Source organism: Pygocentrus nattereri, chromosome 21 (genome assembly GCF_015220715.1).
Source record: "Pygocentrus nattereri isolate fPygNat1 chromosome 21, fPygNat1.pri, whole genome shotgun sequence".
NCBI classification, from domain to species: domain Eukaryota; kingdom Metazoa; phylum Chordata; class Actinopteri; order Characiformes; family Serrasalmidae; genus Pygocentrus; species Pygocentrus nattereri.
This window is the reverse complement of record NC_051231.1, coordinates 25003996-25061886: the sequence shown is the minus strand read 5'-3', so window position 1 is coordinate 25061886 and position 57891 is coordinate 25003996. Positions and strand designations below refer to the sequence as shown.

The following is a 57891-nucleotide window of genomic DNA, read 5'->3' as shown; positions in this document are numbered from 1 at the left end:
TGGGGCTTTTTCCATCACACAGTGCCACCCTGCAGGCATTTCCTGGGCCTCCAGTTCAGAGCAACTGTGGCATCACTAGGGTTACAACCAACAGTCTCCCAATAATGGGGCAAGTGCTTGAAAGGATACCAATTAAAATTTAATAGACAAAATTGAATAGATAAAAAAAAATAGTTGTGCGTTTTTAAAAAGTAAGTAAAAAGGATGTCTTAGAATTCTAAGTTCATTCAATCAGATAATCGTCATCAGACAAGTTTATGTAACAGGATGTTGTTTTGTTATTTATTTGTCTATGTTTAATATGTTCACTAAACCTAATTTTAGGTCAGGCATAAATGGCGCAAGCTTGGATAATTACTTTTTCTAACTAAGTATTTTATGTGTTTCTAGTACTAAGGCAGCTGGTGTTGGACTAAATAAAATGAACTTTTCTAAACCAGTATTTTTCAATTTTTTTTTAGGTAACAAAAATGCTTAAGTCAACAAATTCAAGTTTCAGAAATACTTCTGCTCATATTAAAACTATGTACAATGTGTGCGATGTTTTGAAATATATGTGAATTATATTTGTCATTTTAAAATATTAAATATATTCCACTATATGCATGTGTGAATATACCAATGTATGTCCATTTTTAATATTTAAAAATCTCATATTGATAGACATAATTCCTTTGCACATGGGATTGCATGTTCTAAAACAGTCAAAAATGAAAAGTTTTTATTAACAGAAACTTATTTGTTGCAGTTTCACTTTAACCTTCTCCAGTTTTGGATGAATGATGTGGCTCGATGCCATAGATCGTATGGTTATGTTACAAATTCAGGCTAAATGAGTTCACAGGTTATCAGTGGAAGTAATCTAATACCGAACAGAAGAAAAAAATGAGGGCATTCATTTTGTTAGAAAATACTAATTGTATTCAAGGAAATAACACAGGAACCCCCACTCCACCCCACCCCAGTTGAATTTTGTCTCTCATTATGAGGGATATTTTTATTCTTATTGGGTGTCCAGAACCCCCCTAAGTGCCCCCCTTTTTCAAACCCTGCTCTAGACCATCATCAGTGATCAGTTTCTAACCACAGGGGCACTCTTTGCTGGATATTTCAGTGTGGTGGACCGCTGTCAATATGGCATACACACACTACCATGCAACTACCATGTCGGTGTCATTTCAGTGCTGAGAATGGTCTGCCACCAAATAATACTTGCAGTCCTGTTGTGAGAAACAAGCAAATAATGAACTGGGTAGAGAGGACTGCAGTGGACCTATAAGGTAAGTAGACTTTAAAGAGACCCAAGAGCCAGAGGACAAGGTAGTAGTGTTTCCACTAAAATGGATGGTGAATAGATATTCTGCCCTATGATGGACTGGTAACCTGTCTAGGGAGTTTCCTGCCATCTGTTCAATGAGTACAGGGATAAGCTCCAGCACCCCCAGTGACCCAGGAGGATAAGCAACTCAGAAAATGTGTGGGTGAATAGATATAGGCCCATACCTACTTAGAAAACTAAGTAATAGTCTGGAGCCTATAAGAAGTGCAAGCCTGAGTACACTTGATGTAGGACAAATAAATTTACTTTTTATCATGTTCTTAATGAGGAATTCCAGCCTTAAACTAGTTTTTGTTATGTGTTGTGTTATGCAGTATTTTGCATTAGCATTATACCCAACATGCCAGTACCAATGGTCACCAACCCTGCTCTTGTAACATTCTGCACACTTTAGCTTCAACACTAATCTTCCCCTCTTGATACGTGTAACTACCTCCTTCAGAAGGTCTTGATTAGCTGAAGGAGGTATGCTAGATTTGGGTTGGAGGTGAAACTTGCAGGAGGGTAGATCTCCAGGAGGAGCACTGGTGTCCATGGCATACAAAGTACATAGTACAACCATTGAGAATCCCTGTGGTGCCAACCGATTCTGACCTCTAGCCTAGCCACTTATCTACTGGCGAATACATACAACCAGGCTGGCATTCAAACCAAAAGGCATTCTCACCTCAGTCATCAAAAAACAGCAGTTAAAGTTTAAAAGCTCATCTGTCTTTATTCATCACAAAACGGATGCCAGAGTTTTTCACCCTTTCAGCCAGAGAACATAAGCCAACCTGAGGTTAGATATGTAGTGGAGCACGGGGAACAACCTAACGCAGGGCACAATTTAACACAGACTTTTTATACTGTTATACAAGGTCAAGCAGCATGTGCATCTGGCCACAATACCACATTTCCTAGCCACAGTCTCCTGTCAAAATTCAGTTATTTGTCAGCGTTTTTAGAGATCTGCACCAAAGAGTGTTTTGTAGGGCATGTATTTTTTTTCAACACAAGTTTTTTTGTTAGTTACTGAGCAGTTCACAAAATCACAAAATTTAACTTTATATTACTCGTCATCTTGTTGCCTAGAATGTAGCACCATTTTGAAGCATGTGACAAGTTTCCAGCAAGTGCTTAAGTTTGCCTCCAACCTGCGAGGTCAATTGTGACACCATGTTAGAACTAAGCCACCTTTAGAAAACAAAGACAAATAAAGTAAATTTTGTCTTTTTGTTCCATGTTCACACAGATTTTTCAACTCAAGAGGCTTTTATTGTTATTCCATCTATGTACAAGTACACAGTGGAGTGAAATTCCATTCCTCCAGGAACAACACGTGGCAACAAGGTACAAAAAGTACAAAGTACAAATGTGTTTTTTGATTCTAAAAAGAAACAGAGAAAACTTCTGAAAAGAGGGATTTTCTTCTACTTAGTATCTTAGTATCTGTCAGATGTTAGTATTTTGGTTGTAAATAAATATATTAATGAAATTGACATTAACGGTTGGTAAGGCTGTGGTTACTCAGAAACAATGTTCCATATTTTATTGATGTGTGCGGTTTTTATTTGCTGTCCCTCAGTGGGCAAAAATAAATGTATCATTATTTGACACACAATCTCTTGTCAGTGCTCCTATATAATTTGATGTGTGTCAATCTATCAACTGGGCGGTCTGTCAAATAGATATATAATACCTACATAATATATAATGAAGTATGGTGGGAAAAATACATGTTTCTTACAACATAGAATTATATAGACTTACCTTTTTTTTTGCACTAACTCAAGAGATTTTTAAAGACGTGTTACAACTAACCCTCTGTTACAGTTAACCCCACTAATGGGGTAAATTGTAACATTGCACTTCCCACTGCAATTCGATTTCAGTGAAATTGTGAGTATTAGAAGCAAAGGTCAAGTATTCATTTGTAGCAGACGTATACGTTGCTCATATAAAAACATGGTTATTCCAACTTAAATTTTTTTTTTCCCCCACAAAAAACAAAATGTGTTAGGTTGTGCCCCGCTCTCCCCTCAATATCCAGGTAGCCACTTTTTATAACTTTAGCTTTCAGCTTGTTCTCCTCATCTGAAAAGTCATTTCTGTCATTTGACTAATGACGATCTCAAGACAGTTACAGGCCGCACTAAGATGTACAGCTTTCTAGCCGTAATATAAGCTATTTGGCTTCACCAGCATTCATCAGCAAATGGAAAAAACATTCAAAATAGCCCGACTCCAAAAATCTACCCAAAAGCTGTTGTAGTTTTCTAAACTTTCCCCTACCTTCAACAGATGTGATCAGTAGGGGGCTTTCCTAATCTTTAAACCGAAAAATCTCACTCTAGAGACTACTGTCAGTCGCTGGAGGATGCGAGAAAGCATGTTTACAACAGCTGCAGTGATGGTTACATTTTTCATTTTAGCAGGAGTGTCCCTTTAAACGGTCTAGCATAAAAAATAAATAATGATTTAATTAGTTGCTACTTTCTGAAAAAGAACGTGTTGTTGAGTAATAAGAAAACTGATTTTCTTTGTGCTTCATGAGTCAAAAACTGAATATTTTGCTTTGTCATCTTTAATACAACAGTGCTGTTTCCTTTCAAACAGAGGTTTGTGAGGAAAGTGAGAAAACTAAAAAAAAAAGAAAAAAAAAAAGTGAAACACAAATTCCACCAAAACCTGCTTCACAAGTTCTGAGCTGGAGAATCTGATTCAGTGATAAACATAATATGCATTGCTCAAACTATCTGACTGATCTAGGCACAAGTATGTCTTCACATTGACTCGCTCTCCTTGAATGTAAATCAGTGTTGTCTTTCACATAATATGTCAATAAAAGTTTTCATTAGTCTAGACTCCAACCTTAAATGCTCAGCTACTGCCACTGGTAGTTTAGGACCAAGTCTTATTCATTATTTATTCATATTTTTTATAATTAACACTGGACTTTGAGTTTTTCTTTTTAGTTTGATTATAGTATGTAAACATTGTTAAAATTTAAATGTGCCATTCACACTTCAGCTCATGGAACCGAAGCTGCAAAAACAGTCTGTTTGAATTCATTGTTTCAGTAATGTCATGAAACCAACACATTTACATACATCCACCCATTCAGAGTCTCTTGTCCACAGTGACGTTATAAGTAGTGTTTGAACATGGACTGTATTTACATCAATTATTAACAGAAAACATCTTAATTCGAAGGGATAAAGAGAAGTTGGATCTAATAAACGACATAAGCAGCTGCTTAGGGCCCTGTGACAAGATAGAAACATGCAGAGAGAAATGTGGGCACTGCTCGGCACGAGACCCTTTTAGCAGTTTCACCCTTTCCCCAGTAGGCCTGGATTACACTTTCCAGCAAGAAGTATTTAGTTGCTGAGTGTGTGTGTGTGTGTGTGTGTAGAAAACCTGACAAACAATAAATTTTATCCGCACTGTTTTCCCGCATCTCCAGCATTCTCAGTGGTCATTCCGAACGACAGGGTCAAATTTAACACTAAATGGTGGAGAGACTACACAACTATCAAATTTGTCATCTTAATGTTTTCATGTCCATAGCATCGCTGTTGTGGAAGTCATTAAGTTTAAAGTGTAAAGGTGTTTTAGAGACAGTGGAGCCTGAAGGGGGTCCAATTGTGAACCATAATACAACAGGAGGGTTAAAGTTCTTATGTTCAGTGGACAAATATGATTTCCTCTATAAAGAAGCGCGAGCTACAGCTGGACCGAGAATAACAGCACAGGGTCAGCGATTTGATTACCATTTTGAAAAATGCAGCATCTGTTGTAAGTGAGCGTTGCTGCCACCTTGTTTTGCAGTCATAACCACCACTTTCAGCCAGTGGGAAAGCTCTCCACCCTCCAGAGCCAGTCACAGTGACAGAGCTGTGGCGCCTTTTTCACACTTCTCTGGGAGTCGGTCAGCGCGACGCGCTCCAAAACACGAGGCCATCTTGTCAAAAAGGCACCTCAGTCTGAACTCCGCACAACACTCAACACACACAGTCACGAACACGTAACTGAACGCACCACCAAGAATGTGCCGAGGAGCGATCTCTGGGCTTACTTTCAGCTCATTTTTCCACTTCTACGCGGCTCGTTTGTCTTTGACAGCGCCGTAGCGACAACCGACTCGTGAGCGAGTCATCTCAGTGAACCGGCTCTTTTTGACAAATCGACCAAACCGATTCACAAGTCCACCTAACTCGAACTTTTCTTGCAGCGTCTACACAAGTAGTATCCAAATACAGTTCGGGTAATGATCTTTCATCCTGTAAACATGTTAACTATTTCTCTGAATTTGGTCATATTTTGTGTCTGTAGACCATATTTCTGTAGCCGGCTTCCTCTGTCTATTATGCGCGTCCGGTCCTTTACTTCACTTATCTCCATGGACATGAGAATAAAGTTGACTTCACTAATCACTGAGAAGACAAGAATAACATTAACGTGCGGGGACGAAAAGAGAGCTGACATGAATACTCGCTGCTAAAAAATGAATCGCAAAATGAATCGGTGAATCGCATGTTTGAGCCACTGACACAGTGAATCCACTTTAACAGCTCGGCGAAACTGAATCGATCTTCTCTTCGCTACCAGAATCAACGGACTGCCGCTCGTCCCGCCTCTTACGCACGCAAACCAGCAAATCACACGCCCGATATGCCCGTACGTCATGACGTTATTGCTCCGTCGCGCAGGCGCAGTGTCATTTTCGCCCCGAGCTCCTCAGTGTTCACATCGAAGATGGCGGCGGGCTTCGACCCGCTGGCGGTGGATTTTGTGATTAAAGGAGCGGGCGAGAAACTTTTGAGCGCTGTCGCAGGTCGTGTCAGAAACGAACTCGGCCGAGCTTCACCGTAATTAAACTCCGAGAAAAGAGCCCGGGCTGTTGGAAGTGACAATGTTGGAGGCAGTGCGAAGTGTTAGCTAGCGTAACGTTAGTGAGTAGGGAGAGGAGCTGCAGGGCTACGGGACTTGTTTAGGGGGGGGGACAGCAGGTAAAACTCGCAGTGTGGCAAAATGGTTGCCTCTCCCCTCAGTATCTTCACCCAGACGAGTTAAAGTGACAAGGGCGCCTGTCAAGGGCTTCATTCCGCGATTTATCCCCCTCCACCTTCACTCCACACGTTTGTTCCTACTTCGAAAGCGCTGGGGAAGGGGGGGATGTTTTGAGTCCCGAGTGGAGGCACCAAAACAAATAACATCAGTATCAACAACAACACGGATTTACATTAACTAACTGTTTGTAGACTTGAGCCGAACACGACTAAGCGCGACCCGGTGCCCCTTTTACTCTCCTCCTTCCTAACATGCTATGGTAACTACATTGCCCAGCCACGAAGTGAAGACCGGGACGTCGACGGCACAAACTTTTGGCGGAGGCGATGCCATGGATGCGCGGGCAGAAAGCGGCGCCGCTCTCCCGGGCACGCCCGTGTCGAACAGTAGCCCAGCAGCGGACGCTTCGGCGGGCATGGTGCTCAACAACGGGCCCGGAGTAGTAGTAACGAAAGGACCGGCGAGCGGGAGCGGCGGCGGCGCGCCTTCCACGTCCGGCACGGTTATCATCCAGACGAGCACAGCCACCGGAGCCACCGTGACCGTCGTGAGGCCGGCTATGCAAACAACGACTAACGCTATGGTTCACACCGTGAATGGGAGTAACGTTAACAGCACCGCGGTTCTGAATGTAGCTCAGCAGGCGCCCACAGCAGCAGCGCCCGCCACGGGAGTCACGTTGACGATAACTCCCCAGACTTCGGGCCAGGCGCCCGCTCCAGGGGTGCTGACAACCAAGCCCGAGCCGGCCAAGAGCATCATCCAGAGCCCAGCTGGGCACACCGCGACCGTCACTCTCGCGCAGCAGCTGCAGCCACAGCTGCACGTGTCTCCCGGGCCGGCCAAGGGGGCGGTGCTGCAGCAGGGCGTCGCACGGAGCGCCGCTCCAGCCCCCAGCCCCGCGGGGGTCAGGGCCATAGCACCGCAACAGGTGCTGGCACCGCGGCTCCCACAGAGCAGCCCGGGACAGCACAGCATCCAGAACATCCAGCTACCTCCAGGTACTTTCCCATGTGGTCTTGTTGTTGCCTTACTTACTTTCAGAGCCTTGAGCCAGACTCTGTTCACCGAAAACCTCATAAGTACTTTTTAAACACTTAAATCTGTCCGTTAAATTCAGTTCTTGCGACATGCAAAAGCAGACCCCCTTATCTTGAAGACAAGCAGTCGTTCAACTGTTTTTGCAACGAACCATATACGATTGGCCAAGAACCGCACCACTGTTCTGTGGTCTTTTCTTCTTAAGATCCAAACCTGTCCTGTTAATTTAGCTCTAGTGTGGCATGTAAAGCACACCCTCTTATCTTGAGTACATGTTGAGTACAGCAACATTGTTTAACTGTTGTTGCAGAGGCCCTGAAGGTGTTTCACTGAGTTTACTCTTCACCAAGAAGTACACCATTCTTATGTTAGACTTTTTAAACACCCAAAGGTGTTGTCAGTTTGCTACACTTGAGCACAAGCACACTCCTTCCCCTTTTTGAGTATAAGCAGTTGCTGAAGTTAAGTCTTCAGTTTTTCAGTAATTTCACTGTTCAATAAGAACTGTGCCAGTGTTGCTCTGCTTTGCACAAGTGACATGTCAAGCATCCCCTCTAGTCCTGAGCAGGCTATATTACAAGTTAATGTATGCTCGATAGCCATAAGCCCTGACAGAGTTGAAGTGAAATATTTGAGCAAATTTATTTTACACAAAGGAGTTTTGAATAGGAAAAAAGTACTTTTTCTATAGCTGTTTTGATTGTCTGGTCAAAAAACCCACACTCTTTTTCTTGTAAAAGTTAGAAAACCTGGTAGTTTCCAGAACCTTTAATAAGGTATTGCTGTATTCAGATCTACTCTTTGTATTTCTGTGCACTTGTACAGTAACCTGTTGACTGAGTTATGCAGCGGCCATTCTGACAAATCTGTTGTCTGGCAGATTTCAGTTAGGCGAAAATCCCGGCAGATTTTTGCGCAGGGCCATCTGGATGCTCTACCCAGCGGCTTCTGTCCAACACCCAGAGCTGAGCTGGTTTGCGCAGAGTGACGGGCGCTGGGTGAATGCGCTCTCTCAGTACTGTGGAAATATAGGCCACCAACTGCGCACTGTGCGGGGGCAGCATGTTCTGCCTTGCCTCCTGGCATGGCATGATGGCCAGATTGAATGGCATGCTGGTTTCCGTTGTCACTTTTATAGGAAGAGTATAAAGAGCTACTGCTTAATTCATTGATCAGAAGCTGTTAGAGAACTGCTGGATTTATTCAGCATAAACTTAGAAACTACTGCAGTGTTGAAAAATAACCTGTCTGAAGTAGTACTTGATCAGAATAGTAGCTGACTGATATTGAGATCCTGTGGGTTTGTTGATCATGTATCACACATGCATCATGGATCACCTCAAATCCAAAGCAGTAATATTTAGGGCATTAGTTCATTAAAACACTGTTCAAATAAATCATCTAAAGTCTGGTTATTAAAGCTGTGTAATGACTACATTCAGTCATATCAGCCAGCATTCAGTTTTTAACCCTGGAATGTTTAAGCTTCTTATAATCTGTATTGATATCAGTCACAAAACTTTGTGTTGGTCAGGCCTTAGTCTGAAGTATGAGCCTCAGATGTCCCTCCAACAAATCTGTGTCATCTTTCATCTTTGTCTGTTTAACTGTCCAGGTATGGTGCTTGTGCGTAGCGAGAGTGGTCAGTTGCTGATGATCCCTCAGCAAGTGTTGGCCCAGATGCAGGCTCAGATGCAGGCTACACGTGCTGTCACTCCTGCCAGCACCACGCCCGGGCAGATCACATCTGCACAGGTAGTGTACATCCCCACTGCATTTTCTACACATGCTTTGAGCATGTATTCTGATGAATAGAAGTCTTACACCCATCTAGCCAACAGGCTGACTTCAGTTCTGCTTATCTTGGTTTTCAGAGCTGAAATCAACACCAGTGTTATTCTTTGAGTGTCTACATTCTTGTCTGTGTTGAAAAAAGAGTTTTATTATGTGCACAGTATAGTCAGGGCCTTCCTAAAGAGAAATTGCATGTAAAGCTATCAGTTCTCACTAGAGCTGGGCAATATGGCAAATATAAAATATCACAAAGAAAAAGCTTTCATAATACACAATATGTGCCCGTATTTATTTTTTCTGTCATCTAATAAGCTGGAACAAACCAAAAAAGAACCAGTAGAGCCACATTTACATTGATTGCAATGTACAGTGATTTTTTTTTTATTCAATATTTTACACACTGTGCTGAACTAAATCCAATTACAGTGGCCTAATTATGTGTTTCCATCGCAGTGAAACATGCTGTTGTTGAGAAAAGCATATTGTGACATAACTCATCGCAGTAACAGTACACATTGTCATCTTGCCCAGCCTCTGTTTTAACCAACTTACTCTATATACATCACTTTGAAAATCAACGGGTGTAGAATCAGCGTCTCCATAATGTTGTTTTTGTCGTGTAAAAACAGTGAGCTCTTGTAAATCAACTTTAAAAGTCCTTAATAAGAGCTCATATTCAAACAGCTGAGATATAACACAAATATTCTCAGTATAATTTCCCAGAAAGTAATGTTCTTAAGTTTTCATGTTTTTTTGGAAGATTTTATGTAAATGCAGGTCTAACAGAATTTACTATTCGCTGCATTCTGAGTGTATTTCACATATTATCCCAACTTTTTGGAATTGATGGTTATAAATGTAGTGCCACTAAAATTGGTTGTGTAGTTCACTCCAGGGTCTGCTCACCAAACACCATCATTTCTCTCCACTGTGTGCTCCCTGCAGACTCCTGGTGCTCCGATCATGACTAGACAGGTGGCTCCTACCATTATCAAGCAGGGGCCACCCACAGCCAGCAGCACTGCTACCACCACACTCCAGAGACCTCCTGTTCAGGTATCATCATAAAGCAGGGCTCATCTTCAGCCAGACGTTCTTGCACCATTGCACTCTAGAGAGTGCACGCTTATACTAACCACTTTCCCAATAGCACCTGAGAGAATACCTTAGCAAGTGGCACACCCTTGAATGAATGAAACACTCTCCACACATACACTCTCACTCTGCACCTTAAAGCAGACACAGCTATGAGGACTACAACACTCTGGAGACCATAAAACACCCACACATACACACGAGCATCCCAGAATTTAAACGGAGGGGAGGGCTTACACACACTGTACTGAAGAGACCACCCGCCCTTGTGACACAAAGATATACACACTCAAAATCACTTTCAGAAACACACAACACTGCCAGGTCGATTCTGCAGAGACTCCTTAGTCTCTGTCTAGTACACTAAGCTCAGGTTTACACCACACACTAATGAACTCTTGCATAGAGATTTTTATTGTCTTTGTAGCCAAGCATTAAAAAGACGAGAGCTAAAGAATACTTAGTTAATTATTTCCTTCTTTCTTTCCTTATGGTGTTGGGCCTTTTCAGCTGCCCTCTGTGGGCTCTGTGCTGGCAGTGCAGCCGGGGGCCGCCCCAAGGGTGGTGACTCCTGCCACAGGGACCAGCGTCACCTTGGCAACGGTAAGAACATTGGGTTGAAAGGGGCCCTAAACACTCCAACAGTGTCATGAGTATTATCACAGACAAGCGTGTTCATAACTGGATATGTCCTCAGCATGAAGGATTAAAAGTCCTTTATCGAAGGAAATGCTGTCATTCTTTTTGTCTATTTGTACCTCCACAACTGGAATTTTGTTGCTGTTTTGCACTCGCTTGTGTGACTGGCTCAGTGGAATTAGTGAATGTAAGGTGCTTTCCAAAATGCTTTTGAGGAGGATAACGATGAAATGACTTTAATTCCTCTCTGAAATATCCCCTTCTGGAAAGCACCTTAAAATCTCAGAAATGGAGGACTAATATTGATCCTAAAAATAGTTTTAAGCCTGATGTTCCCTACTTTTAATCTCTTGAGGGATTGATTCATTAGGCCTATGCTATATTATGACCGATTTCATTAGGCATATGTTCTCCATGGCTTAACTGAAGCATTGTGTCCAACTGCAGGAGACGATGGAGAATGTGAAGAAGTGTAAGAATTTCCTGTCCACGCTGATCAAGTTGGCCACCAGTGCGAAGCAGTCGTCACAAACAGCTGCCAATGTCAAAGAACTGGTCAAGAACTTGTTGGTAAGTGTGCAGACGGAGGGCTGTGTGTGACTGTCTGAATGTGTAGCTGCGTCTGTATGTGCGTGTGACTGCGATTGTGAAAAAGGTCTGAGAGATAGCGTGCATGCTGGTATTTTGGTGTGTGTGTATATGTGTAGGTAGTGTTTAGATCAAAAGTATTTTCTGTATGTTGTCTCACTTTGAGTAAGCTGCAACATTTAGAGTGATTATAAGATTATTGGGTATCAAGAATCTCAGCAAGATGAGTGTGGACGGAAGTCTGTTTGTGTGAGAGAAAGCGTAGGAAACATACTGCATGTGTTGCTGGTTTCTGTGTGGGAGGTGCTGTGTGTTTTCTGTCAGAAGTGTTCTGTGTGTAGTCTCACTTTGAGAATTCCTTTTATAAATTGATTATGAGATTATCTGATATTATTTCACCAAAATGATGAGAACTCAGTTGTGGTAACTTTCAGGTTATATGTCAGTCCAAACCAATTTTAGACACAGCTGTACCAACTGAAAAAATAACATTCTCTGGTCGAATTTTAGGGACTTTTTGAGGAGGAAAACCAGGTTTTATGGGTAATTATTGCTGATTACATTTGCTTCATCTGTTCATGTGTTTAGGGCACAGGAGCATCTTAGATGCTATAGTCCAACAAATTCAACATTGCTAGGCCAATAATATTAGCTGTATTGACAGTCCAATCGATTTGATATCGGTAGGACAATAATATCAGTTGTATTGACAGTCCAACCAATTCGACATTGGTAGGCCAATAATATCAGTTGTATTGACAGTCCAACCAATTTGATATTGGTAGGCCAATGGTATCAGTTGTATGGACAGTCCAACAAGTTGGACATTGGTAGGCCAATAATATCAGCTGTATTGACAGTCCAACCAATTTGATATTGGTAGGCCAATGATATCAGTTGTAGTAAAAGTGCACAATTTACAAAATATGCTACAATATTTATACTGTTTAAGAGTGTTTCTGCTGTTTAAGACGTGTGATGATTGACAATATCAGTGATTGAGGCACAGTTTAACAAAAACCACTGGTTATAAAATATTCGGTATCAGTTACAAAGTCTTCATATCAGTTGGGCCCTTTTAGATATCGCGTTGTGAAGTTAGTGTCAATTGCATAAATATGCAAAATTATAGCACAGCTGGCAAAATTGGCCAACAACAGTACTAACAGCACCAGCAACGGCGCTAACACCTGATTAGCTGTTCATTAGGTGTCATATTTTCATCTAATGCAATACATGGTTTAAGTGTTGCTTGAGTATCTGGATTAACAGAGAAAGACGTTAACTGCGCCTGTAGAGCAAGTTAAACACGACTGCGTTTTTTTATGTTTTGTGAAGCTCAAACTTAGTTAGCAGCTCTGATTACCTTTTGGTGTTTGCAGGAGGGAACAATCGAGGCGGAGGACTTCACCAGCAGGTTATACAAGGAGCTGAACTCCTCACCCCAGCCTTATCTCGTGCCTTTCCTGAAGGTAATGGAAAATTTGTGTATAAATGACACATCTGTTTTTTCATAGTTGTGTGAACACATCTGATCTTTTCAAACCAGATTTGAGCGTTTTAGCTACTTTTATATGTGATCCTAGACCAGATATACACTGTCCAAAAGTATCCAGACACCTCTTGTAATTATTGAATTCCGCACTTTAAGGTGCTCCTATTGCTGATACAGATGTTCAGTTATGCATGTACAGTTATACATAATCTCCATAGAAAAGTACTGCCAAAAGAACGGGATGCCGTGTAGTAACCGTGCATGAGCCCAAGGTTACCATGCCTAGTGCTATGCACAGGCTAAAAAACCCCTCGCGTTGGGCTGTGGAGCAGTGGAACTGTTTTCTCTGCAGAGCAATAGAGCTTTACCTTTGGGATGAGTTAGAGTGATGTTTGTGATCCAGAAGTAATCATCAGACATCAGTACCTGTCCTCACTGGCTAAATGCAGTTAAATCCACGCAGCAATGTTCCAACATAGGCCTTATCAGAAAAGCAATGGCTGTTGGTGCAGAATAGAGGGGACAAAATTTTATTTATACCATTTATTTCAGCAGTGTACCAGGCATATCCACATGTGACTCTAATCTTTTTAAAGAAAACGCCTCTTTTAATGATTGTAGCAAACAGTGATGAAACATGTTAGTTTGTGGTCCTTTCAGACCAATTTCAAAAATCGATTTTCTAAATATTTAATTTATAACGTAATGTTGATGGAGCGTAAAAGGCGAAACTTGGAATTGTGGAAGTGCAGCGCCCGGACAGTCTGTGGCAGCACTTAACAAGACCACACATGGATGAGCGAGAAGTTGGACCGATTTCCTCTGCGTTAAAAGCTAGTTTAGGTCAGGAGTCACAACCCACATGTTAAGAAGAACCATTTTGTCTTTTCAACAAAGTCAAACCAGTATGTCTCAGTATATGCTGATGTCCTAGTCCTAATATCATTGAGAGCGCAGATCACTTTACTTTGCTCTGCTTTAAGCTTTGGCTATAGCTGCTTTCCTTCCATCTCTGCCAGAAAACTTTTCCTCAAATCTACAACAGTTTCTTGTAAAATGTCTCTCAACAATTGACTGGTTTACAAGGCTGAAGTTGCTTCTCGTTCGAGTTTTCAAGAACTGACTGAGGCGCTGAATGTAACTGCTGCAACGTTTAAGGTGGAACGGGAAAATTCGAAAGAGAAAGAACTTCATCTTTGCAACTTTCTAGAGAGATGCAGTCTCTTGTTGCAGATTTAACCTACCACAAAACCAACTACGCTGCTTATAAATGCGAGTAAGTCCATGTAACCAGCGCTATGGTTATAAAATCATTAAAGAAGACAGGTAGGACGGCTGTAACGTGCAGCGTGGACGTGCATTACCACAGGATCTTATTTCACCGTCACAGCGCATGTTATCGCAGATGAGTGGCAGCAGCCTCTCATGTGCTCCAAGCAATAGCAGTGAATGAAAGCCTTCTATTTCCCTTACCACATCATTTCCATTTGATTAATTAATAAAAGATATTGGAAGTAAATTGATTATGGGTCGTTACAAATACTTTGCTTTAAATCTACCAAGTCCTCGGACAGTAAGAAAGTAGAAATCCTGTATAGAAAAAAAAAGACGATAATCGTTTTATAATTGCATCGCAGCCCTCTGTATTGTAATCAAATCGAATCATGAGGTGCCTAAAGATTCCTATTGTCTACCATTAATTGTGTTTGTGTGTTTATCCAGAGGAGTCTTCCTGCTCTGAGGCAACTCACTCCGGACTCCCTTGCCTTCATCCAGCAGAGCCAAGGCCTCCAGGCCAAACCTGCAGCTACTGTAGCGCTGACCAGCTCTACAGCAGCTAACATGGCTCCTGCGGCAACTGCAGCATCAGTGGCCTCTGTGGCCGCTGCAGTGACCTCAGCCACCCCAGGCACTGCAACCACTGCAGCCACCACAGCAACTGCAAATACCGTGGCTACTGCTGCTTCTGCTGCTGTCACAGCCTCACGGACTCTTATCCAACCTGCTCTCAGCAAAACCAACCAGCCTGCCTCATTGGTAATACGGTGAAATTCAGTTCAGCATGATTCCACTGAATAAGGTCAGCTCGGATGCTCAGTGCAACTTAGATCTACAGTCATTAATAAGGAAATTTTTAAAGAATGCGGAGTCAGTGGTGTTGACCAGTAGCATAAGTTGTAATTATGTCCTAGGCAATGTTTAGGACATTTCTGATAAGCATTTTCAGGTGTATATTGTAGAGTTGTTGTGTGCTGCTCTGCCTTTGTGCTAACGAGACCACAACCTTGTGCAGGTTTTGCAGTCTCCGCAGCAAGGGGCGATAGTAAAGACCCCCCAGGTTACCCTGACAACTACTCCCATGGTAACACTCAGGGGTCAGCCTCATAGCCGCATTGTAGTTGGACAGCATCACATGCAAGTCAAACAGCTACAAACAGGTGTGTCTGTTTATCCACTACTCAAGTTTCTCAATGGGCTTGTATGTATAAATTTGTGTTTGTTTTGCCAATGACCGTGTTTCTAACCCTGGTCTTGGAGTACTACTGTCCTGTGCATTTTAGTGTTTTTCCTGCTCTGAAACCTCCTTAGTCTCACAGGCCCAGATGTGATGTAACAAGAATGTCTGGGGACACCCATGAGTAATTTAGGGTTAAATTTGGGTAGGAACGTGAACTTATTTGCATGGGAACCAAATGAGTGTGAAATTTTTAAACCAGTCCAACACCTTGTGAAAGTGTAGCTCAGTATAGGGTGTGATAGAGCACTCATCAACACTGTCCAGTGGACAACAAGCATGTTATTTGCCCATGCATGTAATGTAAGATAACATGGCAGAGAAGTCTCCCACAAAACCTTTAAGTAAGAATGTAGGTGTTTGTCACATAAGAGGAGAAAACAAATATATTAAAAATAAACAGTACTTCTTGAAGGGAAGAACAGTTCTGTTATCTAACAGTAGCATTTTGCTAACCAGCTTGTTTTGCTTATATTGCCGATTGTACTTTGAGAGTTAAAAAGCACAGAGGAGAGAAATTTGGGGCCAGTTTTTTGAGGGGACATAGTCTTGTTTGCATTGGATTTTGCTTAATCCAGCAATGGAGGATTAACAAGTTGTTCCCAGAGAGTTTGTGGTCATTGAGGCTAAAACTCTACTAATTAACAAGCTCTTCCTGAGTTGAAGTAGGTGTACTGAAGCAGTAAAACACTATAGTGTACAGGACAGGCGGCCTCTATGATTACAGAGGAGGGTCGTATTACAGGAACATCCTTACTCTGAAATCTTATCTGATCATCATGACCAGTTCGGATTGAATGTAGGACAGTAGCTGTTACAGAGTAACAGGGGTGTAAAGATATGCCATTTTCACAAGTTTATGCGTCATATATTGTTTTGTGGCACAATAAAATATATAGTATACAGTATTAAAAAAGAAATACAACATTTTTTTGCAGTTCCCATTATAACATGTAACTTCTGCTCCATTTAAGGTGGAACAGAAAATTTGAATAAGAAGCTGGCTAACTTCAGCTTTGTAGTTTGGGTGATGAGTTAACATTTTTGAAGTATTAACATGGTATTTGATCCTCGCGTTAAGCAATATCAGCACACTGTCACCATTCTGTCTACCATTCTTTGCCATTTCAAACAGCTTGGCTTATCAACTATTTAAGGTAGACTAACCAGCCTTTTTTCCAGTCACGAGAGCTTTTTACATTTGTTATCAGTTTTATGACTGATTATAATGAATAGTGATGGATTGTATTAAAATGGCTTGTGTGGGGGCACATTAAAAATTTTCTTATTCATCACACTTCAGTTTTGTTTTTACTTTTTAAAAAATTGATACCTGTCTAGCTGACTTACCTTTTTGTAGTTTACATACCAACTTGTCGGTTGCTCAGTAACAGACGAGATCGATTGCGTAGTTAAGCATTAAGGATAAGATTCAGTAATATAAGATATACTTCCTAAATTAATATAAGATTTGCATCTTTAATACAAATTTGTGAAAAATCTTATTTTACCCTTGTCAGATCTTAACTTGGGACCCAAGATAGGATGTTTTGATAATACATTCCCAACATCGAAAACCCCTGCCCTGTGAGATTAGCTTAGTGCAGGTGTTACACTGCGTTTACATGTTGCCATTACAAAAATTATAGCCTTATAGCAGAATTGGTGTAACTGGCAACCATATGGTGTACGATGGTTTACTGCAGCCACTTAAATATTGTCATCGTGATGATATTAACAGTGTAGAATGGAATAACAGTGCTGTTCTTGTCAATTAAATTGGCCACTATTTTATCCAAAATGGTGTTTTAAAATGTTCTCATGTTATGCATTTTAATGGACTGAAAAACTGTATTGTGTTTTTAAAACGTACAGTTGTGCTCTGTGAATTGACTGTTGACTGCTGTGTTGTGCTGTAGTTGTGGTGGCAGAACTTTCTATTGCTGCTCTGTTGTAACATGTAATGTCTGGTTTATCATCATCTGTCTGTTATTAGCATTATAGCCATGTGTGATTTGTTAAATTGCTCAGAAATGCATCCTTCAATCATTCTCTCTGTCTCTTTATCTCAGTGACAGTAAAGCCTGGTGCAGTGCCTGGGGCTAAACTTTCTCCCAGCCCAGTGACTCTTATTGCAGCTCAGAAGAGCAAGCTAAAGGATGCTGCTGGTGGGACATTCAGGTTAGTATGTGGACGTTGTGGCAAACATATAAAGTAATCTTAACTTTTCGTGGTACGCATTCTCCAGTATTTTGGATTTTTTTTTTTTGGTATCAGAACTGTATGTCCAAGGTTGTTTTTTAAGTCTGTGTACTGTGCATAACTACACCAGTTATGCAGGGCCACTGATGCTCTTATGGGCTCCTAGCGTTGTTGAAATTTGAAATTTAAATATCTCAACAATAGGTTAAAACCTTAGACAGCCACATGGGGGATGCATCTTAATTTTTTAATGGAACATGGCCTGTGTTCTCTAAGTACTGATCTTCACAATATGCTCAGAAAATGTTATGACAATATTTTTCATATTAGTGCCTTGTTAGAATATTAACCTGTGTGTATGTTGGATTTTACACAAGAGAATACATACATAGTGTGGGTTAGGCCTGTCAAATAATAAATAGCCAAAACAAAGCATAGTTCTCCAGAAAAAAAAAAACATGCATGAGCTAATAAAGTGAACATGTAGAATAGAATCATAAAAGTTTTGTTTTGTGTGCATATGTAGGGATGATGATGACATCAACGATGTGGCCTCCATGGCTGGGGTGAACCTGTCAGAGGAAAGCGCTCGTATCCTGGCCACCAACTCTGATGTGGTGGGGGCTGTGACTCGCTCCTGCCAGGATGAGGCCTTCCTTTCCTCTGCCTTGTTGCAACGTAGAATACTGGACATAGGTCTGGCAGTAATGCCCAAGCTTTCAGTCTTGCAACATATGACAGCCAATAGGTGTGGGCGATGTGGCAAATGTAACATTGAAGACCTCAATATGATACTCAGTACATTTCACCATTTGTTTTTTTTCTGAGGTTTGCTAACAAGACATCAGACATCAAGTCACCCACCTCTAACAACCTAAGAACTTTTCACATAGTCTGAGCTTTAGAGGTTGGGATCATTTCGTATTAACCACAGGCCTTCAGTGCCTTTTCAACTAGTGACCTTCAAATCAGGAGCCAAAGTCTGCATGAAGTATTAGAATGATATAACTGTGTTGTGATTGTGTGAACAGTTCTGATGCTACTCTTCAAACAGTCTCACTGTGAATGAATAATGCATTTCTGTCATGCTGACTGCTCATCTGACCTACAGGTAAACGCTTTGGGGTGACGGATCTGGCACCAGACGTGGTGAACCTGGTCTCCCATGCCACTAAGCAGAGACTACAGAACCTTATGGAGAAAGTCTCGGTCATCGCACAGCAAAAGAACATGACCTATAAGGTAAGGTACTTGGCACGGAGTCCCTGTGGGGGTACCGTATTCTGCCTGTGTGTCTGCTCATCTGTTTGAGTGAATTGTTGTGAAGTGCCTTCAGGGCTGCTTCACAGTGTTTTGATCCAGACTGTTTGTATGTTTGTACAACAACACGCAGGCCTTGGGTTAGGCCTGTGTTGAGTAAGGGTTAACAGAATTATTGTTCTGACAGCCTCCGCTGACAGAAAACTCATTTACAGCTGGTTTACAAATCTTTCATTCATTGATTTGTTTCATGCAAACCATAGAAAGAAAATAGAATTCCCACATGCTTTATAAAACTGAACTTAAACATGTTGGTGGATGTTACACCCTATATTAACAAATAGAGTAGATGAGATTGTCTTGGAATCGCAGTTGTAGAGCTGTGCTGTTTAAATGCAGGTAGAAATCAGGCCTGTACAAGAAGCTGCCTGTGGTACAGTGTACATTCTGGGACATCCTCATATTTCTGCTCTTGTACACTCAGGGTTAGCCAAGCAACTACAGAAATGCCATTGGACGCTAAAGGAATTTGCAGTTCTGGTTTGTCATAATAGATTAGTTACAGTTTCATAGCTGAATTAAAAAGACTGTATACTACAACCACAACTTTACATTCTTTTATTTGACAGACATGAAGCTTTGCATGCTATCACTTCGTTTGCTTCCGCATCCACTTATGAGTTGGGGTCTCAAAATTGGCAGCAGATGTACTTACTGAGATGAGAGTAATTGTTATAATAATAGTAATTCATAATAATTCTTCCAGTAATTTTGAGAACAAACTCTGACTAACTCTGAAGCAGCTGTGGGAGAAAAGTGATAATGTGTGAATTGAAGCTTAATGTTTTCCAAAAAAAGGTAAACCAAAGAAAAAACATAACATAGTTTTCCAATGAAGAGGATTCTTTACTAGCACTAGACTAGCAGGCATATTCAGGCAGTGAGCTGTGATTCTTTTCATAGATCATATGGTATCAATTAATAGGCTGTGTTTGTGTGTGTGTTTCTAAATCATATCCATGATCCACTTGTGTGCTGTGTATTTTGCTCTAGGGATCATACAAAGTACAAGTGGATATACCTGCTGTCAGAGTACTTTGTATTGACAGTATGAAACAACATTACCACATTAATTTGTTTGTTGTGCAGGAGGATGGGCGGTTCGAGCAGGTGACTGACGTACGTGCACAGTTGAAATTCTTTGAGCAGCTGGATCAGCTGGAGAAGCAGAAGAAAGAAGAGCAGGAAAGGGAAATACTTATGAAGGCAGCCAAGGTAATGCACATGCACACTGGCCACTTTATTATACATTCTGTGACTTTCTCACTATCCACAGACAATATGTACCTTTTTACCAGTTCCAGAGAGCGGGGCAAGATGTAACATTGATATTTTTTAATGTGGCTAAACATGTGCTAGTAGAACATGCTTTTGGTCGTCACCTCCTATTCCCATAGCAACCTCATTGGCGAATTTTCACTGTAAAAACAGATTATCATAAAGCTTAACCTTGAAGACTGCTTTTGTACCATTTTTGGTACATTTTGTACCAACTCTTTACATTTTTTAATTATTTATTCATCTAAATAAATCACAGTATTCAATTCTATGGTCTATATCCAGTGCTATATCTATATTACAATGTATGCCATTTAAATAATATATTTTTACATTTTATTCTGTTGATACAGTTTATGTTTCAGTTTGTAGTAGATGTGTAGGTTGTTTATATAAAAAAATAGTCTTGCGCAAATATTTTATAAATATAGGACCTAAAATTGCATTTAGGAAGAACTTGAATCTTTCCTTGCTGGTTAATTGGTGTGTAGCACCATCTAGTGGTGAATGTGTGGGTGTTTTTATCTCATTTACATTGCAGAGGAAGTTGTGGTTCACGTGGTTTAATTGATCTCCCGGGAGGCGGGCGTGTATGAATAATTTTGTCATTCCACTCCTACTGATGGGTCTTTTTTGTTTCTCTGATGCTTTGGTGCAGTCTCGGTCTCGGCAGGAAGACCCGGAGCAGTTGCGGTTGAAACAGAAGGCCAAAGAGGTACAGTGTTTTCCAGTCTGACGCTTGCAAACTAGTTTAAAATCACTAGTTTGTCTGAAAATTCTGGTATGGTATCAGTCTAATGACTGTACATGAACTATTCTGTATGTTTGTACTTGGATGTAACAGATGCAGCAACAGGAGCTAGCTCAGATAAGACAGAGAGATGCCAACCTGACAGCGCTGGCTGCCATTGGACCCAGAAAGAAAAGGAAACTCGACTCTCCTGCTCTTGGCACTGATGCAGAGGTACAAAATCCCCCCCATTGCTTTGTTACTATGGACATGTTCAGTAAGCATTTGCCTTTGAAACTGTGCTTTTGTTTGACTTGGCGGATAGGAACGTAGGAGAGACCTGTGTGCTGTGTATTTAAACAATGGCATTAAACTCTCTATAGTGAAGAAAAGGCCCCAACTAAGTACTAAGCGCAACAGAAACATTGTAAAAAAATGATCTATATTGTATTTAATGTTTTTAAGTTGAAAAAGTTAGAGCCAACTACCAAGCTAGAAGTTATACAGCATGTTTGACAGAACATCTCATTTGCATTGTGTGTTGATAGCACTTGACTTGGTGACTTCTAATGAATATATGTATGGAATGCTAAGAGAGGAAGTACTAATGACGACCAGTGAGAACAGCGGAGAGGTGCTGAGAGAAAAAGAAATCCTTACTAATGATTGTGTTTTAAAAAAAAAAAATTAAAAATTCTTTAGCAGCATTTTTAGTTCACATCTTCTCATTGGAGAGGCTTACAGTGAGGTTGAGAATAAGGTTCATTACAAGTGTGTAACATCTTAAAAATGTATTTAACATACACAGTTCATAATTGCACAGTGTTCAGTGAAATGACAACTAAATAAAATGAATAAATTAAATAATTTAAATAAATAAAAAGGCACTCTTGAAGCCGTTGTAAAATATTCCACATACTCTGCACAACACTAATGACTGCCAACATTAATAATATGTTTTAATTGTGCCAATTTTGCCATTTTATAAAAGCATTAAGCCAGTCTAGGTTGTGTTATTGTGATTTCATCCTTTCAGGACTAACTGCTTTGCACCATCACATGGCGTGACTGAAAAAAGACCTACATAAAACCCACAGTATCAGTTAGGCAGTTGGTGCCTCACTTGATGTGCAGTTGCGATCTATTCCCATGAAAAGTTGGCAATGTTGTGCACATACAGTAATACCTTGCTAACAGTGTAGCTGTGTGCGAATATAAAGCACTTTCTGTATGTAGCTGTCATTATAATCAGCCTGTGAGATCTCATTTGTCTGGTAGACTTTATTTTGTCTGAGAGAATGGAGATGAAGTTCTACCACCTAGACCAAGTAAATCTTGAAAGAAAGACTTCCAAAGTATCCACCACTTTGTTTGTGTGCATGTGTTTTTCACAGGGTTCTGGGTCGTCGGCGAGCATGACTGTGGGTTTAAGTGGTGGAGTGTCGAGACAGTTCACCCGCCAGCGCATCACACGTGTAAACCTCAGGGATCTGCTCTTCTGCCTGGAGAACGAGAGAGCAAGCAGTCGCTCACAGCTTCTCTACAGAGCGCTGCTCAAATAGCAGCTTGACTACAGAGCCGTGCTACCACAGCAGCTCGGTTACAGAGCAGTACTCAAATAGCTGTTTATCTACAGAGAAGTGCTCACGTAGCTGCTCGACTGCAGAGCAGTGCTCAAGTAGTAGCTGCTCTGCTGAGATATACTCAAATACAGAGCCTGAGTGCTCAGATTGCAGCTGCACTATTGAGTCCTGTCCGAACAGTGGATGCTGCTCTGTTAGCCGCTCCTTTACTGGGTGCTGTTCTACCAAGTGTTGCTCTTCTAGCTGCTACCCTACTGAGCGTTGCTCAAATAGTGTAAACAGTATGGAGCACTGCTCAAATAGCAGCCTTGCTCTACCACGCCAGCTCTGATCCAGCTGTTTCCCCTATCTTGCTCTCTCTTCCACCGTTATCTGTCCCTCTTCTCTGTGTGTCCCTCATTTCTATGTCTTTCTTGTTCAGTTCATGTTTGTCTCCCTTTTTAGTCTTGTCTTTTGTTTTCTCTGCACACTCACTAACTTAAACATACACACACCTTCTCTTTCTCATCGTCTCTTTCCTTCTCTCCCGTCTCCCTTTGTTTCCCAGCTCTCCGTTTTTTGTTTTGTTTTTAACTTCCTTCCACTTTTGATTTTACATGTGTCTAAAGAAATTTGCAGTTATATATATCCAATGTTTTTCATAGAGGGTGGCTTTGTAATGTGCAAATTACCAATGTAAAAAAAGGACAATACACAATGAAACTGCCCGTTCATTTTGTATTTGTGTTTTTATAAAAGAGGTTTTAAGAAATAAAATGGAGAAAGTTTCTATAAAACACTCGTGTTGCTATTACTGCAATGTAAACAAATGATTTACAACAGCCTTTGGTTAATCACTCGCAGTTTATCACATGCCCACCAGATGGCGCCATAGACATGCAGTTTAACTGTGTTCTATGGCTTCTGTGCCGCTTAATGAGGAGTGTGAGTAGTGCTTAGAGTAAGATTGACTACGTTAAGTTAAAAGTAAATAAGATGCATATTAAACTACTTCAAATGTTAAGCTTACTTAACACAGCACAGTTATCTAGTACGGCGCGCGAGCTCATCTACACCACTTGGATCAAGAACAACGGGTGGGGGGGGGGTTAGTTTTTATTTAATATCATCATCATGCTTGTTTTATTTAAAGGAATAGTTGGGCAAAAAAAATCTAAATTACATAGCTTCGTACTTGCCCCAAATGCAGTCAATCGGCCAAGGCATGGGGTCCAAATCTGGGTAGAACTGAGCTGCTGGGCTAACGGTTCAACCAACCACTGACAGTCAATAGTCACAAAACCGTTTCCACAAATACGAGCCAAAATCTTCGTATGTTTACTTCAAATTACGCCGATAAGCCATGTATATTCGTTTACAATGAACATGAATCTGGTTAACATATCGTGGTCAGATCATATTTACACTTTAAGCTAAAATTGGAACATCATCCGCATAACGTCTCACTTTATGGTGCTACTGAGCCATTAAACTGTGGGAGGCTGCAGTGCAGCCAAGTGTGGGAACTTATAATTGCAGGGTTAGCTCTAAAGCTGAAAGCTTGCACACTGTGAGAGAGGGAGCCCTGCTGGTAACATCCCCTATACATAAAGATAATGCGTGGGAACAAGATCCTCATGTGTAGCGATGACTCTGTAAGGTGGGAACGAGATCATGCCTTATTAAGCTTTGGTCAGGTCTTAATTATCTCATTCCCACGGCTTGCGAAGTCGTGATCACACATTGGGATCGCGTTAATAAGGCGTGACCATGCGTTTATTTTATTTATACGGGATGTCACTAGCAGGGCTCTGTACCTTACCGCCGATTTGCTACCGCTACACACATTCAAGCTGACGAGGATTAAGTTGGCTTCCTATTCAAATTTTGCTTTCCACCTTAAATCGTCCGGCAGTTCCGTTCAGGCCGCGCAGTCCACGGTTCGGGCGCCTGGAGCGACACAACACGAGTGTTCTAGGATTTAAGGTGGAGCGGAAATTCGAAGAACAAGCTGATTTCATCTTCCTGCTCAGAGGTGGATCCCGGGAGTCAATGGTGGGTCAAACCTCCAAGTCAATTTTAAACGTGTACATTCAAGTTCAAACACATACAGTTTGAAGATCGTTTGTGCTGAAAACACGGTCCTCAAACTTCCGTCCGGCCACCGTACTGATGCTCTGACTCACTCAGCGGCTCAACACGCATCAGCCCCCTGTCTGTGCCGTCTTGGCGGAGTGATACCAATTTGTGCTCAGGAAAAAAGTGATTCCGGTTACTTCCCATGGCGGCTCTTTCCTTTAGCTCCGCTGAGAGTGTTATTTTTTATTTTTTGTGTTTTTATAGTTCATAGTAAGTCACGCTTTGTAAACCACTTGGACTTTTCTGCACGACCTTAATCAACAACTGCTTGGTGGTTGAGAGAAGTAATGGTATTTGCGGAAACGGTTTGGGAGACTTTAACGTTACTTCCGTTAGCAACATTAGCTTCGTAGCTTCAGTTCTGAACTAAAGCGGCCGCGTCCTTTTGACCCCAAACACGCCTTGACTGACTTGAGTTCGGGATAAGTGGAGAATCACTTACATTAACTAGATTTTTTCTGTACATAGAGTTTTATACTCTACGAGTGTTGTAGTAATACTCAGTTCACTGATAAAGGGTAATTCTGTCTATTTGTCACCATTTCTACGGTTAACGGTCGTCAGTGTCGTTCAGAGCGGTTTGGTGTGAAATGCTCTGAGTCGGAACTGTTCACAGTGGCGGTGATGGGAACCAGACGTCTGAGGAGGTTAATGCCTATAACAGGTCCCTCACAGAAAGTTTTTACTTGAAATGGTTATGAAGATATTGCGTAATGCCTGAGTCTGTAATTTTTTTTGTCTTAAATGTTTTTAATCAGTTGACACTGGAAGGATATAAGAAGGGTGGTCTAAGGCCAGTTTAACCCAATTTTTTCCTAAAAGGGTGGATCGGTTTGTGTCAGAATACCCAAGGGCCAGAATATTATTCACAAATTATTCAAATGATTAACTTTATAATCAAAATGTGCAGTGTCTCCTATCCTTGTATAAGGATTATTGCGTGTTTACTCAGAGCAGTTTGGATTGGTAAGCGCTTATAACAAATAAATGAATTATTTAAGAGTAACAGTAAAACAAGTCTAATGTATCACATATATTGATATTTAAGTATTTACTTGCAGCAGCTGTGTTTAGAAATCCCTTTATTATATGAGAAAAGCAGATTAATCAGCATTAACAGCCACATTACTTAATGTTCAGCCTTAAAGAGTTTACTGAACTGCTGAATTTGCTCTAATAAGATGTTGGTGCTGTTAGACTCTGCAGTTCCTTAAATATATGTTTAAGGTCTGTGGTTTGTGTATTCTCGGTTGGTATTAAATACATTACAGTCTTTTGGCATATGAGGGACTCACATTTGCTTTGGCTCTCAAAGTATGAAAAAGTATTCAAATGGCCATGTGGCCAAATTCGCCGGTTATCGGTGTAAAGTTTGTGCTTTTTGGCTATAGCCTTGATTACAATCATTCAGTAAATTAAGCTGAAGGTCTAAGCAGAGAAGAAAGGCTCTTAATCTTTAGCTAACTTCATTGTCACGGTGTGGCATGCCACCATCAGGTGAAAGGCAGAACTGCACTATTGTGCTGGCTGGCCACTTATAACAAACTCTAACTCCCAATCCCATTTATTTTTATCCCAACCACTTTTTTTGAGTGTCACCTTGCCCTTTCAGAACTGAGTTACAAGGGGTAGTGGTGAAAATCTTCCCCTATGAAACGGAACAACTCTCAAATGAAACATGACCGAGCTGCTAGTGGTGCTCTTTAGGCAGCCCTTCCAGTCTGCAGTGATGGCAGAGGAGGGTGAAGTTCAGCACTTAACTGCTGGGCTTTAGTTACATTTAGGACATCATATGCTTTCAAAGAGGGGGGATATGACAGTTCTGTATTATCGCCCACTCCTTTATTCTTTGGTGATATGAAGCTGAATTCAGCTGTTCTTTAGCTTTTCATTCAAATTTTCCCAGTTATCATAATTTTTAACAGAGAAAATGCTCACATTTATGGGTTTCTTTGGTCGCTCGCACAGCCTCTAGGTGTGAACAGAGGGCTAAGGGGCTAAGTGGTAGGGGCAAGGGGTGAAATGGGATTGGGCCTAAAACAGAAGCCATGGCCATTTATCTGTCCGCAGGCCACGTTCGGTCCTGGGGCCAGACTTTAGACACCACTGGTCAAAATAGTTCCCCAGAAAACCTTATTTCTTCAGATTGACTACTATTTTACCATCAACAGCATTACATATAAAAGCTTAGAGGACTGTGTAGGTTCACTGGGGGTTTTAAATACTTAATACATAGAAAATATTTGTGCTGTAGACATCAGGACTCCTGGTTCCTATCACCTCCACTGTAAAGTTAACAGTAAGTAAACAGCAAGTTTCTCTACAAATTAACCATTTCACATCAAACCACTCTCAATGACTTTGTTTACATCTCAACTATTGAATTATGTGCAAATTTAGAAAAATAGGTGTAATATGTAATTTACAATACTGGGTTCGTGATTGGCATTCACACAAAATTTTGAGCAAAATTTGAAAGAAAAAAGAAGCTCCTCTATAATGTTGTTGTGCAACTTGCTAATAACGCTAGAGGTGGCAGGCAGAAAGAGTGTATTATCTAACGTGTTAGATTTTATGATTATTTGAATGACCATTCTCCAAAATGCACATATGTCACAGTTTTCATTGCAATATCACAGCGTCATAGTTTTACTGTTCCATCCCTAATAATTGGGTGGATGGACCCAACTGAGCCCTCTCACTGGTTAGGCCTTAATGGATCTGGACTAAAGGCCTTCAGCATTAGATTAATAATATAACAAAGTGAGAATGGAATCAAACACGTTTAGATTTCTAGTGTGTAGGACCAGTTGTGTCACTGACGTTGTACATGAGTGGTGAAATAAGCAGAGATCACTTACAAATGGAAAGTAGCGATGGAAGCTATATGATAGAGCTCTTATTACAGACTCTGTAATAACCACTGTAAAACCACTACAAGGCAGGAAATATGTAAATAAGTCCATAAAAAATCACATAAAACATTTTAAATGTCTTTTACAAGCTTCCAAAGTCTGTGCCTAATCTAGCCAGAAATGGCCAGAAATATTCACGTGCGCCAGTGTTAGCACTAACACACTATTCAAATTCGCATAGAAGATTAGCAGGAAATAACATTATTGTAGAAGGAGGGATTATTTGTTGGTTTTGACTAAATAATTTCTGGTTTAAATTGGAGGCCTAATAGTCACAGCGCATTGCCTTGAAATGCAAATATAAAAGAAGCAACAGGTCATTCAGTCAATAGATTTTGTGTTCTTTAAAGATTTTTAGGCAAATATGTCAAACTTGCTGTCCATGGTAATCAACCCTATAATGCAGCCTAGACTGCAACATGGAAATGATCATCTCAGTAAACATACAAGCACATAACAGAACTGAGTGAGACTGCTGACAGATGCCACACTTCCAGAGCAGTAGACTTCATTTTGTCTCATTGCTCAAACGTCCCATTGAAAGCACGTTATCTTTTGTTCCTCGTCCTCCTCTCTGTTATGTCTACCCACTCTAGCCTTTTTATGTGCTTTCAGACCTGTTCTGTGGTAATCCCTCTCCTGTTGGAAACCCCTCTGTTCTGCTGGAGTTAAACCTTCTTGGCCTCCTCTTGAGAAGAGATGGAAAGGAGACAGCAGGGGCTGCCTGGTTGCCTAGTTACATCTGTCAGAATGGGCTAGGTAAACATAATCTGTTTGTGAAGTCACTTGGACTTGAGGCTTGACTGAATGAACCTGCCTTTTATTGTTAAAGCTTCAGTTCAGCTGTGATCTTTAACAGCCTTTGTTTGAACAAACTTTGTGACTGACTACAAATGAGCTATAGGTTGTGGATGATGAGTAGAATCGTACTGACTGCAGCTCTTTGACCGGGTGAGATGATTGAGCTGTCTAGCATGGTCTTATTAGGCTTAAAATTGCCTTTATGTCTTTACTGTAGTCTTTATGATCAGCTTAAAGCAATGATTTGGTTACTTTTCACAACTCTATTCGCTGCTTTCCACTAGGCAAATCTGGTACTTGGTACTATTTTCGGTACCACATCCGTCAGGATTCCAAGCGTGCTGAGCCGATACCAGAAGGTGACGTGAAATGCAACTAATTGGTCAGAGAGAATTGCTAAACTTGTATGCTAATGTTAGCTACCAAGTTAGCATATCTTGTGTGGCCTTTGAGCAGCGAGAATCATCTCGTTGTCTGGACTCTGATGTAATATTTCCCAGACTCAGACTTTTTCAGAAGTATTTTATCTGGCTGCTTCTTCTGAAAAAAAAAAAAAGTCTCCTTTATGTCTTGGCAGTTTCTTGTAGCGTTGCTATGACGACAAGCTACATTGAGGGGGGTACTATATCTGCAGTAACAAAGCGAAGTAGCTGGTACAAAATACCAGTAGAGTCAAGTTGAGTCATGGCATGCTGTAGAAAAGCAGCTTTAAGTACTTTCTAATGTCAAATCTGTCTTTGCTGATCATTTGACATCAGGACTGTACAGTATAACAGTTTGGTTGGTACAGTATCGAATGTTTCCCCCTTGACGAACTGCTGAGCATCTGCTGAACCATAGTCATGCTAGCTGCGATATGTGTTTAGTTCTGCTGTTGATGGTAAACAAAGGGCCATACAATTTACAGCATGCCCAGAAATCTTGATCCTGATTTAACTTTAGTAGAATTAATTGATTGAATCAAATATACATCAGAACACCCTTAGCATTGCCTTTAGGAAACACACTATGTTGTTTCCTGTCTAGTAATTTGACTCCAGCCATACATTCATTAATGCTGGTGTGGGTATCCTCACTCTAAAAGATGCCAAAAAACACTAATAGCGTTCCTTTGTGGGAGATCTGAGTTTAAAACGATTATCTGTTTAAACCTTTTACATGATGCTTTTCTTTTTTCCACTATTAAAATGACAATCTGTCACACATATTGAGCTTAATTCTTTTTAAATTCATTTGTCATTTTTATCGTAGTACTAAAATAGTGCAATTTGTCCTACATCACACTTTTATAGCGTCAGTGCTAAATGCTCAAAAAAATTACCTACAGCCCTGAATATCATCGCCTGGATATTTGGCTGAACCATTGCTTTAACCTTCTGGAAAGACATAACACAAGGTTAGGTTTTAATAGCTGACTAGAAATGTATTCATCACCTGTTCAATTAGGATGGTGAGCTCTTTGTTTCAGGCTGTGCTTTTAGCGAGTGACTGGCTGGCTAACAGAGAGCTTGCTTGTGTCAGCAGTGAGTTTGGAGCTGGGTGCTGGACCGGTGCTCAAAGCAATTATGTTCCATTCTCTTAGTGCATGAATTTGTTTGAGCAACGTCAACTCCAATTTATGAAAAACAAGTCAGTTTTGCTTCTTAACGGTCTGTCATAGCATTAGCTGCGATTTCTGATGACATTTTCTGACTGTCTCTTTTCGTTTCTCTCTCTCTTTTCCTCTCTTTCTATTGTCACTCAGAAATGCTTTTGCTCTCTGCCTCTGTTACAAATGACACATCTGATTCAGGACAAATGTATGTCTGTGCCAGTCACTGAAGCATACAGTGTTTCAGAGGTCTGTTTTAGGCCTGTCACAATTATTATGTAATCGCCTGGTTACATTAATTGAGCTAATCGCAGATGTTTTCCACAGTTGTGATCTTTCACGATCATATGTTTATGGTTTAACAATCTGAACTGGGTGTGTTTTCATCAGCTGGGTTGAGACAGAAACATAAAATTGAAAGAAAACATGAGTAGCACAGTAACGGTCGTGAAATTGAAGCTGACGATTGTTACATAAATTATTGTGATTAACATTATATGTGTGCAGCTATTAAAACATAAGCCACTTAGGCCTCTTGCTGTTGACTCAAATGTCTAGTCGCACAGAATCGTGTACAGCTGTTTTTTTTTTTTCTTGAGTGTGAAAATACAAGCAAAATAAAAAAGACACTCAAACATTACTTATGCTCAGCTAATTGTGATTATATAAACATTGTGACAGGCCTCGTCAGGTACCTCAGTAGTGAGTAATGTTTGTTTGAGCTTGAACTGTGCTGTCAATCAGGAGCTATGTCGACAACAAGGAAGTAAGATAGCCAGACAATTTGGCTGCGTTAGACTTGTAATTTAAAGGACCAGTATTATACATTTTTCTTGTTTTATTGTTTTCTTTGAGGCCAGCTTATGACATTTACACTTACAATTTTTATATGACCATTTTCAAACGTGTCTTTATCCCTGAGAGTTAGAGATGGCACCAGTCTAATACCTGGGCTTGGTATTTCGCCTGCATTGTTAAAAAATGCTGCATCAGCTATCGGTGGAAAGAAAGAATAACTCTGTCACTAGCCTCGCCTGCAAATAGCTTGTAGTGCTGCGAAACAATACACAATAACATCAGTTACCGCATGTTAATGTCCCATGAAAACACAAGGGTTGGGAAAGAATATCAGAGTAACTTGAGCATAGAATAGAAATATACACAGGGATGCACAGCGCAACAGTTTTGCTTGCATTTGCGATAAAAAAAATTCTTACTCTGTGCACAGTTCTGGACGTACATCTGCACAACAGGGATGGTCACCCAAGACTATTTCGACTTGTTGCAATGATTGTTAGCGCTTTGTTTAGTAATACTTTATTATAAGACAAATAATGTGGCTTATTTTCATTTTGGCCATAACGCACACCACAGCAGAAACCAGATGGACCAGATATGAGGAGAGGATTGAATTAAAGCCTTCTCCTTCACTAATAACTTCATGAATGTTAATTCCTCTATGACTCTGGTAGCTTGTAACATATATGGAAAGTACGGTGGGTGCACCTCCATCCTCAGATTTGTGTTGCCTTGTCGATACGTACTACACTCTCAGAAAAAAAAATAGTAAACCATCTCTGGGGCAGTGCCCCTCTTGTTGCTGGTTTCCTCAAGGGTACATCTCAGTACCTTTAGTCAGGGATAATAACTCTTTGAAATCACATTTTCAATTTGTTTAGACTCCACACCCCATCTCGTCATTTTTATTTTATTGTTCTGTTTTAAAACATCATGTTGTGAAAAGATAAAAAAATGTACTTTTCCACAAATGTTACTTAAAACCACTGTTGTACCTTTGACGGTACATTTACATTGTTTGTACTATTTTAAATGAAAATGTACAGTACCTGCACTGTACCTAACAGTGTATCATAGCACATGTTTATAGACAGTTAAAGGTTGTTCCCTAAATAAAACTCTAGGTAGGATAGTCAGATAGCTTAAATCACCTGATCCAGCTTCTTATTTGCCAGCTCCTTGTTTGAAATTTCCCATTCAACCTTGAATGGTACAGCAGTTACATGCTGGGGCCTCAGGCGTCATAATAATTGCTGCACCACTCAAGATGGAACAGGAGAATTTTAACTAGAAGCTAGTGGATAGGAAACCAACTTGAGCCTCGTATATAAACTACAGGTAGGGTAGGTTGACAGTCTAACTGTCCTTAGAAAATGTTTCTAGAATTTATGAAATAACTGTTATATTTTAAATGCCTAAACCAGCCTATGTCTTTTTTGCAGTAAGTTATGGAGAGTAGTATCAATGAGTATCAGTGTCCATAAAATCTTAACGATACCCATCCCTAGCCACAAGAGAAAAGACTGGAAAACAGCTGAAAACGGTTAGCTTGTTGAGTTCCAAGAGACAGTAAACTCACGTGATGTTACCTATCAGAGTTTCATGTGGACTGTTTTTCTTTACTATTAGTTAGAAAGGATATATTGTTATGTCAGTATTCATTTTAAGTAAAGTTACAATTACAGCTGTAAACTGGAGCTGGGAGTGCTGGAGCTGAGACACCAAGACCTACAGCAGTAGAGCTGAGTGTATGGGTGGTGAGTACAGTACAGTTGGGGATGATGCAGGTGGTAACCAGAGCAGTAAATATCAGCATCTCACTAAGATATGTAGTCTGACAGTGGACATGAAAAATGAAATGAATACCAATCAACCTCCACAGTAGTTAAAAATAGATTAAAAAAAAAATTATTTATGTTGGCTGATATGCAAATCTTTAGTATCAGTATGAGACTAGCAAAAGTGGTGCCTTCTCTGCTGTTTCCGGTTTTGTGCCTTTACATCTAATGTATTGTGCTCATTCAAAAAGCACCCATCTGAAATGCTCTTCAGAGTTAATGGGCGGAGCTAAACTGCTGTAGGCTGAAAAGGTGGATATACATTGGTAATGGCAGTTTCATTGCTATTGACCGTATGACGTGGGGCATGAACAGTACATTTTAAAACCAACAGTGTTTACATACTGCAGCAAGCTATTGTATTTAAAAAAGTGTCCATGCTGTGGGACCTTTAATAGATGCATATAATAAACAAAAAAGACAAAATTGCAGCTATATATGTGGCAGTGAATAATCAGATAAAACATCTGTGATGGACTTGGTTTGTTTTTCTTTATACAGAACAGTCAGTAATAATAAAGTAGATTAGCATATCCACACTGTATTAGCATTAGTATATGAGTGCCTCTGAAAGGGACAGATTTTGGCTCCTGCTATGAGGGGCGCCAAAGACATAGTCAAATATTGAAGTTTCAACTCTCAGATGTTGCTAGAGCAACTAGTGCCAAATTCTGCCCTGGTGGGCCACAGCTAAACAGAAAGAGCCAAGCTGTGAGTAAATCCTACCGGATGGTGAGTTTTATTCAGTTTGTAAAACAAGAATTTTAAAACATGAACTTCTGAGCATTGTTATACCAAACCAACTTTCCAAACTTTCCAGATCCCTTTAGGTATTGTTGCCAACACATGATGCATGCAGAAGTCCGTGTGTTGCCATTTGCTGCCCCAAACATGATTGGTGTTAATTGATGGGAATAAACAAGGATGCTTGTGTAAACGCTAATAAAAAAAAACTCTTTAAAATCTCTTTATTTCTACAAGAGTCAATTCATGGCTATTCTTTGAGATTTTTAACCTTCTGCCAATCTTAATGGGGAGTAGCAGGTTGAAAGCTGATAGTTAACGTGCCAGCCTCTGTTTCGTTTCTCTGTCAGAAAGCAGGAATGGAGGGAAAGGTGTAATAACATACACACACCTTGTGTACAAAATGTGTGATGTGTCATGGCTGTTATTTCGGTCTCGTCTAATGGAACATACTGCTCTCTGTAAGCGAGGAAACATTAGCAGGCTGCACACATGCACAGAAAATAAATTAGTCTCTGGTATTCATTTTATTTTCATTCATACTTCAAATGAAGAACATACGACCCTCGTGATGTGGATCTGTGTGTATGAGATCAAAAGCAGTGGTGATAAATGAATAGACGCTCCGTGTTTCTGTCAGTAATTGGTGGAGACCTGTTGATAAGGTGCATAATGGTACCAGGTCCTTTATATCCTCTTTAATGAGGAAAGCCATAGCTGTACCAGTAAAGCTATTCACACTCAGGGTTTTGGCTTGTGGGTTAGGTTCCAGTTGTTCATTTTTGCATAGTTCAGTTCTTGAGATGTAAACAGTCATTCAGAGTGGTTTAATGTGAAACTGAATTGTAGAGAAACAGAGAGATTTTAAACTTACAGATTTTTATAATGGTGGTGATGGAAACCAGGGGTCATGATATTGCCATGTCTACATTTTATTTGCCATCCAAAACGACCAGTGAATCTAAACGTCATCTGTACTGTTAAAAAACAAATTGCCCCTCACCTGATCTCTTCTGTTTTTGATCAGTCACATTGAAATGTTTCAGATCATCCAGCTAATTTTATTATGAGATAAACACAACATGAGTAAACACAAAGATCGTTCGTTACCTTAATTAAAAAACAAGATTTATTCAAAACCTATATCACTTGTGAAAAAGTAATTGTCCCCTGAACCGAATAACTGGTTGTGCCACACTGGGCAGTAACAACTGCAGTCAACTGTTTGCAACAACTTGTGAGTCTTTTATATCGCAGTGGAGGAATTAAGGCCCACTCTTTGTTTCAGCTACATTGGATGGTTTTCGAGCATGAGCTAAACAAAGGGGTTCAAGTAAGGACTCGTCCACTCAAACCTTAGTTTTGTTTCTTTTTTGAGAGAGCCTTGTTTGTATGCTTCGGATTATTGTTCTGCTGCATAACCCAACTGTGCTTGAGCTTTAGGTCACAAACTGATGGGCGGATGTTCTCCTTCAGGATTTTCTGACAGAGAGCAGAATTCATGGTTCCATCAATTATGATGTCAATCCAGGTCCTGCAGAAGCAAAGCACCCACAAACCATCACATTACGTCCACCATGTTTAACTGTTGGTTCTTAGGGTGGAATGCAGTGTTTAGCTTTACACCGTAACAGGAACCTTGTCTTCCAAAAAGTTCCACCTTTGGACTCAGTCTGCAGAATATTATCTCAGAAGTCCTGGGTGTCCTCTGGAATTTTTTTGGCAAATGCACAATGAGCCTTTTTTGTGCTGTGTTCTTTTTGGTCAGTGGTTTGCGCCTTGCAGCTGTCCCATGGATGCCATTTTTGCCCACTGTCTTTCTCATTGTAGAATTACATTCAAGTAATTACATTGTAGAAGTACATTCAAGCGAGGTCCACAGTTCTTTAGATGCTCATCTGGGTTCTTTTGTGACTTTCTGGATGACTTGTTGATGTAGTAACGTGGAGTGAGGAGGCGGACGCACGTGCTGAGATAAGTGAGATTTATTAAAGACAAATCCAAAATCAGGGTTGAGACAGTCCAGGGTAATAGAGCCAACATGGATAGATAGGGGGGGCAGACATGACATAAGCCAGAATACAACAGAACAAACAGAACATCCAACAGAGCAACACCAACAACACAGACAGAGATTCAAACAAAGACCAGTAACCAGACCAGCCCAATGAATTTGGGACATTGTGTAAAACATAAATAAAAACAGAATATGATTATTTGCAAATCCTTTTCAACCTATATTCAATTGAATACACTACAAAGACAAGATATTTATTGTTCAAACAGATGAAAGACGTTGCTTGGATGGCAGCATATGTTGCTCCAAAACCTGTATGTACCTTTCAGCATTAATGATGCCTTCACAGATGTGCAAGTTGCCCAGGCCATGGGCACTAACACACCCCCACACCATCAGAGATGCTGGCTTTTGAACTTTGCGTTGATAACAATCCAGGCAGTCCTTTTCCTCTTTGGCCCGGAGGACACGACATCCATGATTTCCAAAAACAATTTGAAATGTAGACTCGTCAGACCACAGGACACTTTTCCACTTTGCGTCAGTCCATCTCAGATGAGCTCGGGTGTTTCTGGGTGTTGTTGATATATGGCTTTCGCTTTGCATGGCAGTTTTAACTTGCACTTGTAGATGGAGCGACGAACTGCGTTCACTGACAGTGGTTTTCTGAAGTGTTACTGAGCCCATGTGATATCTGTTACAGAATGATGTTGGTTTTTAATGCAGTGCCGCCTGAGGGATCGAAGGTCATGGGCATTCAGTGTTGGTTTTCTGCCTTGCCGCATACATGCAGAGATTTCTCCAGATTCTCTGAGTCTTTTGATAATATTATGGACTGTAGATGATGAAATCCCTAAATTCCTTGCAATCGCACATTGAGAAACATTGTTCTTACACTGTAGGACTACTTGCTCACACAGTTGTTCACAAAGTGGATGCTCTCAATCATGACACTCACCTGTTTCTAATTAATCTGTTCACCTTTGGAATGTTCCAAACAGGTGTTTTTTTTGAGCATTCCTCAACTTTTCCCGTCTTTTGTTGCCAGTGTCTCAACTTCATTGGAACGTGTTGCAGGCATCAAATTCAAAATGAGTGAATATTTGCAAAAAACAATAAAGTTTATCCGTTTGAACATTAAATATCTTGTCTTTGTAGTGTATTCAATTGAATATAGGTTGGAAAGGATTTGCAAATCATTATATTCTGTTTTTATTTATGTTTTACACAACGTCCCAACTTCATTGGAATTGGGGTTGTACATAAGGGTAACGAGGGACAGGTGCAAACACAGGTGGAGACAATCAGGGGTGGAGTCATGAAACGAGGGGGCAGGACGAGAAAACCAAAACAAATGCACATGGAAGATCAAAACAAAAGGGGCACATGGAGTAGTGGGAGGAGCCAACCATGACAGATGTGCTCTTGGTGACATTTTGGTAGGCCGGCCACTCCCGGAACAGTGGTGAACTTCCCCGTTTTACTCCATTTTTAAATATTGACTCTTACTGTGGAGACCCAGAGCCTTAGCAGTGGCTTTGTAACCCTTTCCAGACTGGTAAATCTCAGTGACTTTGTTTCACCTCTGTATTTGATTTTCTTTAGAAAGTAGCATCATGTGCTGCTTTATGAGACCTTCCAGCTGCTTCGCATTGTCAGACAGGTTCTATTTACGTGATGTTTGATCTAAACAAGTCTGGCAGTAATCAAGCCGTCAGTGTAGCTTTGAGGCTTTAAAGGAATAGTCCAGCAAAATAATTTACATGATTTTCCACTTACCCTAAATGCTGTTGAACAGCAAAGATGTTTAGTGTCAGAATTTTGCTGTTTAGTCTTGTAGCTTCAGTGTTAATGTTGCTAACAAAAACAGGAAGTCAATGGTCACCCTAACTTTTTCTGAAAATACATGCCAGAAACGTCTCTTGACCCACACAAACTTCATCCAGGTCTTAATTAAGGTTGTGCTGATGTGGTTTAGAACACAGTATAACTTAATATGAACAATAAAAAACACAAATTCTTAAACTTAAAAGAAGGGCCACCATTCAGGACAAGCAGAATCACTTTACTGAGCAGAGTCCGGTAGGATGACCGAAAGTGGGGATAAGGGAATTCATAACAGAGTCACATCACAGGGTGACATACGTAGAGAAGCTAAATGAGTGTACTCACTTAAATCAGTATTATCTTATAATTTGAGGACCACATGTTCTGTATGACCCTCAACTATATATATTTGAACCTGAATATAAAAGAAATAGAAATGCATCATTTGGATGCTGGACCCCCCCCAGACCCTGTGTACCTGCGTAATAAATTTTTCTACACTCCCCTGAGACGCATCTTCCCAGTGTTTAAAGGCATAATAGTACTAGAATGTGGGATATGTGGTTGATAATGTGGTTGATAACACAGTTTTAATTTTAACTTGCATGTGTAAATAAGGACTATTTGTGTCATTTACTACATCAATCTAATCTGAAGCAATCAGAATTATTCACATCAGACATCATCTTAACATCAAATTGAAACACACGTAATAGTATTAATTATCAGAATCAACAGGTAGTGCTCCTTTAAGATCGGCATCAACTGTCAAACACAAAGACATTAGTGAGCCTACTTTTGAATATTCATTTACACTGAATTGAGCTAAAACACACCTTCAGCTTTGTCACACAAGTAAAAGCTGATCCTGCTAAATGTTGTTGTTGTTGGCAGTTCACACTGAGGTGTTGAGTGTAGTCTGCTTGGGAAGCACATGACCATTCAGACAACTTTTCCATCCTCTGTGAGTAGCATTTAGGTCTTGCAATGCATGTCTGATGAAACACCAAGGATTTTTTTTTTTGGCTTAACATGAACAAACTGAGCTCCACATTTTAAAAAATGTTGACAAGCCATTGAGCAAGATAACGCCATCAGAGGTGCCGGAGTAACTTTCTGCTCAACACAACATGGTTTGAATCCAGAGGGAAGGGAATGTTCGTTTTGCCTTTCTCAATTAAACTTCCTCCTTTGAGACACAACTACATTGGAAAGGAAAGAACCAGCCCAGCAAGAGCCTGAAGAGATCTGAAGTCTGCCAGTGAGCTCTGAATTCTGTAGGGTCAGAGCACTTCTGCCTAACACAGTGGACAAGTTGAATTGAACTATCCATGCTCCTCCCATAAATGCTTTGTTGCAAATATTGCAGTGTTGGCCAGGCCTTAGAGCGCTGATAAGAATCTCATTCAACCTAATAAAAAAATGTAGGGATCCAGAATCTCTACACAAAATTAAGCTTACAGTTTAAAGCTACCGAGTGACTGTATTTGCGATGCTAAATACTGAAGACTTTGCCATGCTAAAATTTCTACTAATGGTGTGACTATTTTGACAAAAAGTGACTTGTTTGTTTACAGTTTCTTGTTTTGTTGGATCAGGCTACATGACATTGTCATAGCCAGCTAATTTTCAGCATTTGACGTAAATATGAGTGGTGAACATGTTTTGTAGTATGACATAATCAAAGAACAACAATGTGTGTCTGGGCAGGTGATGACACCCAATGAAAAGCCTGGCATCTCTGGCATGTTCCTTGACCTTAACCAATAGGATGACACAGTGCACGTTTGTAAACGTGAAGAAAAAGACGGATGCTGCTGTTGCAGGTTCATTTGTGGCAACAGCACCTCTGCCTTTTTGATGCCTTTTGACAAGTCCACCATTGTTTTTACTTTTCTTTTTCCTTTTAATTTCCTGACTACCTATAAACTCACGCATGAATGTGGGTGATGATTAATTGGCATCAAACTTGTAGTTGCCAGTTGCTCGATTAAGACACGGCACAAATTTAAGTCGAATCTGAATAGTGACCATTGTGGAAGACAGAACTATTGTGTAGTCTGGTCTAAGCATTGGGTTGTAAGAGATTTTGTCAGCTTTCTGTAAAAACTATTCAACCTCTCAACAGCAACTATGAAAGAATGGAGAGCATGGTCATTTGGGCGCGTGCAGGAGGGGGGGCAAATCAGCTCATGACTCTCATCTGCAGGGCCAGGACCTCAGTGTGACCCTCCTGCTCTAAGCAGAATGTCTCAGTATTTTGTGCCTGGATGTCCTCTTGCTGAATCTAACATTAACTATTTAAGATTGGCATTTAATTAGATGCTGCCTTAAATAAACACTGCTAAACACTGATAGAATTTGATTTAGTCTGTGTGACTTGGCAGTTTAATCGTCTGATTAACACACAAATTGTGAATTATTTATACTGCAAATTATCTTCCTACTTAAACTTTCTTAATCAAGATGCATTACTACTAATTAACCTAACGTACATGAAGCTACTCACAACGTCTGGTACTGACAAGCAAACAACAGTCTCTCATACTGATACGCAGTACATTTATGTTGTAGTTTAAAAGCTTCATTTGTTCATCTGTGAAGAATTAATAATGTTTTGCTTGTTAGTCCTGAAATTCCTGAATTTTCATTTGCCATACATTATATTGCCAAAAGTATTTGCTCATCTGCCTTCATACACACATGAACTTGAATGACATGGCATTCTTAATCCATAGGGTTTAATATGATGTCGGCACACCCTTTGCAGCTATAACAGCTTCAACTCTTCTGGGAATGCTTTCCAAAAGGGTTAGGAGTGTGTTTATGGGAATTTTTGACCATTCGTCCAGAAGCACATTTGTGAGGTCAGACACTGATGTTGGATGAGAAGGCCTGGCTCGCAGTCTCATTTACATTTACATTTACATTTATAGCACTTAGCAGACGCTCTTATCCAGAGCGACTTACAAGAAGTGCTTTGTCAATCTAGAGAAAGTATCTTTGCTAGTTACCAATAGCTTAGAGAAAAAGACAGTCCTGGGCTCAGATCCTGCTAGAAACAAATATGTCACTGCAGACACTGGGAGAAAAAGAAACAGAGTTGAACACAGAACTCTGTGCCATTCAATGCAATACAATAACAATAAGATATAATACAGAGTGCAGTACAATAAAATAAGTGTAGCTTATAATTAATAAAATAACTCCGCTCTAATTCATCCCAAAGGAGTTCTGTCGGGTTGAGGTCAGGACTCTGTGCAGGCCAGTTAAGTTCTTCCACACTAAACTCGTTCAGCCAAGTCTTTATGGACCTTGCTTTGTGCACTGGTGTGCAGTCATGTTGGAACAGGAAGGGGCCGTCCCCAAACTGTTCCCACAAAGATAGGTACATGAAATTGTCCAAAAACTCTTGGTCTGCTGAAGCATTAAGAGTTCCTTTCACTGGAACTAAGGCCCTGAGCCCAACTCCTGAAAAACAACCCCACACCATAATCCCCCCTCCACCAAACAAGTACCGTTCTCCTGCCAACTGCCAAACCCAGACTCGTCCATCGGCTTGCCAGATGGAGAAGTGTTATTTGTCACTTCAGAGAAATGTGTCCACTGCTCTAGAGTCCAGTGGCAGTACTTTACACCACTGCATTTGATGTATTGCATTGCACTTGGTGATGTAAGCCTTGGATGCAGATGCTCAGCCATGGAAACCCATTCCATGAAGCTCTCTACACTGTTCTTTAGCTAATCTGAAGGTCAGATGAAGTTTGGAGGTCTGTAGAGATTGACTCTACGGAAAGTTGGAGACCTCTGCACACTCTCCGCCTCAGCATCCGCTGACCCCACTCTGTCATTTTATTTAGCTTACCACTTTGTGGCTGAGTTGCTGTCGTTCCCAATCACTTCCACCTTCTTATAATACCACTGACAGTTGACTGTGGAATATTTAGTAGTGAAGACATTTCATGACTGGACTTGATGCACAGGTGGCATCCTGTCACGGTACCGTGCTGGAATTCACTGAGCTCCTGAGAGTGACCCATTCTTTCACAAATGTTTGTAGAAGCAGTCTGCAGGCCTAGGTGCTTGGTTTAATAACCCTGTGGCCATGGAAGTAATTTGAACACCCAAATTCAATTATTTGGATGGGTGTGTGAATACTTTTGGCAATATGTTGTAGGTGGCATTACTGTTAGATTCTCTGCAAGTGTATGAAATCTTGGCATAATTCATGGCAACAATGTTTCTTTAGGACCACATTTTAGGTCCCGACCTCGACCTGTACTTCGTCTGAAAAATGCTGAAACCCTTGTCTTGGAGCCCATCTCACCATCTCATATTCACCAGTACTACTCGAGAGCTGGTTCCTAAAAGCAGACTGACATTAATGTTGTGGCTGATCATTAAGCGCAATGGCCTCAGACTTTTGAGTGCCATCCCCCAGAGTTCTTGCTTTTCATTTTAAAGGAGCACTCACAGCGGAATTAAAATGTATGTTGTAAACATGCTTACGCAGCTCTTATTATGGACTGTAGATGATGAAATCCCTAAATTCCTTGCAATTGCACGTTGAGAAACATTGTTCTTAAACTGTTGTTCATAAAGTGGTGAACCTCGCCCCATCCTTGATTGTGAACGACTGAGCTTTTCAGGAATGCTCCCTTAATACCTAGTCATGACACTCACCTGTTTCCAATAAACCTGTTCACCTGTGGAATGTTCCAAACAGGTGTTTTTTGAGCATTCCTCAACTTTCCCAGTCTTTTGTTGCCCCTGTCCCAACTTCTTTGGAATGTGTTGTAGGTATCAAATTCAAAATGAGTGAATATTTGCAAAAAGCAATAAAGTTTATCCGTTTGAACATTAAATATCTTGTCTTTGTAGTGGATTCAATTGAATATAGGTTGAAAAGGATTTGCAAATGATCGTATTCTGTTTTTATTTATGTTTTACACAATGTCCCAACTTCATTGGAATTGGGGTAGTATTTAATTATGTATTATATGGCCAAGAGTATGTGGACAACCCTCCAAATCATTGCTTTCAGGTTTTGGAGCCAGACCCTCTGCTAACAGGCATACAAAATCAAGCACATTGGCATGCAGTCTCCGTAGACGAACACTGACAGTAGATTGGATCGTATTGAAAACCTCATTGACTTTAAACATGGCACTGTCTTAGGTTGCTACGTTTGCCACAAATCAGTTTGTGAAATTTCTGCCCTGGTGAACTGCAAGTCCTATTATTATGAAATGCCTCTAGCAACAGCAGCTGAGCCACAAAGCAGTTGACCATGCAAATTCACAGAGCGAGGCCACCAAATGCTGAAGTGCGTAGTGTGGAAAAAATCACCCACCACTCAGTACCAAGTTCCAGACTGTCTCTAGAAGCATCACCAACACAACAACTGTGCAACAGGAGCTTCATGGTTGTCTTGAGTTTCTATGGCTCAGCAGCTGCACACAGCAAAAGATCACTATGCACAATGCAAAGCTGGAGCTGTGTAAAGAATGCCACCGTTAGTACTCATGGTCACGTCTGGGTGTTTTTCAGGGTTTGGGCTCAGCTCCGTAGTTTCAGTGATGGGGAATGTTAATACTACAGCATACAAAGTCATTTTAGACAATTCTGTGCTTAAAGCCTTTTCCTGTTCCAGCATGACTGTGCATACATGTGTAGACTTGGTTTGATGAGTTTGACAGTGGCCTACTCAGTTTTGACCTGAATGAATTGGAACGTTGATTGCGAGCCAGGCCTTCTCATGCAACCTTAGTGCCTAACCTCACAAATGTTCTTTTGATCGGGTGTGCACAAATTCGTACTAACACTCTTGTTATCTTCCGCTTGGTGTACGTTCCTGTGTTGAATCTCATCATCTGCCATGACACAATCATTGAATCTGGTACATCCCAACAGAATGATCGGCTACCACTGACCTGCATAAAGTACACCAGGAATGAAAGAACAGATAGACAGTGTGTCTTAGTGCTTTGACGTATCACCTATATGTCTATTCTGTCATTAGTAGCCTTATTATAGCAGATTAACTCATTGTTTGATGTAAATGTAATTGTAAATTGATAACCAAAATCAAATGGACAAAGGAAAATCATTTTAAACAAACATTACAACAAAGTTTCAACCTGATTTTCTTTTAGTGAATTATCATTTCCAACCGGAAATTAGGTGCTGTTCTTTTTTCTCTCCTGGGCAAAAACAGAGGTTTGTGGTCAAGCAGCCCCACTCTCCTTTCCTCTCTCTACTGTGTTCATCTCCATTATAACCCACAAAAGACCAAAAATACCCTGAGCATGGTGCTGAGTCAGCAAAGCTCAGAGCTAGCACAAACAGTCAATGTTTCAGCATGCCAGCTCCATCAGCACTAAACTGCAAGCACTCAATTAGCTCCCACACACGCACCCTGTCTGCGTCTTTCTTAAATGAGATTGTTCCATCTGATGGCCTCAGAGATTTTATCCCTTATTTAGAGGGAAAATGAAAAATACTTGGAAAGGCAAACTTTATTTATAATATACATGCTGTCTATTTTCAGGCAGCATTAAACACTTATTTACAAAAAGCAAGTCGTCAGCAGGCCTTTTTTTCTCAGGACCAGCTGAGATGCCTGGAACTCTATAAATGACATTAAACATATTAGTGGCCCTAAAAGATTAAAAGAGAATAATCAGTTTGGATAAGTAACAATGTCGGAGGACTCTGTCTCTGAAATCACTGTGCTTTTTTCCCTTACAAATAATATTAATTACATTTTAAAAATACATATTTAACGGTCCAAAGCATCTCCATATACGGCTTACAGTTAGAAATGGCTCTGCTCTTTTAGACTGAAACTGAGTGATAATCCTAAAGCACCTTTAACAAGTAACATTTTCACATCAGTAACATATCAGTGTAGTAGCAGTAGTGAAGCATCTGAATACACCGAAGTAAATATCTTATAGTTCGGTTCTGTTGATACATACCTACATTAAGTAGATGTATTGTTGGTGTGTTTCTTCCATTACGCAAACCCTAACCTTACCCAAAACCTAAACCTCACCCTGGCCCTAATTCTAATCCTGATCCTCATACACTATATTGCTATATAAGTGTTCACTCACCCATCTAAATAATTGAATTCAGGTGTTCCAATCACTTCCATGGCCACAGGTGCATAAAACCAAGCACCTAGGCCTCCAGACTGCTTCTACAGACATTAGTGAAAGAATGGGTCGCTCTCAGGAGCTCCATAAATTTCAGCGTGGTACCGTGATAGGATGCCACCTGTGCAACTAGTCCAGTTGTGAAATTTCCTCACTACTAAATATTCCACAGCCAACTGTCAGTGGTATTATAAGAAAGTAAAAGCGATTGATGCCTTGTTTTCTGGAGTGACGAATCACGCTTCTCTGTATGACAATCCGATGGATGAGTCTGGGTTTGGCGTTTGCCAAGAGAACGGTACTTGTCTGACTGCACTGTGCCAAGTGTAAAGTTTGGTGGAGGGGGGATTATGGTGTGGGGTTGTTCTTCAGGAGTTGGGCTCGGCCCCTTAGTTCCAGTAAAAGGAACTCTTAATGTTTCAGCAGACCAAGAGATTTTGGACAGTTTCAAGCCCCTTTGTGGGAACAGTTTGGGGATGGTCCCTTCCTGTTCCAACATATAGGGGACAAAGCAGGTCCATAAAGACATGGATGAGCCAGTTTGGTGTGGAAGAACTTGACTGGCCTGCACCGAGCCCTGACCTCAACCCAACAGAACACCTTTGGGATGAATTAGAGCGGAGACTGTGAGCCAGGCCTTCTCGTTCAACATCAGTCTCTGACCTCACAAATGTGCTTCTGGAAGAATGGTCAAAAATTCCCATAAACACACTCCTAACCCTTTTTGAAAGCCTTCCCAGGAGAGTTGAAGTTGTTATAGCTGCAAAGGGTGGCCTGACATCATATTAAACCCAGTAGATTAAGAATAGCATGTCACTCAAGTTCATATGCGTGCGAAGGCAGACGAGTGAATACTTTTGGCAATATACTGTGTTTTTTTTTTTTTGTTTGTTTTTGTTTTTTCTGTTTTGTCTGTTGTGTTTGTTTCATTTAAAAAGGACCACACAAAGTGTCACTGTTTTTGTGCAAGTTCACTTATAAACCTATATTTCTCATGAACGCTTGTAATGCTGACTTCTCGAGATCTCTTTTGCTCTATTGGATGCATGTATGTCCACCTTATGACCACCTTTTATAATGAGCTTTGTAGTACATTTAGAATGGTCAGGGTGTGGTCTGGCTATTAATGATGTATGTGCCGTCACACGTGCCACACTTCTTCTGTCGCTTCTCTCCTGCACATGCCTGTCTGCACTTTGGTTGTCAGCTATTCAGCACCTTGATCGATACAGATTCACATGATGAATTTTCAGTTTCTGGTCTCTAAAGTGTAAGTACCAGGCCTTTTTAAGTGGGAAGTAGCCCTTCAAATTAATAATTTTCACTTGCGATGTCTTTTACAAACTAACCCTATGTGGCGGAAAAACCGCAAAACTGGCAACTTTGCCCACACATACATGCACCTCACCAAGTCTCAGGCCACATGTTTTAACTTGCTACCTCCCTCTCTCCTCTCGTCTGTGGGTAATTAGCAGTGTTCCACTTGATGAGATTAAAGCAAGGGATTAATCAAAGAACTAATTGATAGACACGACCGCAGAGAGCACCAGTCTCCCACAGCGGTCTCTCTCTCTCTCTCTCTCTCTCTCTCTCTCTCTCTCTCTCTCTCTCTCTCTCTCTCTCTCTCTCTCTCTCTCTCTCTTTCGCACATCCACACACACTCACTCTCTACCATTACCTTGAAGTGTGGAGATGAAGCACAATTGACATTGTTGGTCCTCCCAGGCTTCTTCCATTAGTCAAAGACAGAGAAGCATGTTGATGAAGTCTCCTCTACATTACTAAGGTCTACAAAGTTATGACTGTAATTAAAAATGCAAATGCATCTATATGGAAATAGCAGAAATCAGCAAACACCAAGATTACAAGACGCTCTGCCACATGAATTTTTGACAGCAAAAAGCCCCATTTTGCTCTTGATTTGCTAAACGAATGGAACCAGATAAGCTTCCTGCTGCAGTTCCTGCAGGGAACACTTACAGCTCTGTCCCCTTTTCTTCTTTCCTCCCCTTTGATTTCCTAGTTATTCTGGTCTCTAGTTCACAGTCCCTCTACAGGGCCTTCATCATCAGTGGCAGGCCTGCTGCTTTAATGATGATGAATGCCCTCGGAGAGGACTGAGCTTTCACTTGGTCAGGTCACTGGCCTAGTCTCTCAAGGCTCATTTTAAATGCATGCTGATAAGTCAGGAAATATTCTGCAGCAGGAAGTTAAAGATCTGTCACTGGTGGAGAGAGTGAGGGAGTGGGTGGCCACTTTACAGCCTTTTCTTACAGCTTTTCAGCACACATACCTGAAAGGTGCAGCAGAGTTTGTAAAATGTTAATACCATTGTGAAAACGTAGGAAGTGCTCTGTGATTTTCTCAATTTCTGAGCTGATGATGACGCTTAAAATTCTCATCAGTTTCATGAAGTTTTCATGGATCATGGATTAATGTTACATGGTCATAACTAAATCAACTTATTGCATTTACATCTACATTATTGTGTGTAAATATTTCACATTATTAGCAGTGACTTGGTAGGTAAACGCAGTGGTAGTTTTTTTTTTTTTTTTTAGGTAAACAGTTTTGTTTTACCCAGGAACTCGTAGTCCACTGCACAAAGTATCACATCTTCAACAGCAGAAACCTGGAACTGTGCTTTTTCAGTGGCCATCATTTTATTTCATTTCCATGTGAAGTCACTAAGAACTATTACATTACCAAAATTGTTTGCTATTTTTATAATTACAATTTTTGCAGGGTCCACAGAGGTGACATAAACTAGTTAGGAAGGGAGTGCTACAACTGTTAGTATTTAATGTAACTAATTAGACACTTTTACAATTACATAGTAAATTAGACATTTAAGTCACATGGTTTTGTGATGGTTCCAGCCGTCTCAAGCAGGTGAAACATAAACTACAGGTAGAACCTCAAGTTCTGTTGGTTCCTGTTTGGTTCAGTTGTTGTTTTTGAATGTGCAGAGGAAAAAGCCCTTATTTGGTGTAGCAGTACTGCTCCTGTCTGGTGAGGGAGTAGAACACCCTCTGTACTGTGTGTATGGACCTTTTATCCATTTGAATGAGCTGAAAGGAATATGAATTCCCAGCAGTATTGACTCCATGTGCATCACTGTATGAGAGAACTAAAAGTAAAGTGCTAAATTATTGGTTGTAATTATAGGCTGTGTCTCCATTATTGGACTGATAATAAATTACATGTTTTGTATTTTGTATTTTTGCGTTATTGGTTGCTGATATATTGTGCATCCATAGTTTTCAAATGAATCAATCCAGATCATCTGTTGTTCATGTCCTTTGTGTGTGTGTGTGTGTGTGTGTGTGTGTGTGTGTGTCTCAGCACCAACTGTAAAAGGCTAAAGACAGGAGGGTCACATTTGTGGAGTATGACACTATACTATTCCACTTCTGCAAAACAGTTCTTGTTTATTTTCTAAAGCACAAATCCAGTAGTCATTTAGATGAATGAAAGAGTAACTGAGAAACACTGAACGTTTGAAGCAGGCATGGTGGTAACGTCCTTCGCAGTCACCGTTTGTTCCCAGACTCTGGGACAGGACACAGAAGACAAGCTTTTCTCAGCAAGACAGAACTGAGCACACACTGCTCATATCAAAAGAACACGTATCAAAGCTTAGACTAAAACTAGAAACTAATCAAGAAAAATCTGAAACCAAAAAACATAGAAAAAGAGAATTTAAAAATCCTACAGAACAGACGGATAACATACGTACTTGCAAACACACGTGCGCATGTACATATGCGCACACGCATACGGACGCACTTAAAACCACTGGGCCAAATACAGTGTCATTCAGCCCAGTAAGGACCTTGAGAGCAGCAAATGTTTCAGGTAATACTTAAAAAAAAAATGTATTTTACAGCATTTTCTCATTTTCCGAGTCTTTTTTTTTTGTTGTTCTTTACAGGTTATACTTGAACTGTATATTGTATATTCTTTGCCAACTACTTTTTTCACATTCTGACCACAAGGAACAAGTGCGATTGTTTCGAGACACTGCTTTGAGAGAAATCATGCATGTATAATCAGTCTAATCAACCTATAAACCTAGAAAAGGGGAATGTTCAAGACGAAATAAAAGCGTTCCTCCATTACGCGGTCCTTTCAGTCCCATATTTGTTCAGCCAGTGCATCAGCAGGTGTCTCTGTCTGCTTCACCATGCAGAGATTACCTCTACAAGTCTGAAAGCAACACAAAACAAGGCAGGCAAGTGTCTGAGCAAAAAGGCATTCTCAATTTGTTTTTTGTTTTTTCATTCTTTAAAAAAATCGTTTTCAAAAGCAGTCACACTTCTTTAGGTGTGGTTGTTGCTTGGGGAATCGATTGGTCTTGTAATTAAGACCACAGGTTTAGACTTCTGAGTGGGAGTACCACTCATTCTTGTACATCAGCTTCCAAATAATCAGACTCTCCTCTTTTGTTTTCTGTTTTGTTTTTTTTTATTACAAATGTCTGCCAAATGTCCTCCTGTTCTTTCCTCTTCTTTGTTGTAGTCATTTTTTTTTCTTCTGCACCAATAATGGGAGATGAAAGAAAAGTGAATGTGGAAGGAGAGGGGCAGAGGGAACGAGGGAGCGTGCTGCGCGGTGAGAAAGGAATTTAAAATGGCAACTGACCCTGAGGAGGAGTCCAGTACAAAAACACACCACGAAAGGCACTTGATCAACGACAGTGCTTCTGTTTCTAACGAAATTCAAGTCAAGAGAGAATGAAACAAGATTTTAGACCACTCTTAAGTGATAGAGCAACGAGACAGAGAGAAAGAGAGAGAGAGAGAGCAGTCATTGTTTTATGTTTCCAGAGCACATGGAGTACTTGGTCTCTCATACCAGCGCTGTCTCAACTCTCCAAACAGCCTGAAGAGCGGGGGGAAAAAATAACCCTCACATAGATAAACTTGCCACAGCGGAGAACTGAAATGTCGGAGGAAAAACACACTGGCAGAGTGCAGTAAGGGTCTGGAGCAGGCTGTAAATTTCTCTGACTCCCTCTCGTTTGCAGATAGTCTTCCACAGGGATGCTCAATGTGGTCCTAGACTCGGTTCCTATGGCTCTTCAGTTTAATGTTTGAACCGAGCACTTTTCTCACTGCTCGTTTAGCCCCCGCCCCTCTCCTCAGTGCTCCGCCCTCAGTCTTCCTCCCCACCCCCGTAGAGGTCGGCCAGTTTTTTGAAGCGAGGCCCCCAGTCATTGAGGTAGTCGTAGTCCTGCTCTCCAGAGCTGGATGAGTCCAGCGAGCTGACTGAGCCGGCTGTGGAGCCACTGCCTTCATAGTCGAACACCAGCAGGGAATCATATGGGGGAGCCGTTGGGTCATTATCTGCTGCCCGCAGACCCTGCAGAGACAGAAGTAGATTTAAATGAAAAATGTTACTGCTGTGTTACCAGTCTTTGCCTACCCTTTTAATTGTGTTGTCAGTATAATTTCAAACCTCATCAGTTTTTATCAAAATGCTAGCTGCCTGTATTGTGTGAACATATCATTACCAAAAGAAATGTTCCAATATTGCTTAGAATAAAAGTTTTGTTGTATGTTAACAGAATGAATGCCTTTTCTTTTCCTGTAAATATAGTATCAGATAGAAAGTTTTGCTCTGACAGTAACAATACACGGTACAGCCTTCAACATGTTTGTAGGATTGTGGTGGGAAAGGTGCAACCAACATCTAAGACTGAACTTTGGAAGTGTGTAAAAATATCCCTGTAGATTTCTTTGAAAAACCAAGAAATTTCCTAAAGAATGGAAGTTGCAGTAAAGGGAAAGGGTGGACACAGTAAATACTGAAAAATATAATTGTTCAGGGATGCTTCGTTGTGTAATTGTCTGTTAAATGTTCTCTGTTTTGTGTTTGGGTTACTTAATGGCCATTTTGATTGGAAAATAAATAAATAAAGGGTGGTCTCTGACTTTTGTCCAGTACTGTATATGCTTTGAAGTTCTGCTGTATATTATACAATAATATTGTACTAAAATTTTACAAAATTATATAGTATTATTGTCATATTCCACTGAAGTGAATACTTCATATTATACTGAGGAGCGGATGTCTTCCAAATGAACCTGTGTCCTTTCTACAGAGGATGAGGTAGACATCACTAGTCCTGGATGTTTTTGATGTTTTCTCTGTTCTATCACACTTACTAAATCTGTGTCAAATCAGCAGGGAAATCACCAAACTGTACTGGACACCTTCAGGACCAGAACTGAATATCCTTTTATGGTCTGTATGAATAATTTCCCATCCCAATACAAAAATACAGTGAACAGCAAATGTTTGCCAAAGCGTCTCCATTCTTCCTTTTTGTCCTACAAATTACTGTGTTCTATAGCTTTAGCCCATTTCACACTAGACACGGTAACCGAGCTACATGATGCAGTGCTGTATGCACTATGCTCCTATTCAGTCCTGCAGTTGTAACGTATGTGAAGTGCAAAAATGTTTTGCGCCTGTTTGACGCATGCTGTGTTTACCATGCCGGCAGCTACTAGGCAGAAACAGTAATAAAATGCAGTATTTATGCTATAATATAGACTGTTGACTAGTAAACAAATCAACAAATGTAGTTTTAATGTTTTAACAAGGTGATAGTAATCACAATGTTTCGAATCCACATGCATCTTTTTGTACATTACATGGTGAAAAAGCTAGAATCATCAAGGCTGCCAGTCAGGTCTCTTGTTGCTGATCTTTTTGTCATGTACATTTTAAGTTTATGCAAAAAAAAGGCAATATAGAGACTTATATTACATGAAAATGTAATACATGCAAAGAGAAACTGTATCACATCCGGTGTGAAATAAGTGTAAGTGCATCTAGTGTGAAATGGGCTTAAGCCGACGGTTTAAAATAGAGGGACTGCAGTGGACCTACATCAATAATAAAGTCTCCAATGTCTCCAGGGTGAGGCAGAGTGGGTCGTACGGGGTACTGAGACTCAGGGATGATGGGTCTTTCGTCCACTCTCCTCACTCCTGCTGGCTTACTCATCATGTGGTCCAGCGTCTCGGGTTGCTGCAGCTGGCTCAGGTCATAGTCCTGCAAGGGGGGGTTAAAAGGGTGATAAGTAATGGTTTCATGTTTCACCTGTAGGGGCTGACATTATGGACCTCCTGCTAGGCAACATGGCTTATCTTTTTGCTAGTGGCATGTGATAGGTGAAGTAGCAAACCGCAGCTCTGCTCCCAACTACAATGCATTACAGTAATTATTACTGAGATATGGACAAAAGTATTGGGACACCAACATGTTATAGCTATAGAAACTTTTATGACATCCCATTCTAAACCCATAGGGATTATAATTGAGTTGGTGCTCCTTAACAGCTCTTTCACTCTTCTGGGAAGCTTTGTACAAGATTTTGGTTTATCTGTGGGAGTTTTTGTCAAGAGGGCCTGGCTTGAAAAAACTCTGTTCATCCATCCATCCATCCATCCATCCATCCATCCATTTTCTAAGCCGCTTCTCCGCCAGGGTCGTGGGGGCATGCTGGAGCCTTTCCCAGTGGTCATCGGGCGGAAGGCAGGATACACCCTGGACAGGTCGCCAGTCCATCGCAGGGCAAACAGACATACAGACACAGACAGTCACTCACACCTAGGGGCAATGTAACATGTCCAATTGGCCTGACTGCATGTCTTTGGATGGTGGGAGGAAACCAGAGAACCCACGCAGACACGGGGAGAACATGCAAACTCCACACAGAGAGGACCCCGGTCACCCAGCAGGGGAATCGAACCCAGGCCCTCCTCGCTGTGAGGCGACAGCGCTAAAGGTGTTTGATGGGGTTGAGGTCAGGGCTCTATGTGGGTCAGTCAAATTATTCCACACAAAACTCACCCAGCCATGCCTTTATGGACCTTTTTCAAGCACTGGGGCTCAGTCATACTGAAACAGAAAAGGGCCTTCCTTTTCCTCCACAAAGTTGGAAGCATCCAGTTATCCAAAATGTCTTGTTGTGCTGAAGCAAAACATTTTGCTTCACAGGAGTGGTTAGGCCAACCACTGAAAACAACCTTACAGCATCATCCTTCCTCCACCAAACTTTACTATTGGCATTATGCAATCAGACAGGCACTCGCCAAACCCAGACTCATCCATCAGACTGACCGAGAACCGTGATTCATCACTCTACAGAATGTTTTTCCAGTGGCGGTGTGCTTTGTTATGGTTTGCATGCAGGTGCTCAGCCATGAAGCTCCCATCACACAGCTTCTGCACTGATGTTGATGGCAGAGGAGGTTTGGAATGCTGCAGTTATTAAATCAGCAGAGCGTTGGTGACTTTTATGCACTATGTACTATGCACTCAGTGACCCACTTTAACTAAACACGTTCTGACAATTTGTGGCTGAATTGCTTTGGTTGCCAAACGCTTCCACTTTGAAATAACACTCGCTGTTGATCGTGGACTATCCAGAAGGGGAGAAATTTTGTGAACTGATTTGTTGCAATGGCGGCATCCTATAACAGCACCACGCTCAAATTCAGTGAGCGCTTTAGAACAACCCATTCTTTCACAAATGTTAGTAAAGGCAGACTGTGACATTATAGCCAACTAAAATGCTCATAGATCCCACACAAAATTCTATCATTACTATTTCATTAGTCAGTTCTCATTATTTAACAACTAGTTAATGAAGTAATAGTCCAATGTCAAATCTGGTAAATACAAAACAATATGATTAGTGACAGTATAGTCCTGTGCAAAAGTCAGAGATCCCCCTTCTTTTTTAAATTTCCAGTCAGAATGATCACGTTATTATTTTTTTCATAATTTATTATGTCCATCCTTCATTTAAGTCAATCCAGGTCTTGCATGGTTGTTAAAAGTCCCCTTTTCTCTGTATCTTTTATAGTTGATTATCTCTTTAGCTAATCTCTTCAGAAGAAGGAAAAAAAAACTTAATAGCCAGCTTGACTGGAAACCAAACAAATGAAGAGCAGTCTCTGACTTTTAAACAGTACTGTGTGTATCTGAGATCATACCTGTGTGTGTGTGTGTGTGTGTGTGTGTGTGTGTGTGTGTGTGTGTGTGTGTGTGTGTGTGTGTGTGAGAAAGTGTATAATGCTAACCTGGTCCTCCTCTCCTCCTCCCTCCTCATCATATTTCAGTATATTGTCCCTCACGTCATCCTCTGGATCGATTAGCAGAGGCTTGGTCTGACGTTCTTTCTCTCTACGCTTCATCCAAACCACAAAGAGCAGCACCATGCCTGAGCATACACACATCAATAAATAAAGCAAGAGATCAGCTACCTTGAAAAAGCTAAACCAAAAGCTTTAATAGTGAAAAGATTATTTAAAACTTGTTTGCTGCATTGATGGCCTTAAACAAAGGCTATTTTCTTTCACTCTGTATTTCGATGTGCTTTGTTCCTTGGGTAAATGATCAGCAGATAAAGTATTCAGTTGTCCACCCACCCGTTCCTGCACTTACTGAGCAGTATGATGATGCAGATGAGGATGGCTATAATGGCTCCAGTGCCCAGGCTGGCTGAAGCTACTGCTCCGACCGCAGTGCAGTCTCCGTGCTCGTCACAGGGACACACCTTCACCCTGATCATGGAGCGGTTAGTCAGGGGAGGGTTTCCTGAATCCGACACCATGATGGGCACTCGATACACACCGGCCTCTAGGTAGGGAATCCGCAACCTCAGCTGGGCATACTCTCCTGGAGGACACATAAAGGTACATTAGAGGTTTGGGACGATTCTTTGTGATCCTTTAAGCGTCAAGGAAAATATCCCTTTTTCTGAAGCAAGATGCTGGTGCTTGTGCTGGGTGTGAAATATTACATATCTGCAAGCACACAGCATAAATACAACTACAGCATAAGATTATCAATTATGACCTATTATCATTCTTGTTATTAGTTACAGCACAATATGCAGTTCTGAACATGCTGAGTATCTTCAGTACTTCTGGAACACCAAACAGCTTATTATGATAAAGACAGATTTCAGTAAATTATTGAGAGCATGTACAGTGGTGTTTCAAAGTTTGTGAACCCTTTAGAATTTTCTATATTTCTGCATAAATATGACCTAAAACATCATCAGATTTTCAGTCTTAAAAGTAGATAAAAGAGAACCCAGTTAAACAAATGACACAAAAATATTATACCTGGTCATTTGTTTGGCAAAAGTATGTGAACCTGTAGGATTAGCAGTTAATTTGAAGGTGAAATTAGAGTCAGCTGTTTTCAATCAATAGGATGACAATCAGGTGTGAGTGGGCACCCTGTTTTATTTAAAGAACAGGAGAAGAACATCTATCAAAGTCTGCTCTTCACAACACATGTTTATGGAAGTGTATCAGTGTATCATGACCTAAACAAAGGAGATTTCTGAGGACCTCAGAAAAAGAGTTGTTGATGCTCATCAGGCTGGAAAAGGTTACAAAACCATCTCTAGAGTTTGGACTCCACCAATCCACAGTCAGACAGATTGTGTACAAATAGAGGAATAAGATGAATGAATTAATTGCATTTTGTGTTGTTAACAACAAAAAAGTTTTTTTTGTATTTGAAAAATGTGTGTTTTGTTATAGCTATATAAGTGGACAATATAAGCTTCATCAGAATGTATTTGAATTTGAATTACTCTCAGTAATTCAAGAACAAGTTCACTTGCACCTGAGCATGAAAATCCTGTTAGTTTATAGAAAGAGAACAGGCTCTTGAGTAGAGCTGGAACTTTCCATTTAGCTGCATTTGTTATTTTGTTGCTCTTTGATTTATCCGTAGTTCTCCCACAAATACTGTTCATTGTAGTCTGCGGAAGGTGCTGAAGCTCTTGCTTTAAAAACATAAACAGCTGGGCTTCAGCCTGTACTACTATAGATGGTTCTAAGGGTCAAACTACAACACATTATTAAAGCATTACCTTTTACAGCAGTAGTAGGTATTTTGTTCATTTATCCTTACCAAATGTTAGATTTTACTCCTGCACCCACATCTTAATGAAAAAAGTTATGACACCTTTGCGGCTTCACTGTGTTAAGCAACAGTACTGTACATACTAGTGGTGTATTAAAAAGGAGTGACTCACCATTTAGCCGCGAGATGGTCCAGTTGCGGCGGACTGAGGGCGGGAAAGAGGGCAGCTCAAAGACATATGGCCCTGCGTTGGGTTCAGAGTCTGCGTCGGAGGCAGTGATGTTGATCCTGGAGCTGGGCCGTGACCTCTCGCACAGCTGAGCCTCTTTGGGCACTAGCACTGGCACATTATCATTTACATCTATCAGATAGATCTGTAGAGTGCCTGTTCCTGTTGCAGGAGGAGACCCTGCAAGAGATGCACATGCAGAAAGTAGGTGATAACCAGATTTAGAGATAAGCTGAAAGACAGGGTTAGAGGTGGAGCAGCATGTAATTTCCAGGAGATAACGTCCCTTTTGAGGAAAGCATTGCTAAAGCAAAATAAATATTTTTTTCTTGAAAGAATATGTTTTTTCTTTTACCTGGATGTGGCTAATGTTGCTTTTGAGACTTAAGTAGTTTTGACAACTCCAGTATTAGGAATGAAAATGAAAAAATGATTGATATAAAACAACATTATTAGCTGTTGTTTAACTGAATTGTTCACTTGAACCTGTTACTGCTTAATAACCCATGAAACAGAAACATTCCATAGTTTATGTATGTGTATAAATGTCTTTATCAATACAAACGTAACTTCTGTGTTTACTGGATTAATAGACCTACTGCTTAATTATATTAGGTGTAAACGCAGCCCTTCTAAACTGGTTTTAATTTGGTTACAACCAGTTCAGGAAAGTTGGAGTTGCAAGGCAAGAATGAAACTCTGGGCAAACCGATTAATGTTAAAATTTTGTTTCTGAGCTGCTGTAATGTTTAGCTCTGTTTTGTTGTTTTGAATACTAAACATTCTGTATTATTGAAATGCTGTCTGACTTTTGGGTGGTCAGACCCTGTGAGATTCCACTTCATACTAAAACTGCTGGAGTGAAGACCAAAGCCTAGCTGGATGGGAAATAGGTAGAGGAAACAAACCCTTAAAAAGTGGAGAGTGACAGAAAATGAAAGAGAAATTGGGGAGCGGCACTGAGTGGAAGGAAATGACGGAGGTCTGATGGAGAGGTTTACACCCTGTATTCCTCTTAAAAACTCCCCATGGTGACAGATATGACAAATGAAACGATGCATAAATACTTCACACGCCTCTTTTGTCTTTAATGGAGTTGTGCTCTCTTGGAGAACGTCTTTGTGAAATGACTTTCCTGGAAAAAACAAGCGCATCTGTTCCCTGCGGCTGAGTCTGATGCACACAAACAAATGCAGAGCTTTATAGAAGCCTGCCTCACATTCCCAAACCCACTTCTGCCGACTTCAGGGAAACACATATTAGATACAGATCGATTCAGAGAAATGCTGTTGTGCAGATATGATGCAAAACGCTGTCTGACACTATGGACTCTTGGAAGAACAAATGGGGGGAAAAGTCCTTTATATCCTACTGGGAGGTAGCCTGTGCGAAATTCACTGCTGTGTGGTTTTCTAGCAGACCAGTTAACAAGGCGGGCCACTTAAGACACCTTTGAAGACTTGTGGGAGGGAAAACAGAGCTTGTTTGCACCGACTGGCCAATTTGTTCATCATGCAGTTTCATTCTCAAGTGTGCAAAGCTAGTAGAGTCAAAGCGTTCCTCCCTGGTCAGCAAGCTACATTTTAACTTTAGTCTTTCTTTGAGTTTGGAGACGGACACCGAATTAAAAAAAAAAACCCAGCAGCTCTTCAGCTGGTAGCTGCAGGCGAAATGCACTGGTGGGTCTGCTGTGATTGTGTCGAAGCTCCTTCGTGGATGAGTGGAGCAAATAAAGTGAAATCCAATCAGCGAAGAAACGTGCTTGTGATTGTTTGGGGGTGGGGGGGTGTTTCGAATGATTGGGCATGAAAAACTTGGTGAAGCCTCACTCATACACTGTGATGGTAAACGGCTGTTTTAGCCAACAATGCCTCTATAATTTGCCCTTTCCAGCATAAAGACCAACACACATTACATACATTAGCCCTATTATTACTGATCACTAAAATAATCATGTAATCTACCAACAGTTTTGGTCCCATAACACAGTTTTCAAATTTCTAATTTTCTCTAAATTGTTAAAATGTCAAATTGTACTTTTCAGCCCCCAGTTCACACAATCCATATAAAGGAAACTATGCTCCAAAAACAGCCCATTTGAATTGTTTGAATTTTTTTGTTTATGTCACAGAAACCAAATGTTTTCATATAGTGGTTGGTTAGACTCCTAACACTGGCTTCGCATACCTGTGTAAAATCATCAAGTCGTAAGTTGCTTTGGATAAGAGCGTCAGCCAAATGCGGTAAATGTAAATATCCAGCTACTGAAATGAC

At 40.7% G+C, this 57891-nt stretch overlaps 2 protein-coding genes and 1 long non-coding RNA gene across 4 annotated transcripts in view; 2 read left to right on the top strand and 1 right to left on the bottom strand.

Moving 5' to 3' along the window:
* Positions 1-6058: 6058 nt before the first annotated feature.
* taf4a (TAF4A RNA polymerase II, TATA box binding protein (TBP)-associated factor) lies at positions 6059-23450 on the top strand. The gene is made up of 15 exons (XM_017712240.2): positions 6059-7395; positions 9051-9190; positions 10175-10285; positions 10835-10927; positions 11411-11533; positions 12934-13023; positions 14769-15083; positions 15340-15484; positions 17634-17742; positions 18290-18459; positions 18875-19005; positions 20173-20298; positions 21020-21076; positions 21206-21325; positions 22486-23450. Exons 1-15 carry the CDS (start codon positions 6651-6653, stop codon positions 22651-22653), a joined length of 2643 nt encoding a protein of 880 aa, XP_017567729.1. The 5' UTR covers positions 6059-6650; the 3' UTR covers positions 22654-23450.
* Positions 23451-24396: 946 nt separating this feature from the next.
* LOC119261934 lies at positions 24397-29713 on the top strand. The gene is made up of 2 exons (XR_005129294.1): positions 24397-24708; positions 28323-29713. It is a non-coding gene; the product is annotated as an uncharacterized LOC119261934 (long non-coding RNA).
* An 18184-nt stretch (positions 29714-47897) lies between these two features.
* Positions 47898-57891, bottom strand: part of cdh4 (cadherin 4, type 1, R-cadherin (retinal)) — a 324747-nt gene continuing 314753 nt past the window's right edge. For both annotated transcript variants that reach the window (XM_017712252.2, XM_037532428.1), the window contains 5 exons: positions 55561-55797; positions 53949-54182; positions 53585-53724; positions 51384-51548; positions 47898-49847 (listed from right to left, as the gene is read on the bottom strand). In XM_017712252.2, the coding sequence (XP_017567741.1) occupies positions 49641-49847; positions 51384-51548; positions 53585-53724; positions 53949-54182; positions 55561-55797 (983 nt within the window). In that variant the 3' untranslated portion in view covers positions 47898-49640. The remainder of the gene's footprint in view (positions 49848-51383; positions 51549-53584; positions 53725-53948; positions 54183-55560; positions 55798-57891) is intronic.

Excerpts from the sequence above, each read along its gene's own strand:
- taf4a (XM_017712240.2), top strand. The coding sequence starts at position 6,651 with ATGGTAACTACATTGCCCAGCCACGAAGTGAAGACCGGGACGTCGACG. Across the intron at positions 15,485-17,633 it reads AGTCAAACAGCTACAAACAG|TGACAGTAAAGCCTGGTGCA; the intron begins GTGTGTCTGTTT and ends TCTTTATCTCAG. Across the intron at positions 21,326-22,485 it reads CTCTTGGCACTGATGCAGAG|GGTTCTGGGTCGTCGGCGAG; the intron begins GTACAAAATCCC and ends TGTTTTTCACAG.